The sequence below is a fragment of the Pollicipes pollicipes genome, unplaced genomic scaffold, assembly GCF_011947565.3.
Source record: "Pollicipes pollicipes isolate AB1234 unplaced genomic scaffold, Ppol_2.1 Scaffold_4219;HRSCAF=4965_pilon_pilon_pilon, whole genome shotgun sequence".
NCBI lineage: Eukaryota > Metazoa > Arthropoda > Thecostraca > Pollicipedomorpha > Pollicipedidae > Pollicipes > Pollicipes pollicipes.
Genome location: NW_023596448.1, coordinates 11,668,414 through 11,720,658, shown reverse-complemented (window position 1 = coordinate 11,720,658; position 52,245 = coordinate 11,668,414). Strand labels below are relative to the sequence as shown.

Here is a 52,245-nt window from a genome sequence, read left to right as displayed (position 1 = left end):
ATCTCTCTCCTCTCCTCTTTCTCTCTCTCTCCTCTCTCTCTCTCTCTCTCTCTCTCTCTCTCTCTCTCTCTCTCTCTCTCTCTCTCTCTCTCTCTCTCTCTCTCTCTCTCTCTCTCTCTCCTCTCTCTCTCTCTCTCTCTCTCTCTCTCTCTCTCTCTCTCTCTCTCTCTCTCTCTCTCTCTCTCTCTCTCTCTCTCTCTCTCTCTCTCTCTCCTCTCTCTCTCTCTCTCTCTCTCTCTCTCTCTCTCTCTCTCTCTCTCTCTCTCTCTCTCTCTCTCTCTCTCTCTCTCTCTCTCTCTCTCTCTCTCTCTCTCTCTCTCTCTCTCTCTCTCTCTCTCTCTCTCTCTCTCCTCTCTCTCTCTCTCTCTCTCTCTCTCTCTCTCTCTCTCTCTCTCTCTCTCTCTCTCTCTCTCTCTCTCTCTCTCTCTCTCTCTCTCTCTCTCTCTCTCTCTCTCTCTCTCTCTCTCTCTCTCTCTCTCTCTCTCTCTCTCTCTCTCTCTCTCTCTCTCTCTCTCTCTCTCTTCTCTCTCTCTCTCTCCTCCTCTCTCTCTCTCTCTCTCTCTCTCTCTCTCTCTCCTCTCTCTCTCTCTCTCTCTCTCTCTCCTCTCTCTCTCTCTCTCTCTCTCTCTCTCTCTCTCTCTCTCTCTCTCTCTCTCTCTCTCTCTCTCTCATCTCTCTCTCTCTTCTCTCTCTCTCTCTCTCTCTCTCTCTCTCTCTCTCTCTCTCTCTCTCTCTCTCTCTCTCTCTCTCTCTCTCTCTCTCTCTCTCTCTCTCTCTCTCTCTCTCTCGCCCGTGACAGCTTGGGCGACGAGACTCGTGTGCGAGGGTCAGTGGCGGGTCCAAGACAAGCCATGCTGGCCATGCCCCGCACTTGAGAGGTTTACGTAAAACGCTGAGCGATTTCACAGGATTTTTGGCCCAACTTTACACAATTTCGGAAAAATGGAACACTTTCCCCTTCACTGAGGACGGTTTTGGCCACAAGCCAGAAGGGAACTAATGTGATGCCCGCTAATGCAAAGCCCGGTGCAAAGCCGTGGGCGGGCGTCTGCCCTGTTGTGCTACGGCTTGCTCCATGACCTGCATCCAGCGACTTAGCAGGCTGTTCTTTTGTAAGCCGGTGTTCGTACGGGGTTTGCTGATGGGTCATCAGTTGGCTCCTGTATCTGGGTAGAATTGAATTGTCATACCAACACACGCCCGTCGGCTCTTGGCCGTCAGTACGGACTTACCATGAATTATCCACGTTCGGGAAAAACACTTCCAAGTTAAACTGCAACGTGATGGATGTCTTTGCATCTACGTAACACACTGTTTTACTTTTAAGTGTTTTTCAAGATGGAAGCCACTGTTTTAGACGGTTTCTGCGCTCGTAAAAGCAGAGAAAAACATACTATGTGCACGCAATATTTTATGAACGTAATTGGAATCTAGGAACATCGCTGCTTGTACAATTTGTCAATTCCATTATTCCGATACAGCACAAGTTTCGCTTCCGCAGCTGCGGGACATCTCGGGGATGGAGCAGACCTATGTGTAGAAGCTGATATGGGAAAACCTGAACCACTTTTGAAGTGGTGTAATTCATTCAACATTCGGCAACATAATGTGATTAGTGAATTCGCCACCCGAACCGTTTTGTTGCGAGCTGCCCTCCTAAACAGACGGGCATGATGACCTCTTGTAGAGGTCATATTAGCCGAGCTTTTCCTTCAGGCGCCCGATCAAACGTTTTCAGGGTATTTGCCGCCTTTGATTTTCTGGGGAGGGGTCTTCATCCCCGGCCAGCACTACCACAACAGCCAAAAGGTCGAGTGATTCGAGGAGCAAAATATATCTCTGGATCGTACGACCCCAGCAATCATCAATCGTTGGCTTCACTTCTACCCAGCGCTTAGTCTTATCAATGCAATCAGCAACGAGCGATCGCAAAATATTTCATCTACGGTAAAGCAGACCAGACCAAGGAAATGGTGGATGTAATTGGTAGGGAGGTAGGGAGAGTGGGCCATTAAATGGAACTCGACGTATTAGAGTCAGGCTGTCACTAGCGATGATGCGGGCCAGTCCGGTCTGGTTCAGCCGAGTGGACTCAATAATTGCACTTGCGGAACAATCGTTTCCGACCCGAAGTTCTCACGCGCGGGGTCGATCCTTACACCCATCAGCTGTGGGAAGATTTAAGTTGGCTCCGATTCTGGATCAAGAACAAATGGCAACCGGATAAATGATCGGATGGAAAAAGATCGCGCGTAAAATATTTGCATGCAAACAGATGGCCCGTAATGCGGCACTAACGACAAACTGTCAATTGGGTGAAGATAGCATGGATGCCGATCATGAGACAAATGACCACAAGGAATAGAACATCACACGTACGGCCGAAATACCAAAGCACCGAAGACACGGAAATCTCTTATTTTCACGACAGACGGCACCTAACTGAAAGTTAAAGTCGGCATGGAGCTTTATCACCGACCCCAAAGCCTGTTCCCTGAGGAAATCCTGCCAGCGCCCACTACCACTTCCACGCGACTCAGTGCAGCAGCTAGGCGCACGATTGGTCCCCCCCCCCCCCCCATCGTCAACTCGTAAGAGCAGCTTTGCCGTCAGCAGTAATGACGCCATACCACCAGTTCTTAACAGCGCAACGGAGCACCCCCTCCGCTGCCCCTGGCTCTGCTAAAATGAACCACCTTTTTTATTTTCCTGTTAAAAATACTGCCTTAAACGAGCTATTTCTTTCACCAGAATCACCTTATTTCAAATATCATTGCAAATGTGAACAACTCCCTTTAAAGACAGTAATGGAAATAGCTCGTACGGGATAAAGGACGTCTGAGAAAACGATAGCATCCGAAATGATTGTGCACGATGGGAACTGCAGCGGATAAAGTTCCTTAAAGTCCGTGCGGAAAAATATTGTGCGATAGAAATGCCGCATGGCTGACCTTGTTTTCCAAACATGGCTTGCCAAGAAGCCACCGCTTGCGGTGTGTGCCGGAGCGACAAATGACGGCGCTTTTATCCCCCGTCACCAGGCGAGCGGAATGGAACGGGATCTGGATCTGGAGGATCTGGCCGGAGGTCAGCGACGGCGGGAAAATGTAGCCAAGAGTACTACTAAAAAGAATGTGTGCTCAGGCATTCTTTTTGTATTTTGGCTCCTACGTTCCGGAAATACCCGCGAGTCGTGGGACCTTGTCAAAAATTCCAGCAAGGCACACACGTTTCAAACGTCATCCTTCTCAACACAAAACTAAGGTAGCACATAACGGATAGCGACTTCGGCATGCGGCCGGGTGCAGGCTTTGCCGGGCAATGCTCACATAATCGGACATGTGGCAGCCCATAGCCAGGGATTGGTAGCTGAGGTATGCGGTCGGATACCGGATTTGCCGGATAATGTTCATGCATTTGGTCCGGAAGCGGTAAAAAAGCGCGCTCCGCACCACTGTGTGCAGTTTGACAATTTATTAACAAAAGTAGTGCAAAGATTTTGTTTTCAGCCACTGGGCGCCAAGTGGAATGAAGGAGGGTGGGGAAAGGGGGGGGGGGGGAAGGGAACGGGCGGAAGTCAGGCGCTCCTACGACTGAACATGCAGCAACAGCCAGCGCTACCGCTGCCCCTTCTGGGGACTTCCGTCCCTGGAATTCGCTAAGTGCACGTGCATGCACCACGTTTCCCAACTCCACTCCTTGTAAGTTCTGCCATAGCTTGCGATACCATCTTTAAACACATGACTACGACAATTATGGGCGGCGATCTTATCATCACACGGCCGTTATATTAGGAATATAATTCCTATTTGGACGGGGAAAAGGGAAAGGACTGACGCAATTGAATTGAGAACTTTCATGTGATCCTCGGCTTGGGATCAACTAAGGTCATGTCCGTTATCATCTCGTTCGTCCCAGCCCCAAGACCCGTCTCGATTATCATCAACGGTTTATTTAGTTTGTCTTCATAATATCTTAATCTCATTTCCGCCCCTCAGAAAACTTTTTGGCATTTAAGGTTAAACGTCAAGCTTTCATAACGGTTGGCGGTCAAATCGGTCAAAACGGTCGCCAAACATTTAAACAGTCACGCTTTTTTGGCACAAATGTCAGGAAAATCCGCATTGGGCTTCAACATCCGGGGAGTTGCGACACAATCTCCCGAACCACTTGGTACCATTTGGAGTTCCTTTTCGGTACAGCGCCACACAATTTGACATTAGCGCGGCCGTTTTGGAAAGCGAGAAAGCCGTAATGATTCTCCCACTGTGATGCTGTTTCGGGCCATAGCGTAACGGCCGGAAATTAAGGGGAAAAATCTGGCGGCACCCCACTTTATCTGGATGCTAAAAACTGCGTTCTGTAACCATTTTTTGCCCGTTCTAGGAAATTCCAACGAATTTTGGTTAAGCCCGATCCCTGTAAGCTAAAACAGATGTACATTTACACGGTTTTCCACCCTGGCCCCTGTTTGACCACGTGTTAAACCCTGCTCGACAACTCACCCTGGTGCTTAGTGACGTCACTTCGATGAGTGTTAACGCGAGTCGCGCGACGCCTCTTTCCAGCTGACTCGGACATATCCACTTGTCGAAATAGCAGCGGAGCCTTTGTCAGCGGTGCCTTTTTGTCAAACCTCATCTATCATGCGAGTTTGGTGTTCATGGGAGCTGAATTTCATTTACGCCCCTCAGAAGACTTTTTGGCATTTAAGGTCAAGCGTGAGGCCCATGTCACGCGATTGACGCGAGAGAAATGCTCGTCCGCCGACGGACGCATGCCTTTGAACGTGTCGATTTCCTTGGCAGCTATTGCCCCTCATTCAGTGGATGGGACTGACCAATTCTGGTCCGTTAATTACACGGGCGTCCTTGCCTCACCCGCGGTCACTGATTGTGCGGGTCGTGTCTCGTTTTAACGCCCGTGTTCCGTGTTAGGCTCCAGAAGGGTCCTGGGAATGTTATGAGCATCGCGCGCAGGTAACTTTTCGCACTTCCCAGTGCTGCATGGAGTAACCCGGAGACGCTTTTTGACTCCTGATGTTTTGGAGATCCGCTGATCACCACCATAGCACTGCGTATAACTTCCTCAATGTGTCTTTCTTGCATCTCACACGACACGTGCTGGACCAATGTGTTGAGCACTGCTTTACGAAGCCACAACTGACGTCACTGGTAGCTGCCTGTTCGCATCATAACGCTGCCCAAAAACACAATCCACGTATACAAATGTTTATTATGACGAATCTTCCGTCTATATTTTCACACAGAAATGAACGGACGACGTCACACAGACTACGTGACGTCATCAGAGCCGCCGACACCACGACTGCCCGAAGCCTGACGTCACGACACGCGGGCATGCCGACAGTCGTCAAGTGATGTACACTGGGGCGACGGCCCGGCACAACACACGCTCACTACACGCTCGAGGTACACAATGTACATCAAAAGTGAGGCCAAAAGATGGTGGAACCTTCGCTGACGCGACGGCCAGGACAGCTCCCGCCACACCCCGCAACACCGAGCCGCGACGTCACGCGCCACGCAGGCCCGGGTCTGGGGCCACATATGACAGAGCCGACGGGCGGGCGTGCCAGCAAACTGAGCCATGTACAAATAATGTCAAATAAAACGCTCTCCGCAGCATGCAGACTCACAAAAGGACAGCAATTGATCGTCTGTCCGCGTCCACCTGCCCCAGGCAGGCTCCCGCGGCGCAGTCACCACATCCGGGTCACCGACCATCACACGCACTCTACAACCACACCCCACACGGGCTTGCGCACGCCAGCGGGCGCACCGCGACAGAGGACAGGACACCGGGTGCAAATCGGCCCGAGACGGGCGGCGGGGCGGCGGGCGGCGGCGCGCGCGCTCGGCCGCCAGCCGCGCTCGAGATCAGCAGTTCAGCGACGCGACGCGACGCGACGTCGCGCCGCGCCGCGCCGATCGCAAGAGGTAAACACCGGACCGCGCGCGCCCGCTCCGGGACGGGCGCGCCGCACGCGCTGGCCGCACTCGGCTCCGCGGGCCGCCGCGCGAAGCGTGAGGTGTTGAGCAATCGGCGAAGAGCCACCGGCGAGCTGAGGGGTGGGGGCGATCGCCGGCGGGTGCGGCGACCCGGCAGCGCGCCCTATGGAGATCAGGCGGGCTCGGGCGGCCCGGCCGCCGCCGAACGCAGGCGCCCGTCGGCCACTGCCATCTGGCGGCGACTGCGGTCACCGCTGCTTCGGAGCGCCGCCGCCGGCGGGCTAACATCTCTCTAGATGCACGGTGGCCTACTGATTCCGGTGCAGGGTGCGCGGTTCTGCAGGTCTGCCAGCGTTTGTATGTACCTGTGTTAAGTGCCGCGTGTGTAGGCCACCGGCGGCCGGCCAGGGGCCCAGCCTTATCTGCGCGATTCCACCTGCATCGGCTGACTGACAGCCCGCGGGCCACCGCCCGCCGAAGCGAAGTGATTGGCCGCCGAAAAGCCTGCGCCGCCGTGATTGGCCGGAGAGCCGTACATGGTCGGCCCGTGACTGGCCGGCGAGAAGGCTGCTCCACCATGATTGGCAGGCGAGCCGTACATGGCTGCGCTATGGTTGGCTGGCGAAAAGGAGCCGCTGTGACTGGCCGGCGAGCCGAACGGGTTGTGCGGCGGCGGCGGAGGCGGCATCATCGACGTCACGGGAGAGGTCGACATGTGAGCTGAAAGGGTGACACGGGCGTCAGCAGTGACACCACATAGGTGAGAGCACGTGTCAACCGGAGCGGAGACAGATGACACAGGCGAACACAGGACAGGTGCCGGTACTTGCGACTTGTGTGACAACGGACATGTGTCAGCTACATAAAGACCTCATCTGGACCTCATGTACCTCACCCCAGACGGCTGAGGGAACATGCCAGCCAAGTTAAGGTCACACGTCCAAAAACGACTCCCCGCGCGTGAGAACGTATGTGATCTAAACGGGGGACAGCTGTCGATAACACTACTCCGGCACGGCGGCATGACAGCTGGACAGTGGACACAAGCGTCAGCGACGACCCGTAACCGACTGATGGAGGAAACACGTCAGCTGGAACAGAGATACACCATAGAGATCGACACCAGCCGGCTCAAATCGACCCGTAAGCCACAGATAAGAAACGGTAACGTCGCCGACCAAGTGCGTGCAACTAGAAGACGAAATAAAAGGACCGCCCTCCTCCCGTCTTGGGCATCCGCCTTCGCCTCTGTATGTGAGCGCATGACATAACAAGTCGCAGCTTGTCGATGCCTTGGGTGACTGACCTCAGGGAACAACGCAAAGGAGATACGAAACATAAATCTGACAACTCTCGTCTATGATGGCCGTGCAGGACAGCCACGACCGCATCTGCACTGGCTTGCCTTCTTAGCGAGCCGGTCAGATGGACTCTACAGTCGGGCCCGCCTCCTGCGCCTGACCGATGCCCACAACGTGAGGACCCCAGCCGTCAGGGCGTCGAGACGCACGCTCGGCGATTCCTCCCAGCCCGAACCCGTCGGCGGTACATTTCATATCACCGGGATAGAAAGGGATCCACTCAGAACGAAACTGCTCTGATTACATCGTCGCGGAGGCACCTCTCGTGTCATATGTCATTAATCTCAGTCATTCATCTCAACGTGATTCATCTTGTTACGGTGAATCTATAGTCAGAGTGGCGATTCGGCTAGGGCTGGCAGCAGCGTTATTAAGTCATCGGGAAGCAGGAAACACACGCATCAGTCACACACCAAAGCCACACAGAACAACAAACAACTGCTGTCGCCAATTAACAGCACATAAATGCGCCACAAGGAAAAAGTCATACCAGCACTAAGAAGCCGTTTCCAGAACTACAGTCACACATAGCCGGTCAGCGAGGCTTGCATAACATGGCTTGGCGTTGTATAAGGTTCACGAACGTCATTCCAAAAAACAGCAACGATACTGGACTTTTCACGACGTCCAAAGCAAAAAAAAGCCACACGTTACCCTGATCCCCATAACATCGAGAGCCTGTCCACTCATTTTTACTACTTCACATGCACACCAGACGTCGGAACTGATCAGTTCCCAGAAGTGTCACCGATGGACACAGCGCAGCGGCAAACATCACACGGACACATGAACACTGGGCGCGCTCACCTGAGGGGCTGGTGCCCAGTTTGTCGCTGGTCGACATCTTCCCGAAGGCCATCAGCGCGTCGGGGAAGTTGGGAGGAGTGGCCGGCGTGTTGGCCGGCGTCTGCAGCTGCAACAAAACGGAGGGCGCCGTCAGCACCGCGGCGGCCAACACCCGACAGCAGCACCGATTTTCAAGTGTGCGCAGCCCCATATGTACAGCAGTTATCCCACGTTCCGGAAGGTCACCAGGCCACGCAGGCTGTGTGAGGCTCCGGAGGTGCACGGCCGCGCTTCAACGCCCTCAGCGATCATTACATACAGCACAACAACACACTGACATCAAGGTTCATACGCTACCACAGGCGCAAGCTGGGCCACCCATACAGATTTCACATCAGAAACAGATGAGATGAGATTTTCAGTATCGACGCAAGACCACTCCGAAGGTCTTCGTGCCCTCTGCGCGCGCACCACAGCTTCATTTTCCTGCCTATAGATGGCGCCGCGGTTGCGCGGCGTCACACCCGGCCGCCCCGTTCAATGGCCCCAGGTCTACGCCACAAAAAAAGACCGGAATGGAGGCACCGAGTGTAAACAAACGGCCGGAAGCCGCGCCAGCGCACACCTGCGCTCGGCACCAGCGCGAGACACTGCGCGCCTGCCCCCGGCCGCAGGTGAAGCCCGGCGGCCGCACTGTCCGACCACCGCTCGGAGATGCGCTCCGCCCGGCGGCCGAGCTGGTCGACCATTCAGTCCAATCACCGCTGGTGTCGCCTCGCTGCTGACTGACGGCAAGCAGCGGCTCGCCGGCGCGGCGGCGCCGGACGCGTCAGCGCCCCATGCGCCACGCGCGCCGCGCTGTCTTGGCGCGGCGCCACAGCCCCAGGTATCAACAGGAGGGCGCGTCAGTCTGTCGTCTTTTATGCATGGCCGCCTCCGGGAAATTGGATGCGATGCATGCTGCCGCGCGCGCACGTGTCCAGTGGAGTCGGACACCGCTGATCCCGCAGATCCCCACACATCGCTGCGGTAGATAGCAGACGGACGGAGTGTGATCTTGTCTCTGTCACCTTGGCCAGTGGGATCAGCCTTGAGCGAACGCAGTGACCCCATGATAAGGATGGCCCCGAAAAGCAGGCAGCGATGGTGGGACGCACTCAAAACACATGGACACACGCATCTGCCCTTGGACTGCTTTGTAACGCATGCTATGTAGGCGGTGCGGAGGCGGCTGTTTCCTGACACAAACGGCTGTCATTCCCGGGAAACAGAAACAAAGCTGTGACAACTCTTGAGCCGATCGCCGCGCGTCCGCGCCGAGCACATCCGCCAGCGGCCCAGCCGATACTGCCCAACCACCGCCATCACAACAGTCAGCAGCAGGGAGCCGGCTCTTCGATGGGTCGACGGGTGGAACACAGTGCGATGCGATCCCCCATCCGGCTACAAGACAATACCCAAAACCGGTATCACGGCCCGATACCATTACATTTCGAAGCCCTTCAACACGAGGCTCGCCCAACTACTGCGCATCAAACACCGACACCGCACATCCCACATGATTTGACTCCAATTCTGAGTGTTTGACACCAAATCGATATGGGCCATTTCCCAACCAGCGCCTGAGAAGAGACCCGTCCAGCCCAGCCGATCGCCGAACGACCCTGGCCTCGCGCTTCCACCGCGTGGTCATTACACACCGGTCCCCTGACAGCAGGCCGGCCCGTCCACCTCCCACGGATAGGCCCATGAGCACCAGCCGGCGCTAGCCAGCCGGCGCAGATTCCGCTGGCCAACAGCCAGCGCACAAAGAAACCGGTCCGGCGGTTCACCGGGCACGCGCGGAGCCAAAACATCGCCTCTCGGGGGACGAGGCTGGGTCGGATGACCGCGCCACTCCGACACGGATCGTGCGCCGTCCGGCGTGCGGGCGCGCCATCGTTCCCGGACCGATACACTCTGTCGTTGGCCCTTCGCGAAGCCCTTGCCCTCCCGGCGGCGGGGGTGTCACGTGGTCGTTGCCGGCGCCGTGGCCAAGCGGCGTGTCGGGCCACGTGACCGCGCGCGCCGGCCCGGCACACCACGCCACGCGCGACGCCAGCGCCGCCGGTGGCGGCCACGCCAACCACCGTCCAAAACAAGCCGGCCGCCGCTCGATAGCGCAGGGGAGGGGAAAGGGAGGGGGAGGGTAGGATCGACGCCCGCGGCGGCGGCGCCGCTCTCCCACCGCCAGCCACAGCCACGGCCGCGCAGACGGGAGGGGAGCGGCACCGGCTCGCCGACGCAGCACGCGCCGGCCGGGCTCGCTTTAGACGCGGCCAGCGTACACGCGCGACGTCCCAGCGCAAAGCGCCGCCGCCACCGCCAGACGCCTCGATAGCGGCGGTCCAAAGCTCGCCCGGACCGGCCGGCTTACCGCCGATGCAAAGGTCACCGCGCGGCCCGTCCGCAGACGCGCCACGCCGCAGTGGGCTCTGTTGACGCTCACCGCCGAGACACCGGCCAGTCGACGGGGCGCGGTCCGGGCCGTGCGACGCGTCGCAGCCAATCGGAGCCGATCGCTGGAGCCGAGCCAGCCGGGCGACCTCCGCCACGTCCCTGTCTACCGCGTCTGCCCGGGACACAGCCCGGCCGCGGACACAGTCCCCGCTGCGGACACAGCCCCTGCCGCGGATAGTCCCCATCGCGGACACAGCGGCCGGCCGCGGACGCAGCCCCTGCCGCGGACACAGCACCAGGCCGCGAACACACGGCGACCAGCCACCGGCGGCGGCCTGCCAGGTGGCGGCCGCGGCGGCGTTGCGCAAGGCCCAAAACACCGGCGGCAGGACGAGGCAAGGTCAGCCAGTCCCAGCTAATGACCGCCCGGGCTCCGCGCCGCCCGGCCACACTGACACGCGCAGCCGCCACGCTGGCGGAGACGTCGCACCGCTGACAGCCGGACCGCCGTGCAGTCCCGCCCAGTCCCGCCCGGCCCGGCTCCAGGTTCGCTGGAGAGACAGATACTGCGGCCCCAGGCGGCGGCCGCGGCGGCGGCGGCGGCGGCGGCGGCGGCGGCGGGAGCCTCGGTCATCGCCGACGGCGCCAGGCTTGTTCGGCGTCCACATTCTCAGGGCCAGCGTGCCGTGCCGTCCCCAGCCAGTGGCAGCGGCGAGCCCCCGAGGCGCCCCCTGACTGGGCCCACACGAGGCAGCCCGCACCCCGCCGGCCGGCCCAGCTGTGCGGGGGACGGCGCCAGGGTCTCCCCCCTCGCCGCGCCCTTCGTCACCTGCCAAAACAGGACCTCGCCACGGCGGCCCCCGCCCGGCCAGCGCGACACCACACCTCCACAAGCGCCTGCCCGCCTGCCGTGCCGGCTGCCGCACAGCGCGTCGAGTTTCCGTGCGCGTGCGCCGCCGCCTGGCACGACGTCCGCGCCCAGCGAGAACCTGGCGCCGTGCTCTGCACCCGGCGGCGGGTGGAACCAGCCTTCCAGGGCGGGCGGAGCTCCGCAGGCCAGTCTGACAAACGGCCGGGGGAAACTGACCCGACGAACAGCAGCGGCCAACTCCAGTGACCGGCTCCGGGCACACACGCACACATACAACAAACCCTGCGCCCCAAAATCAACGACTCTCGTCAGTCATTCAAAATAAACTTCAGCACAAACTGCACCGCACGCGCGGCGACTCGCACTCGGCCGCGCGGCTTCCAGCCAGGGCGGCCGTATTTTCAACGTTCGCGGAACGACCCCTGTTTGATTGCCAACTGGATGAGCGTCACGGACAAGTCGAAAAGGGTCACTGGCCGGAAACGGGCGATCTGGTGCCGGGCGCTCCGGCGCTTTGATGAATTCGCGTGCATCCCAGAGCTTGCGTTTGGACACATCAAACCCGCGGCCTTAAAGTGCGGTAAGTGAACCGTGCATTAGCAGCTGAATCGCCATTATCTTCCACGCAACGCTCATATGTGCGCCAGGTGATGTCTGCGCGATTTGTCACTATGACACGTGATGCCGATACACGAACGGGAGCGCAATTGACACTTATTGAATTCCCCGACACGAAAGGCCACCCGGACCTCGACAGGCTTCGCGCACAAGAAATCTCACTGCTGAAGAGCATATCGGTTATCGGTACCACGGCATATCCTGGACAAGCATAACGGTTCACGTGCCCCGAAGAGCTGCGCACTGCTGCTGCAGGCTCCAGCGCAGCCGCCCGGTTTGACCGACGTGGCGGCTCCGCCAGACGAACATCACGTGCCGTGACGTCAGCGTGCCGCGGTGCGGCCGGAGGAGAGGGCGGCCCGCCGTCTGGCCGCCGCCGCCGCCGCCGCCGCCGCCGCCCGGGGACGTTAACCCGGCGCGGCGCAACATTACGACGCGGCGCGCTGCCAGCCGGCCGACGGCGCAGGGGCGGCATCAGCGCAGGCCTGGGTGGAGCGCCGCGGCCGTCACATCCGGCGGCGCACGCGGCCGGGCCGTACCCGCGCCTCCGAGCGCCGCAGGCTGCGCGACCCGTCGCGAGACGGGCCCGCCCGCCGCCGCCGGCTGGCGCCGCCTCTGCGCGTTGCAGGCCGCCTGGAGCGGCGGCGGCGGCGGCGGCGGCTCTGTGCGGGGGCGAAGTGGAGCGGCCGGGCGGCGAGCGGCGGCGCAACCCGCCCGTCGCCCGGCCGGGGTCACCCGCGCTGGCTCTGGCGCGGCGGGTCAACACACGGCGGACCGGCGGCGCCGAGAGCGGCAGCGACGCTGGCCGGCCCACTCCTGAGCCGCGGCCCCGGCTGCGGCCACCGGCCGAGGCCGTCACACTGCGCCGGACGTGCCTGGCGGCTCGGAACGCCGGTCGGTGGGTGGTGTTGAATGTCGGAAAAGCGACGATCTTCAGATGCGTTTAACTTGCGCAACACTCATACCTAGTACCAAGTATGCGCTGTCCAGCCAATGCATCGTCGGCGTGAACATGGGGGTGATCCCCAAGCCGAAGCCAGGGGACGCGTTAACAAATCACCTGCCTCTGTGGCAGGCGGCTTGGCGATGGCTCCATTTGCTGGCCCCAGCAGCTGGCGCCGCGCGCTCCTGTCTCACCGCACGGCGATGAAGGGGGAGGAAGTGACGCTGTCGACATGGCGGACAAACTCGTGGCCTCGCGGGCACTCTGGCAGCCTCTGCCCACCCGAACTTGGTCAGCGTTTCGGCCCTGGGCGGCGGACATCACGGCTCACTCATAACGGACTCAGTAGGTAACAGGAACACAGCGGCCGCTCTGCTGAGTCCCGCTCCACTTCCAGCCCGGAACACGGACCAGCCCACAGACACAGACCAGTTTCCGTCCCAGAGACCAGGGTCCAAAACCGGTCACCATCATGTTCTAGGTATCCTTATTTTTTAGACATGAGGCTATCATGGCCGCAAGCCAACTGGGAACAGCTTTAATACACGTCTGTGTCTGAGTCTCCGGCATGTGGCGTCACTTCCCTCCGGAACGTCAGCCTGGCGCCTGTTTCATCTCCTCCCCTCCTTAAGGTGGGCACACGTGAGGCCCGGCTCAGCTCCCGGAGGTACAGCCGCAGCCGGCGGCGCCGGAAGCGGGGAGGAATACCGAGAGGACGGCTCGCTGGGGGCGGGCGCCGCCGGCCAGCCACGGGGGTACAGCCGCAGCCGGCGGCGCCGGAAGCGGGGAGAAATACCGAGAGAACGGCTCGCTGAGGGCGGGCGCCGCCGGCCAGCTCGTCACAACTCCAACAACCAGGGCAGACCCGCCCCAACGCTTGGTCCGTTGGGACAGGGAAAGCCGCTCTGCCATCAAGTCCCGCCCTTGACTGACTGGGTCACCAACCTTACCGGTGCCATAGACCCAGCCCCACCACAGAGTCGCCCAATCTCACCGAAGCCGACATCGCCCCGGCAGGTCCCTGTGCGGGCTGGGACGTCTGCTCGCAGCTGAGCCCAGCCGCGGGGCCTGCTCAGGGCAGGACGCTGCGTGCGGTGAATGAACGCCGAAGCCGCTCCAGCTGCCGCCGCCGCTGCGCGTGACGGGCATGCCTCCTGAGCCACCACCCAAGCCGGCCACGGACAGCGCTCTCCAAAGAAAGCGGCGCCGTTTTCTAACGGGCCGCCGGCCTCAGCCGTTCTCAAAATGCACATGGAGAGCGGCGCGGCAGGTTCTCAGAGCGAGATCGCAGACCCAGTGACCCTGACTTCAGCTGGGAGAGTAGCTCCGAACGTAGCGGCCCAGCCGTCACGCTCCCGGAAGCCAATATCTTCGCCAATGTCCACTGCAGGTTCATGCAGATTTCACCAACCGGAAACGCAATTCTTTAACACTCGAGCTGCATAAATTGTTGAGCATTCGCATGCACACAGCTTAAACAAACGAGTTTTTTCAATGTATCCCAATAACACCCGAAGTTCAATACATTTCCATTCGACTACCATGAAAAACGTAAAATATTCAGTTTGCGAAAAGCTGAGCAACATGGCTAGAAACGCCGTCCAGACCTCGCCGGCACAGCGTGGCAGCAACACCAGACGTCCAGATCTCGCCGGCACAACGTGGCGGCGACAGCAGACAAACGGACGCTCACGGAGCAGAAGCCGTCCGGATCCCGTCGGCGCATTGTGGCGGCGACATCAGGACAAACGGACGCTCACGGAGCAGAAGCCGTCCGGATCCCGTCGGCGCAGTGTGGCGGCGACATCAGACAAACGGACGCTCACGGAGCAGAAGCCGTCCGGATCCCGTCGGCGCAGTGTGGCGGCGACATCAGACAAACGGACGCTCACGGAGCAGAAGCCGTCCGGATCCCGTCGGCGCAGTGTGGCGGCGACATCAGACAAACGGACGCTCACGGAGTAGAACACAAACAACCGTGCTGGCAAACGTAGGGCTCGATGTGTGCAGACGGTCATGTGTTCCCGTACGAAGCAAGCAAGTCCCGTACGTACAATCCGTCTGCCTTGGGCGTTTTTAACGATTTCTGTCAGGTCTCAGCAACAACGTCAGACGAGGACTTGAAACTAGCTGCAGTGTTTGTTGTTGTTCATTGGTGTTTTCGGGCGCGTCGACTTCAATGGTCATTTTGCGCCCAACCACTTGCAGTGCGTGCAAAAGTACCAGCCAAAACTCAAATCAAATACTAAACTACTAGACGCAAAAGTGCGCCAGCAATTGACCGCAAGGCCGCCAATGCAACCCTCCGCCCCCCGCCCCCCCCCCTTCCAAAGCTGATTTCGGATACACAGCGCCGCCGCTTAAACCACCAGGTCCATGTAAACTACACGGGCGGGACGTTTATTGCGTCCAATATTCATCCAACGTGTTTGCGTTTTGCTCGTAATGTTTCGGTCACAGCTTGCAAACCGTAAATCGTAGCCATTAAACGACCTCGCAACTGAAATCAGCTGACGTGATCAGACTCATCAATGGCCATTTGCCAGGCCATGATATGCGAGAATAAGCGGGCGATCGCTGCGTCGGTCAGAACTCGGCCGGTCAGATTCTCACGCAAGTCCGACTCTCCAACGCACTGCCCAGACTCACCATAGCAGACCGCCGGCGCTGTCCGAGTCTGTCAGCTTAGCTCTCGGTATTATCTCTGTGATACCAGCTGGCAGCCGTCACAGCTGGTATCACACCTCGCCCGTCCACACAGCACATGTGATACCAGCTGGCAGCCGACACATCTGTTATCACACCTCGCCCGTCCACGCGGCACATGTGATACCAGATGACAGCCGTCACACCTGTTATCACACCTCGCAAGTCCACGCAACACACGTGATACCAGCCGACAGTCGTCACACCCGTTATCACACTTCGCCCGTCCACGCAGCACATGTGCTACCAGCCGATAGCCGTCACATCTGTCATCACATCTCGCCCGTCCACGCAGCAGCAGGCGCCTGACTGGTTCTGCAAGTCTGCAGGCGAGTCTTTTGACAGTCTTGTGGCGTCAGCGTCAGCGCCAGCGCCAGCGCCAGCGTCAGCGCCAGCGCCAGCAGCCACCGCTCTGAAGGCACGTCACGGCTGCGCGCAGAATCGTCGCCAACATTGGGCTAATTCAGGCCAGGCCTGAGTGACTTTCCTCAGGAGGCGCGGTGCGGCGCGGTGGAACGCTGGCGCCGTCACAGCCGCTGCACCGACCTCCTGATGTTCTGGCCCGCAAATAGACGCCACACGATGACGAAATGCAGACCGGATGATCGTGTAATGATACAGAACGGAACCATACCGTAGCCTCCACCGGACTCGTCCCCCTCATCCACTGAACAGACGTCCCTGCTGATACAGCCGCCGCACGCCCCGCACGCTCCTGAGAGCCGCCGCAAGAACTGCCCCCGGCCAACCACCAGCGCGCGCTGCAGACTTGAGGGCGCGCCCGGTCCATCTCCATTGTCCCTAGTTTGGGCGGAGTACCACTACCAGCCGCTCCCGGCGCCTGTGCTGGTCGGTACATCCGCCTGCTCGTGCCACCTCCCCTCCCCTCTCCGCTGGCGTCGATCGGCTCGCCGCCGGCCGGAAATAGGCGTCCCCCGCCGGCCGCGACCTTGACGCCCCCCCCCCCCCCGCCGGCGACGGCGTCGAGCCCGGCGGCGGCCAGAGAGCCGACATCGGACACAGCAGCGTGCAAACATGGCACCGGCCAAGTGGCTGGTATCGGCGCCGCTATCTGGCTGGGGGCGGGGCGTCAGGATGGGGCGAGGCGGCGGGCACACGCGACACCAGCGATGACACGGCGACCCTTCTGACAGCGGCGCTGTTACTTCTTAGAAAAACAAACAGGCCCGCAGCGTCGGAGCGTCCCAGTTCCCCAGCCGCAGAACCACAGGCCTCCGGCGGCGGCGACTTCAAGGAGTGGGTGCGGCCTCACTCATTCACGGCCTGACCGAGGCTCGCGTTACACCGCCGCCCGGCTGTTTATGGACACGGGAAACCGCCGGTGACGTCTGTGACGTCAGTTCTCGGGCATGCTGCCCCGCCGCCGCCAGAACATCGGCCAAGCGATGACCCGATCAAGGGCGCCGCGGGCGCATGCCCGATATGTTGAACAAAGCGCCACTTATCGCACTTATTTTCCGCTTACTATTGCATCTTTGCTTGCATTCGAGACAAGTTGCCTTGTGACTCATATAAATGCAAGAAACACGAAATATAACAATCTGAGCCACATTTTGTGCTCCCTGCACTTCTTTGATTCAAAAGCGAATGCGTCCCCTACACAATTCAGTGGGTTCTCTGATTCACTGCAGGAGACTTACTGCCTCCACATGCATATCTTCCTTTTCATCACATTTTCCATTTCCATCACATTTGACACAATACGCTGGTGGCCACTACATGATGGGCATCAGGATTGCGCGGCTGGGAGCCCTCCTGTATGGGGGGGGGGGGGGGGGGGCAGCTGGGTAAGGAGCACACAGGGTCAAATTCATTCGTATCATCCGCATTCGCATGACAAACGCCTTGTGCGGCTTATCGAATTGCAGAACCAAACGTTTCCGCGCCTAAGCATACGGTTGTTCATTCGTGTGAAGGCATATCAAGCAGCAAGATGGAATCGCTTTATCGCACTCCTCGCGATCACCTAGAATGCAACTGGCAAACGCCTTCAAGTAAGATCGGGTGACTCAGTCGGTGCGCAAGACAAGCGTGCAGCGATCACACCGAGACCTCGGCACAGATCACACGGCCAGGTCCGTCTGCGGCCTGTCGAACGCGCTAACAGCCGAGCCACCCCATCCAGCCTGTTGAGCCCCAACAGCTGTGGACATCAGCCTGTTGAACCGCCGACAGCTGCCTCTCTGGAGCGGTCTGTCGGCCGGCCCCCTGCCAGGCCCCCTGCACCAGCCTGCGCTGCTGAGACCGGCGCCGCGCACATCCGACCGGCCTCAAAGGCTCCCCTCCCAAGCTCCAGCTCCTGATGACACCTGCGGCCACGGCCAGCTTACCAGCCGCCACCGACGCGGGGCCACCCTGACGCCGCCACCTGGTGGCCGCGCCTCCACCGCCACCGTCGGAGGGGTGGGGGGTGGGGGGGGGGGAGAGAGGACACGACACGCAGCCACACCCTTCGACTCGGCGCCCGCCCAGCATCGATCGCGACGAGCATCGTCAGCGGCGGCCGAGCACCGCCGCCGCCGCCGGCCCGGCCGAGCTCCGCGGCAGTGCGTGCACGCCCGAGACGCGGTCGCCGCTCTCGGACGAGCACCGCCGCCGCCGCCGGCCCGGCCGAGCTCCGCGGCAGTGCGTGCACGCCCGGGACGCGATCGCCGCTCTCGGACGAGCACCGCCGCCGCCGCCGGCCCGGCCGAGCTCCGCGGCAGTGCGTGCTACGCCCGAGACGCGATCGCCGCTCTCGGACGAGCACCGCCGCCGCCGCCGGCCCGGCCGAGCTCCGCGGCAGTGCGTGCACGCCCGAGACGCGATCGCCGCTCTCGGACGAGCACCGCCGCCGCCGCCGGCCCGGCCGAGCTCCGCGGCAGTGCGTGCACGCCCGGGACGCGGTCGCCGCTGCTCGGACGAGCACTGCCGCCGGCGCCGGCTCGGCCGAGCTCCGCGGCAGTGCGTGCACGCCCGAGACGCGATCGCCGCTCTCGGCCGGCCGCCGCCGCCGCGGCCGGCCCGACGTCGGCGGCCGAGCTCCGTGGCAGTGCGTGCGTGCCCATGACGCGATTGCCGCTCTCAGCCGCGCGATTCAACGGCGCCGCCCAGACGTACAGATCGGGACGAACACGAGCACGCATCGGCACCGGTGCGCGCCGACCGATCGCGCCGCAGGTGGTCCAGTGAGAGCAGGCCCGCTCTTGATACCCGGTGCAAGGTCAAACAGCCGCCCCGCAAACCTTAACAGGACTGCCCATGAAAATGTATGCCGCATACGACAGCTTCCCCTCGCATGCCACAGACGGCCGACTGGATGAACATTGCTTTCATGTTGTTATGGATGAAACCGTCATTATTACCATCATATGCATGTATTGCGTCCTGTACAACACATTATCAATACCCATCTGATATCATGCGCAAAACCACTAGCCATCCAGCATGGGCGTCCCTAGAATTTGACGCCTGGTGCAGAGCCGGGGGGCTGGGGGCGCGCTGAGGGCGAACGGGCGCAGCGGCGGGCCGCGTCGCTGATCCGAGCAGCCAGTTCCGTTACACAATCCGACTGTAGCTCTCGCGGCGACGGGTGCATGCTCTCGCTGCCCTGACCGCCTGCCCGCTCGGTGTTGTGTGGGCTCGCGGTCGGGGAGGCTGGACCCATGCGTGGAGTCGGCCCTGGCCAAGGTGCCTGACCGCCACCCGGCACGCCTTCCGACGGCTCTGGTGACGACGCGGCGGACGCCGGGAAAACCGACCGCTCCCTCCCCACAGACGGTCGTCGTCACGAAGCTCACGGCGAGTCTCGAAAGAAATGTTTTCGAGAATAAGCTGGTGTCAGCGGTCCGGAGTTCCTGGGCGCGTCGACAAGTATCAGCGATCACGAACAACACAACCTTTACGGCTATCTTGACCTCCCACTTGTCAAGGAGATGAGCGACTCTGGTCACGTAGCCTGCCGCCTTTATCTGCGTCGTTTTATCTCCTGCGACATTTTAAGTATACTGATATGGAAGCCAGAAAATCCACTTCAGAGAGGCTGGTGAATGCACATCTTTCTATCACACAAAATTTGGGATTTCAAGTTCTACCGGGCTCGTTGAGTATCTCGGCATCTGGCAAGAGGCGCAGCTTATCAATGGGGTCATGCCCCTCCCCAAAGCCAGGCTGCACCCGGGGCTCGCGATGTGGCCGTCTGCACGCTGCGTGTGACGTCACCGGGAGCCGGCCGGTGACGTCACATCTGGGCTACGACGGTCCCGGCGGCCACGTGGCCCGGTGGTGCGTCTGGGTGCGACGGTGCGTGACCTCGCGCCGCGCCTCTGGCCTCGAAGTGGGACAGCTGCGTAGTCGGGCCGCGCTGTGCGCTGATGGGGGGGGGGGGAGGGGGAGGGGATCACAAGACACACAGACACATACGCACGCACGTTGTTAGCCCGAAATATCTCGGGGGCAGCATCCCGCGACCACGGAGGGAGATGGGTACATGCGTGGTACTGACGCGAAGGCGACCCCGGTCAGCTCGCACCGGGCCTACAAACAAAGTCTTAACTTAACTCTTCCTGAAACGAGGACAACATGTTGAAAAAGTTGTGTTCCTCACAAATTCTGAAAAACCGACGCCTTGTTATCTTATGTGTAATCAATAATTGCAATGCTGTTACCTAAAACGATGTCATAATGGAGTAATCTCACGTAATATTCATCTTGATAGCAAAATTATAACAATGCAAAGAGACAACAGCAACAACAACTTCCGACAACAAAAGATACCTTACGCACCGTAAGAGTGCGATGCAACCTGTAACGTTGCGCATGACATCGGACGGACGCTCCGTATCGGGCTCAAACGATTTAGGGATGAGGCCATTTCCTGAAATGAACTTCGAGGCACTCCAGCAACGATATAAATGCAACACAAATATAAATCAACAGCCAAGGCGAGATTTCAATACAACACGTAACATCGCTCTAGCTACAGCGTCATTTCACCGAACCTGGGAATCCCACCGACAGCCAAACATCCCAGACGGGATTCTAGCGTTATCACCGGACAGCCACAGGCTTAGGCGTCTGCACAGAGCCCGTACCAGCTCCCGAGCATCACAAATGCCCCGCCTTACGTTTTCCACCACGTTACAGCTGCAACCAGCCACCATTTTTTCCACTCGAACGCCGGCATTCCGCGGGCATTTACGATTCACCGTTTCATGAGCGCCAGATCCAAGGTCGCGGATATGGATCATGCCCCTCATCAGGGCGCGGTGCGCCGTACGCCACGGCTGCGCTGGATATGCACGCCACGGCTGCACGGGACGTCCGCCTCGGCCATCCGGCGGCCATGTGTGGCGGGCACGCCCGGCCAGCGGACCACGCACAGTCCCCGAGCGCTTCCGTCTCTCCGTCGCTTCCCTTCCGCGGACGGCGTGGCTCTTCAGTGGGGACTCCTCTCCTCTCTTTTCTACGTAAAACTGAGGTGCGAGGGTGGTGCGCCGGGCACCGCGCAGAACGCCGCAGCGCCGGACCGGTACGCCGGAGGGGCAGGCGGTCCGGCCCGGACACCAGACAGACGGAACTGCCTGCGCGGCCTGTGTGGTCTCCGGGCCGGACGGCAGCAGACCGGACCAAGACTCCGAAAGGCCAGACCTCATCGAGGGGCCAGCGACGTCCTACTTCTCGTCAGAGGATATCCCGGAATCCGTTATCTCCTCGTCTCCGATGTGGGCCGTTAGCAGCTCGCCGTCACTAAGAAACAAAGACCGACCCGATGCGATTTTGTCAACGAGTTTCGAAACACCCTGTCCTGCTTCTTTTTAGCATCTTTCCCTAAAAAGGAGGCGCAAGAAGGGAGTCACCAGCGAGCGCCAATGTTCTGACACCCACGTCTCCCAGCAGCTCACGCTAGACAACCTCAGACGAACGGCCGACCCTGCCCTGTGTCGCGTGACCCACACCACAGAGTCTCGACGCGCCTGAGCCCGCGTCGGCCGCAGTCTGGTGAGGCACGGGTCAGGGCGTGCGCTGCGGCCGTCTGCGCTACGCGGACCACCGTCACCCAGCGCGCAGTCTGCGGCGCGACACTGCAATCTCCCCGTGTCAACACTGCCAGGGCCAGACTGGGGGGCCTAACGGAGATACCCCTCCCCCCTCTACGCCGCTCGCCAGCAGGCGCGGCCAAGGCAGCCGGCCGGCGCCCGGCTGGCCGGTGCCGCGGCGCACGTGGTGGCCCGCCACGGCCGCGACCCGTGCCGGCACGACAGGTTCCACCGGTCCGCCGGCCGACGGCGGCGGCGGCGCGGCCGGCAGCGCGCCTGCCAGCGGCGGCGGCGCGACAAGGCCGGGGCGGACCCCACGCGCCCACACGCCACGCACATGCACACGCACACGCGCTCGTTACAGCCATTGGAGGGGGGAGGGAGGGGGAGCGGGCGGCGGCCGTGAGCCAGTGGCGCTACGCAGTTGTCGCGGGCAGCGGCGGCGAGCGAACGGAGCGGGGCGCCGACATGCGCCGGCCGACAGGGGCCGATTCAGGACAGGCCGGCGAACGGAGCGAGGCGCCGACATGTGCCCGCCGACCGGAGCCGACTCAGGACAGGCCGGCGAACGGAGCGGGGCGCCGACATGTGCCGGCCGACCGGAGCCGACTCAGGACAGGCCGGCGAACGGAGCTGGGCGCCGACATGTGCCGGCCGACCGGAGCCGACTCAGGACAGGCCGGCGAACGGAGCGGGCGCCGACATGTGCCGGCCGACCGGAGCCGATTCAAGACAGGCCGGCGAACAGAGCCAGGCGGGCGCAGGAGCGACGACGGCTCTACCGGCCCTGCCCGCTCCGAGAGCAGGATGCGGCGCGGCCTGGCCAGAGCCGACGCGACGGGAAAGCGCAGCGGGCGCGACGGAGGGAGGCGACACCCGACGCGACGGAGGCGTCACCCGGAACAACGCCGGCCACTGACGGCCTCAACACACATAATACGGCCAGGCGCCGGCCACTGGCGGCTTCAACGCACATAACAAGAAATGGCCCACTCGCACACGGGCCACCGAGACCGCTGGTAACATCAGTATCGTCGTCTTGGCACGCTGGCTACGGCGGGAAACCAAACCGACCACCGGACGTCCCGGACCTACAACCTTACGACCGATGCCGGCATTTCGCCGCACTCAAGCGCCATGGGGCGTCTGTTTACGCCCTGGACGGATCGCCACCGCCGGCGCCGCGCCCGGAAAGAGACGGAGTACTCGCCCCACTACCGGTCGGCCGGCTGCAGCTTGCAGCTCGACATTCCGCCCTTCAACGCGCTCTCAAGGACGTCTTTCGGCGCAGCAGTGGCGACGGAAGTTTAACGCCGGGTGAACGGCCCGTGTTGACGCAGCTACCCCATGTGTCACTCCCCCGCGAAGGCGGCGCCGCGGACCGTGGCGCGCCCGAACGGGAGCCCCGCTCACGCCGCGTGAGGTGCGGCCCCAGAGCCTGGCGCGCATGCCCTGCCCTCCGTTGGTCCAGTTTCCACCCAGGCTACCCGCATCACCTTTGTTGAATTCCACTCGTGACTCATTTATGTGTACACACATGCACAAAGCCTGACGCAAATCCACGTCGGCAGTGACGCGGCGACCGCCGAGCCGCCGCCAGAACAGGCCTTTCACAACCGGGCGTCATATTCCCGAACACGGCCGCGAGCCGGCCTCGGGTCCGTCCTGCCGGCACGTGCGCACGAGGCAGGGACTCACGCCGACATCGAGTCCGGCAGCCGTATTGACGCGGCCGGCCGGGCACGCAGCTCCGCTTATAGCCGGGTCGATCGCGCTCCGCTCCGGTCTGGCCGGCGGCGCTCCCTCCGCCCACGCCGTGCGTGCCGGGTCAGGGGTCAAGGGCATGCTCGCTCAGCGGAGCGCGCCAGGTCAGGGGTCAGATGACCCCGCCGCGCTGGGCGGGACGCGCCGGGTCAGGGTTCGCGGGTACCCCGTTCGGTGGGACCGGCTGGGTCAGGCGTCGGCCGTTCGCGGTCAGAGGGCAGCGGCGGACTGGTCTCCGGGGTGAGAGGTCAGCCGCCGAATCGGATCTCACAGCCAGCGGCGTGCGTTCGCAGCGAGTCATTCGCCCGAAAGTTCCGTAGGTCTGTCCAGCATTTGTTCATAGTGGCGGTGCTGAGGACGCGTGCCAGGCCGGGAACAGGGCCCCCGACACAACGAGGCCAGAGGACGCGGTTGTCACACACAGGTAGAACGTCGGACTTCAAAGGCAGCAACTCGGTCTCAAGCTTAGGACAATCATCCTGTTCCCGCTCAAAGAGCAAACATCATTTTGCGTCTCCGACCCCGACACACACCACGCAGCCTGAGATTCAGACCTGCACGGCATCCAGCACAGGCAGGCCAAGCCCAGAGCCGGCGGGGTGAAGCCGCCAACCCGGGGCGACCAGTGAGGTCACGGCGGCGGTGTCCGGTGCCGGCGCCGTGACACCGCGCGGCCGAAACAGCCCGCTTCGCCGAACCGGGAGCCCTTTCGGCCCGGAAAACGGCGCCGTCAATAACACACTGAGCCAGCGCTCGGCCGGCAACGTTACCGAGGGCCATCAGCTAGCCACTGCGGCGGCGTTTCGTGCCGGAACAGAGCGGGGGCGAGCGGCGCGAACGGCGCCACGGCTGGCGTGATGTGTCCGTTTAAGCCAGCCTGGAGTCTGATTGACAGCGGGTGTGGAATCCGCACGGCAGGTGTGCGGAGAGGTACAAGCCTAGCTCATAGACTGAAGACTGATTCACAGATCTGCTCGCTGCTCACCGCAGCCCTGCCCCGTTCACCTGCCGCCTTACTGCGCGCCGTGTTGCATGCCGCTGCGTGGGACTGGAGCCAACTCGCACAGCGCCATAGAACGGCACTGTCCCATTCGAATACACCGAAACAAACACACGTGCTGCGTACTTGATCGCCAGCACGTGGCAAAACCCTGCGCGCCATCGATCCGTCACACGATCATCGCCCCGGGCCGTCACCAAAGCCGCCCGCCCGAGCCAGGCGAGATCATTGGCCGGCTCGCCAAAACCCGCGCAAAAGACCACCGCCAGCTGCCAGGCCGCGGCCGGGCGCGCACGCTGTCGCTCTGTCCTCTGTTTCTGCCCTGCCATCTGTCTCTGCTCAGTCCTCTGTCTCTGTTCTGCCCTCTGTCTCTGTTCCGTCCTCTGCCTCTGCTCTGCCATTATCTCTGTTCTGTCCTCTGTCTCTGCTGTTTTCTGTCTCTCCTCTGTCTTTCGTCTCTTCTCTGTCATCTGTCCTCTGTCCCCGCTGTCATCCGCATCCGCTCTGCCCTCTGTATCCGCTCTGTCCTGTCATCTGTATCCGCTGTCCTCTCTCCTGTCCTCTGTATCCACCCTGCCCTCTGTCCTCTGTCGACGGCCTCCAGGCCGGTCCGAGGTGAACGCCCTTTAAAACAGTACCGCGGCGGCCGCGGCTGCGACTGAGCTGGCAGCGTCGCGTCCGGCGGCTCTCATACCTGGCCCGCAGCGCCGCGGCCGGAACCCACGCACAGCGCTCGTTTGAGAACCGCCAGCAGCCGGGCCATGCCAAGGAAAACGTCTGTGACCCGCTTAAAGCACAAGGTGGAAACATACGACGTAGGGGCACGGCGCGTTTTCATTTCCTGCTGGAAGCCAAGGTTACACGTCACGGCATGGACCGAGTCGGGCAACACCGAGTGCGCCGCGTGGCGCATGTGGTCCTTCCATTTCACCCGTCGTAAAAGACCGCCGCACCTGGCTCCGCTAATCTGACGGAGTTTATACGCCGCAGCGCAGCCCGCTTCTCGTCGGCCCGAGTGAGGCTGGCGGCTGATCCACAGGACATGACAGACCGAAGCCGGCCGGCACAAATCGCCGAAAAAGCGCCGGCGGCACGTTTTCCGCCGCCGAAAACAGGCCGCCTGCCAGTCCACGTAGCCCTCTGAGATCCGCCTTAGTATCACAAAATTACGATGTGAATTGCTCGAAGAAGCCGCGAAAAAAAAACGCTCCGCAGTCGCGCGATATTTTTGGCATCGCGTATAGAAACCTCGCGCGTCTTCAGGCCATTTATTTTTACATGGCTACCTTTGCTTTTTAACTGTCGACATTTGCTCACACACATACAAATACCTGTCGACATCTGATAGGGGGCAGCCACCACCACCGGTACACCTTGCATACGCCCCTGGATACGCCCTGCTTACGTGAGCGCAGTGTGTTGGTCGCGCCGCCCGCCGCCGATGACCCCCCCCCCCCCCTCCCCGATCGGTCTGGCCGACCGAATGACACACGTTCTGCGCGCCAGGTCAATAGCAGACACATGACTTGCCAAACACGACAGCGTCCGGGCCGATTACGTTAATCGAGAGCCGCTGCCTGACGCAAACGGCGTCCGGTTCCGGCCGACGCTCGGACTCCGGTGCACGGGAGTCCGGTGCGCTGGATCGGACTCTGACTCCGGTGCGCTGGCCGGCTCGGCCCGGTTGGGTGACGCGGCGAGCGAGGTCACCGGCTCGCACCGCCAGGGGGGGGGGGAGGGGGGGGGGCGGACCTGACCCGCGCCGGGCTCCACCCGTGACAGCGCGGCACAAACATCCGCCTCCGCAGCCGGCACAGCCGCCGCCGTGCTTAGTCGCTAGACAAAGCCGAAGGAAGGCTCTAGCCTACACACCCTCTGCCCCTGGTGGTGCAGCGATTTATACTACAGAGATCACCTGTCGGTGCCGGAGGACCCCCAATGTAACTCGTCTTAATACAGCCCACAAGAACACGGCACCGTTCCAAAACTTCCAACCCACAGCGACCACGCGACCAGCCTCCATGCTCAGCGGAACTAGCACCTGTATTCACCCAGCCAAAGGCACAGAAGGCCGGCCGGGTCCGTCCCCACGCTCCTGCTCGCGACTGCAGGCGCTGCAGCCCGAGCTTCTGAGTGCTCCCCGCGCCTGGCTGGACAGCACACGCGTCCGCCGACACGGCGCCTCCGGGCCCTCGCACGCGTCAGGGACGTGCTTCGCCGGCCCGCGCTCAGTTCGCCGCGTCTGTCCGGCAGGCTGGCAACGCCACCCCGTTCGGATGGCGTTGGCACGGCGTCGAGGTGCGCTGACAGCGGCGCTGCCAGCCGCGCCCTCGCCGATCGCGGCCCGATCCAGGTCACGCGGCAAAAACCGGCCGGCCGCGCGCCGCCGGCTGCGGGCGGGCCGGGGCCCTGCCGACGCGCGGTCACGCAGGCCGGCCTGCAGCGGCCGGGCCGGTCCTCGGCGGACCAGCCGTGGGGCAATACCAGGTGATCGGTACCGACCACCCGTGAAGGGAAACACCAAGCGGCTATTACTTTGCGCCGTATGTGTTTGGCCTGATGGCGTGTCTGTAGACGAACCGAGTTACGTGGGCGCCGGTGGGTGCGGCGCCCCAAATCCCGAGTCATCACCGGCATCAGACACGGCTCTGCAAATGCACATTCACCGCCAGTGGCAGCTGCCGCCGCCGCCGGAGGTGTCACGCGCCGCGCGCAGACGGCCCGGGCGACGGCAGTGCCGGCCGGCGGCGCGGCCGCCGTTGACTGTGCATCCTCAGCGCCGCCTCCCGCTCCCACCCAGCCGCCGCCTACGTCACCGACAAAAAAACACGACCCAAAAAAACACGCGCCGCGTGCGTACTCGCCGGCTGACCGGCCGGGCAGCGGCGGCGACCGGAAGCCGGCCCGCCACGGCGCCGGCGCCGGCGGCACACGAAGGAAGCGGCGGCGCCGGCGGCGGCGGGGGTGGCGGGGCGGCGGCGGCGGCTTAGCGGGTGCGTCACCGCCCGGACCTCACACGTCACGATCGCGGCCCAATACGGCGCGACGCGGCGCCGTGCGGCGCCAATCAGGCGGGACCGGCGGCCGCTCGGTCCACCCCTGTGACCGGAGGCGCGGGGCCGTCCGACCGCACACCTCCAACGACACCGGGCCGGGGCCGGCGCCTGACACCCTGACACCCTGACACCCTGATTGTCGCCTGGCTCGACCTTGGGGAGTTTACGCCAGGCGATGGACGGACGAGTGTCACACAACACGGCAGGTCCACGAAAGGGCTGGAGCTCTATTACTTCATGGCTTGTCTGGTGGCCTGCAGGAATTCTGAGAAATATCGTTTCGTAGTGAAAAATCCCGCGTGACTAACAACACGTGCATCATTGGGGCATGTGTTTTGCTTCGCGGGATGGTTTTGGCTAACATGATGCACGCCATGTCTTAAATACACGTCACGCCAGTGGCGTGTATCCAAGAACATATTGGCTACAGCGTTAAGTTTCCTTTTCTCGTTAAATCAGAGCAACCGCACACTTTCCGGAAACGTTCTCGAGAGCGGTTCAGCGAATCTGTATCAGGCTCATGCACAAGATGTTGCGGGTCGGCGCGGCTCAAGGCCGCCTGGCCATCCGAACGTGCGGCGCTCGTCTCTGAGAGCCTCTAAGGAGCGACAGCGACGCGGAAAGATTCGCTCGAGTCCACCCGATGACTTGTGCCGCTATCTGACCAGTGCCGCTGAGTCAACCCGCAAACAGCAGGCCCCGCGATCGCTGTCCGCTCTGCTGGGCCGCCCGATGAAGCCTGGTCGAGCGGGCCGCAGCGATGACTGCGCGCTGGATGACTGGAGTCTGGAGCGCCGCGACGCTGGGGTCAGTCGGCGCCCAGGTCAGCTCCGGCGCCGCCGCATTGGAACGGACCGCTGACCGTCGCACGTTTCATAACTAGCCACTTGAGGCATGTCCCCGTTTTGGTGCTGCATGCTAATCGGACCGTCGGGGTCGGAGAAACCGCGTGAACCCAGCGACCCCGGCCATACGACGCCGTAGTTGAGCTTCGGCTGCGACGTGAGTGGGTCTACGCCTCTCACCCTTCGCCACTGGCGCAGGCTGCATCAGCCATCGCCGGCTCGGACCAGCGGTGAGGCAATCCCGGTGCACGGGTCGCCGACATACGCCGCAGCCGGCCGCCGTGCGCGTGGCCGGCGGCGCTCTGGGATAATCGGGCGCCACTGACGACACAGCCCCGCCCGTGGCGGCGGCGGCACAGCACGCCTGCAGTCGCCACCCGACTCCCCAGCGCGAAGACATGCTGCCCTCTTCAATCACATCTGGAAGACGGCTGTGTTTCCAGTGAAATGCAACTCGCGATAACGGTAAGCGCAAATTGAGGATGCAACCCGCCCTTCTGTTCTGAGCAAACCCTGCTTCCATCGAACAACAATCCGCATATCGGATCATGAGAAGAATTGCGGTGAATGGGGCGAGTGTTTGCCTTGTTTCCTTCCACGCAAGGCTGCACAGCATGGGTCAAAAGCGCACGGAGATGGGCAGAGGGAATTTCGCCTCCTCTGTCTGAAGCTCTGTCGCGACCACCGCCACTGCATGGCACACACACATCCACGACTCGTCACGTGACTCGCCCCCATCGACGCACCCTCCCATGCGCTGGCTAGGTCACAGCAGCCGTTAGCCACCTGGCGTAGCGAGGCCAAAGGATAAAACAAGACAGCACCAAAAAGACAAAAAAATAACTCGTCCTCGCGGCGAAAGCCGGCCTCTGCGGCGGTCCTGGCGGCGGTCTTCCCCCAGATCCCGTGCCGATCGGGTCCGACACACCCTGGTAATGTCTCACTCCGCCGCAGGCCGAGCTGGCCCATCCTGCAGCTGACGCACGAGCCTGACTCCCGTTCTCTGTCGTTCTTCTCACCTCCTCCCCTCCCCCTCTCCCGCTCTTCTTGCCGTCCGGCTGCTCTGGAGGCGGGTACGGGGCGGGCAAACCGGCGCACGGTCACGACCGTCCCCTGCGGCTGCTCTCGAGGTGGGCACGGGGCGGGCAAACCGGCGCACGGTCACGACCGTCCCCTGCGGCTGTTCGAGTTCAGCGGTCAGCGTCGCCAGTCGCGGCCCATCCGTGACGTGACGGTGACGCGCCGCAATCTCCCGCCGGGGCGATAGTGAATGCGCTCGCACGTGAGCCGGATGAGCCCGCCTCGGACACGACCGATTGCCGGTGCGCTATCGGGGCCGGGCGCCGAGCCCACCTACCATCTGGAAGCTGTTCTGTCGGCTGCTGGTGCCGCATCCATTACATGCCACGGCCGCCTCCTGGAAGAACATGCTGAGCGCCGTCTGCAACACACAGACACCGGGTCAGGTCAGGTCAGGTCGCAGGGACAGACGGGGCGAGAGGACGGTCCCGTGACGGATGTCTGGCTGTCAGTCAGACTGGCTGGATGTAAGAAGGGCGAGAGTACATTTTCCGCGACCAGACCTGCCGCCACTAGACCGCAAGGCCGTGACTAGTCACACAGACTGACAGAGGGTACAAACTACCCACCACTTCTCTAGAAGCTGGCTGTTTGGATCACGCAATCAAATGCAGCCTCACTGGGTGAGGTAAGTTATGCGCATGCCTGTCAGAGGTAAAATATTATAAGCAGCCTTTGATATCAGGATCCAATGTCAACACCAGCATACACATAGGCCTGTCCTGACCTTTGCATTCCAGTCATTTCCAGTCGATACTAAATCTATCCATGGCAGAAATTGATGATGCGCTGCACTTTCGGCCGCTCCGGGCCCCACGTCCGCATTACCAGTCCATTTTCAAAAACGCCGCGCGCCACAACACTGACTGGGCACCAGCCGACAGACCGGATCTTTCCCCTCCTCCCCCGGAGGCCATTAGGTCACGGGGAATGGGCTGGGTCACCGCAGTGCCGTCACATCACGTCCGGTCCCGGGGCCATGGTCGGGTTACTATCACTCCCCGTACGCCGAGCCAGGCACGTGGCATTTCAATCGGACGCACGGCGCAAAGGGCGCGCGGACGCGGCGCCGCCGTTCGCCGCTGGCCAAATGTCACCCGGTCCGACACGATCCGACCCGGTCCCGGTCCCGCAGGGTCCAGTTATAGCTAGCGGTGGCGCCCCGGTCCGGCCCGATCCGGCCCCGGTCCCGGTCCCGCAGGGTCCAGTTATAGCGGCGGCGCCCCGGTCCGGCGCGCCGCCGCCCCGGGCCCGGCCGCCGCGGGAGGCTGCTGCACCCGGGCTCGGCTCGGCCGCCGCCGCCTCCGGTGACGTCACAGGAAGCCTGAGCCCGGTGACGTCACCGGCCGGGCGCCAAGGCCACGGGCCGGCTCCGAGCGGGGCTGACGGCGCCGGTCACCGCCGGCCCCGCCTGTGTTGGAGGCGGCCGGCGGCCAGTCAGCGATGCCACAGGATGAGACGCACGGTGGGACAGAGCAGGACTCGACTTGCCAGCGAACAGCTTGGCAGAGCAGGGGGACTAACAACGATGCCGGTCTGGGGGAGAGGGGGGGGGGAGGGGGTAAGAGCGCCGAGCGCTGGCGCCGGCTGCAGCGAACATCATTCCATGCCCCGCGAGCGCCATGCCAGTGTTCACAGGCCCGTTTTATTGCTGTTACTACCAGCGTCAATTTGGTTAGGCATCAGGACTTCTATTTCAAGGAAATCAGATCTCAGCCCCCCCCCCCCCCCCTGCCAGCCACAGCCACTGCAGCGCCATCGACCTCACATGATGCGCCACGGCCGTGCCGCCCGCCGAGCCGTCGAGCCGTCGAGTCGGGAGCGGAGCTGCCAGTCGACAAACGACCTCACAAATGGTCCAAGTTTGGACGGCTGCTTTCGACTGGGCTACCCCCAATTCAGCGCCAATCCGGAGACCCATCCGGCCCGCACTGATGAGAATGGATGCCACCGGCTCGAAAGCACCGCAGACGAATCGCGAGTCGTTCATGGCACAGCCAAACGAACCAAACTGTGTGCTGAAGGCGTCACAGGGACGAATGGGGTCCATCACTGCCCCAAGCAAGCCGTTTCAATGCCGCACACGGAAACACCAGAAGCAACACGACAAGCAAAGCCCGTCGCGTGAATAGGCCACTGCTAAGGGGCGGATCCAGGGAGGGGTGAACCGGGCTGTGATCCAACCTAAGATCGCCAGAATCGGTCCATAATGGCATATTTCATGACTCTGAAAAACACGCAAGCAGCTATCGACACGAAAAGATACTTAAGAATATTCCTGGAGGTACTTGGAAGCGAAATGTTGGAAGCTTTAGAATATCAGAACACCTTTTTTGGACCTCGCTTCCACGCTGACGTTGCCTTCCCCAGGGCAGCGTTCTGGATCCGCCCTTGATACTGCACATATCGCGATCAACGGTATTTGAGATTGCAACTTGAGTACCTAACCACAACGGTAACACGAGCCGATACCCAACAAATAATCCAACGACGCCAGTCAAAATCCTAGTGTTCTTATGGATGACCCTTCACGCCTTTGTATGACTGCACCGGCAGAACGTCACCACAATAAGCTACGTCACTGATCTGTTACGTTCAAGGCCTTCCACGTACGGTCCGAAGCTCACATAAGCCTCCACCTTTGTGCGCCGTTATCAGAAGGGCGCCCCACTCCAGGTTCACGGACGACATGGCTGCCGTTTTCCCCGCGGCCACGGTAAGTCCACATCACCCCGCCCACCACCCACCCGCTCCACCGGAGTTAATCCCTTACCGGACATCATAACCGGTATCTCCTTCTCAAGACGTACCCATTCACCTGTAAATACCTGTATAGGGTGCGGAAGACATCAGCTCCCCGAACGGCACCACTACATCCGCAAGAGACGGCGAACGGCGCGGACGGCGCGGACGGCGGGGGCTGCGCCGGCGCCGGGAGCTGAGAGCCAGGCGGGGCGCCAGCCTCCGACGCCGCAAGGCCACCAGCCTGTTTGTTTGGCGCTGCCCGGCTCATGTCACCTTGGGGCGTTTAGCCGCTCGCCGCGCTCGCCGCTGCAGCCCCGCGCATCGTCCCACCGCCCGGCCACGCGGCCGCTTCGGGGAAGCGAGCGGCGGCGGCCGGCTGTGTTGTGTCGCGCCGCTGAGTCACATCGACGGCTCGGACCAAGCCAGGCGACGCGCGCCACGCGGCACCCGACCGCTCGCCGCCCGGACCGACAGCCCACGGCAGGGCAGCTCGCCGCCGGACCGACAGCCCACGCCAGGACCGCTCGCCGCCGGACCGACAGCCCACGGCAGGACCGCTCGCCGCCGGACCGACAGCCCACGGCAGGACAGCTCGCCGCCGGATCGACAGCCCACGGCAGGACCGCTCGCCGCCGGACCGACAGCCCACGGCAGGACCGCTCGCCGCCGGACCGACAGCCCACGGCAGGACAGCTCGCCGCCGGACCGACAGCCCACGGCAGGACCGCTCGCCGCCGGACCGATAGCCCACGGCAGGGCAGCTCGCCGCCGGACCGACAGCCCACGGCAGGACAGCTCGCCGCCGGACCGAGAGCCCACGGCAGGACAGCTCGCCAGCCGGACCCACAGCCCACAGCAGGACGGCGCTCAGCACAACAGGGCGGACGCTTCACACTGTGAACCAGAGCGGGGCTGCGGAGATTCACGAGCTACATGCACACAAACAGGCGACTGGTCAGAATCTGCCCACGCCGAACATGGGGGAAATCAGATTAATGTAATTTGGCGGTAAAGAGACGGCGACTTCCCTCACTTCGGCGAATACTCTCACGCGAGAAAAAACGCATAATGAGTTGTCAATTGAGTCACAGCTGTCCCTCCCGTCTCTCCTTGTGCTTATCCAACTATACTTGAACAAAAATGAGCGCATTCTCCCCCCAACCAAAAAATCGACAAAAACACAGACTCGTGTGTCGTTGACAGGCGCAAATTTCATCCACTGGCAGCCAAAAAAATCCACAGGACTGCGACAGAACGCGGCGCGTCCCGCGGCACCACCTGTCTATCAGAGCCCCACGGCCCCACCCGGGCCGTCCCCGCCTGCCAGACACGGGCAAGAGCCCGCTCCGGCGACAGCAGTGACGTCCACGGCTGCGACGTAACGGTGACTCATCACATCGGGCGTCGGTCACGCGCCGGGTCTCGTCACGGCGCCGGTGGCACGGCCTGTCCACGCGGGCCGACCAGGGCGCGGCAGGGCCTGTCCACGCGGGCCGACCAGGGCGGCCACGCCCGCGCGCGGACTCCGCACCAGCCGTCCCGGAACGTGTGCGGATATCAACAGTGTCTTCATCATCAGTGCTCGCGCTTGGCGTTGACAATACTGGAGTTTTTTTTTAGAAGCATAAATCATCTTCGATCCTCGCTCAACAAAACACGCAGATTGGTACAGCTCAGCCTGTATCCACCCTACCCCAATTCTGGGAGGCGCAACCCTCTAGCTTCTGGAGGATCTCGGAAGAACCAACCAAGACTTAAATTAAAACAACAAGACCCGAAGGCTTTTGGAGCTAGTTAAGCGCGACAACGGCATAAGTTGCTCACAATCTACTGACCTGAACGTTTTTTTTTTTTTAATGGCGGAAGGAGCCCAATTCGGATGTTTTGTTCCCTTTACTACCTGGGTTATCAGCGTATTTTTTTAAAAAATCGCCACTGGCTTAACGTTGGGACAACGAATGAGGTGGCACATGCCTTGCCCGGAGCGCTAATGGCGATCCTGCTCCCGTCGGGCGTGGGTCGCAGGCCAGATTCGGGTTCGGTCTTACATGTGTATATATAGTCTTGCATGCATATATGGTCTTACAGAATATAAATGCTGGCATTTGAGAGCGTACAAGAAGTAGGGGTGGGGGGTGGGGTGGGCGAGGGTCACGCAGCTTTTACTCTACACTTTGGTGGTGTAACAGCAATCTAGATGCGACCCGTAACTTATGACAGTGCACGGTAACACATACAATTCCCCTTGTGTCCCAAACCTCGAGCGATTGCCGCGTCACTGCTGCCAGCTGACCGTGACAGAGCTAATGCGGCAAACAGCTGCGCTGGCCCTGCAACATGAGCCCACTGCGCGAGCTACGGGCACGCAACAGCACTCTACGCGACCGCACCGGCCGTGATCACGGTACGTGGAATGATAAAACGCGCAGGTAAACACGCGCAGGCAAAACACGCGGCTCATCGTCGATAGGCCAGGGCGCGGATAAGACGCGGCGCCGTTTGCCAGTCATCGGGCCAGCCCCCCTCTCCCGCCGGCGCACCGGCCACGCTACAGGCTGACCTCACCCAGCCCTAACCCCCCCCCCCCCACGCGAGGCGGAGCCTCTCAGGGCAATCCGAGTCGTGGACGCAGGTCACCGGGCGCCGGCGGCCTTGGCTGCAGAGCGACCGGCTTTCTCTGGCTCACAACACTGCCAGAGAGGTGAGCCCGCCCGGGCAACACGCGAGAGCACGGACGAGAGGGTGCCGCGCGCGCGCCGGCCGCACGGCCGTAGGCTATGTGGCCCACGGGCAGGCCTGACGGAGAATTACGCGAGGCGGGGCTGAAGTTGCTTCAGTCGTTCCATATAGCGAGGCTGCTTTTTGTAGGGTTGGATCGGACATCCTTTCAACACGCCGAAAGAGGTGGCACCTCCTGATTTGAAACCAAGCGCTCCGGTCCGCTCATTTCACGCCACAATTACCCTGTTTACATGGGCAGCTGTGATTCGAATTGAGCCGGGACCCGTCCTCGATCCGAACTATCCGGCCCATGTATACACTCACGCGCCGTTCCGCTGATTCGAATCATGCGCCGGAGGAAATCACTTCCCGTGAGAGGATCATCCGTTCAGGAAGGGATTTCGTCCGAATTATCGGCCGTCAGCTGTCTAAACAAAAAAAAAGAAAAATGCCTGGCGCACGCAGTTCCGTTCATGGCCATTTCAGCTTTGTTTGGTGTTGCCGCTTTTCCACGGGCTTTTAGCTATTGCTCGAGACGGTCCAAGGCCAAGATGGTAAAGGAAAAGAGAAAGAAGGTGGAGTTGACACCATGCTGCTAAAACTACTCTTATTATTGCGGGCCTTGAGTGGCTAGCAGCACAGAAATGCTCACGTAATTTAGCCTTGCTAGGCGCTTGATCTATGCAGACAGCAGGCGTCGGCGGTGTTTGGTGTTATCTTTCCGCCTAAAGGTTAGATTAATTTACATCTGGGGCAGGCTCCATGCTTCCGGAAGCCGGACGGAGGTAATATGGTAATTTTATATAGCTTTGACTTGTTCTCACTTTAATTTTTGGATTGCTCAAAATTCTTGCAGAGAATGCCTCGAAGTTTCTTTCATTAAGTTAATACCTAAAGGCCCCAGGAGTGTTTTTGCAGATGTTCCTTAAATTAGGATGCTGTTTGCCTGTCAGTTTAATTTGTGTGAGAAAGCTAGCTTAAAAATTGCTGCATGATATGATGGATGAACAAATATAGATCATTGCAGTCAGCTCGGAATGTGAACTTTTTTAAAGGTAGGACCGAAATTGCCCAATGACGGGGTCAAAACAGCAAGAAAGCAAATGTGAACACTGGACGAAAATAGTTGTCATCATTACTCTGCCAAATCCAAGTTTGTGTGTTTCATGTGCGGGAAAACAGTGCATAAACTAACACCTAACACGATGTCACATGCTGCATGGAGAACATGTCTGTGTTGCATATCATCACCTGTTTTTGTACTGGCGATTAAATATGTCACCTAGGTGCTTTTTTGTAACAGGTGTCTTTGTAGGCCATGAGGTAGGTAATTCAACTGTTCAACAATTCTTGCAGGGAGTACCAATAGTTTCTTTCATTAAGTGAATACATAAATGCCCCAGGATTGATCTTGCAGACATCCCTCCTGTGACTTGAACATTTGGTTGACCACCTATCGGCAGGAGGGATGTGCTGGATATTGGTGACTGGCTCGTCAAGGAAATATGAAGTTACATCACACTGGTAGACCAACTGGCAAGGAAGCGGGGGCTGGAATATTTGTTTTTGATGTGATTAAGCTGTTTGCTGCTTGTCAGTTTAAGGTGTGTGAGATAGGTAACTCAATAATTCCTGCATGATGCAAAGGATCAACAAATATAGGCAATAGATCATTGCAGTCAGTGCAGAATGTGAACTTTTTTTAATGATGGGACCAAAATTGCCCAGTGATGGTTCCAGAATGTCAAGAAAGCAAATGTGAGCACTGGATGAAAACAGCTGTCATCAGTACTCTGTCAAATCCAGGTTTGTGCATTTCATGTGGAAGAAAACTGCATAAACTAAGTAAACCTAACATAATGTCGCATGATGTGCAGAGAACATCTGTGGTGCACATCATTACCTGTTTTTGTACTGGTGAGTAAATATGTTTCCTTGGTGCTTTTTTGTGACATGTATCTTTGCAAACCATGAGGTGGATAATTGAGCTGTTGTTATAATTAATCATTTGTTATGAATTTTGAGCCCAGATTGCTTTTGTCATGACAGCTCTGGGGCTGGTTCACATGTTATGATCTTTGGACTGTGCAAACACAGCTGTTTGTGCCACCTAGCCATCAGTCCATATCAGCCAATGCTGTTGACTGCAAGGATATCAAAGCAGTATTTCAACCCTAGTATGTCAAGAAAGCAAATAGCTGCATGCTGACTTGCCAGTGCATGCCAAGTCTAAATGGCAATCCTGCTCTCAGGTACTGATGATGCATTGGATGGGGAAAGACAACACAGTTACACAATTTTTGCCACTAACTATGTAGCATTCATGAGTCATTTCTGTAGCTTAGCTCACTGTTGCAGGCTGCTCATAAGTGCATTAGTGTGGGAGTAGGTAATGTGTTTCTTGAGCTGTGCAAAGTAGATGACATGATGCTGGTTGGCATACTGATATGAGTGTGGTAAGTTTGTGAGTGTCATTGGCCAATACAAGAAAATACTGATTTCCTGCTAGCCAAAGGTTCCCGCTAGTAAAAATTTGCATATAACACTGCTTATGTGACAGATTTGGCAGTGCTGACTGCGCAACTCTTGTGTTTCAAGTGCTATGGCTTGTGCTGTAGCTATACAGCCTAGAGGGCCCGCACGTATCATTTTTCCAACGGAGTCCATCTTTCTCCTCGCCCTCAAAGCTGTCTCGCGCCCACCATGGCTCGTGACATTCGCCATCCATACGCAGAGTAAGGGCTTTTTTTCTTCTTGTTTTGTTCAGTTCGCCTCAAAAGCGCAGTTTTCGCCCATAATCCGTTCCCTGATTCGAACTAAGCGGGATCGAACTATCGACCGTTAATCCGGCGTAAAGCCGCTTTCGCCCATGTAAACGCCCCTCTCCGAGAGGGTTAACGTCGCATGATCCGTTCCGATCTTAATTCGAATTATCCTCGGCTGCCCATGTAAACCGGGTACTTGTTTCTGCAGTGTTCTGAGGGGGAAGGGGGAAAAACAGCCGGACGGTAAACACCTATGGCTCCTTCGTCGGAGGCCGCACTTGCGCTCCGGTTCGGTGACCGTCCCTGGGCGACAGGAGGATTTATAGAAGGGCGTGCGACGAGCGCCGGGCTCTGTTTACAAAAACAAAGTTTCTGCCTTGCCAAGTGCTCCCCGGAGCGCCCATGCGCTGCTACGGTACCCTATCCTCTTCTCACTTGTCCTACTCAATTTGAGCCATGCTAATAAGAAAGGAAAAAAATGCAGGGCTCAAACAAATTGGCCCCGCACCACTTCCATCAATAAAGGCTGCACACGCCTTCACGTGCGAAACTAGCAAGTATGCCACCATGTGGTTCATCGCTCACCTTATCCAACACCAAGCTCGCATTCAGGCTCCTGTTCTGACCTTCTGCCTTTGTCCGAGACGCGCGACCTGGCAGACCCGCCTTCCATTCCACACCGCCCACGGGCATGTCGACATTCCCGTGGGGTCGGCGGGTGCCGTTGCCTCCAACCCAAATACGGTCCCGACTTCAGCTGGACGAGACACGTGCCCTCAGGCGATCGCTTGCAATGATCAAGCGTTCAGTCAGTCCGATTATGCGGTCGTATCTTGCCTATCTTGATCTGCTTTAGACATGCCAACACATGGATGAACAAACATGTGATAACGCCGGCCGTGCAAACTGAAGCGAAGATGCATTCAAAAGCTAGCTCAATCACGCCAGACAGTTGTAACCAGTCTTTTCTGCCACTACACAGCAATGCTCAGCTTCCTTTCACAGCATTCATCGACCAATCAATCCACAATCGCCATGGCTTGCTCATACTCATCGCTCATGCAAATCTTTATTGATTTTGACACTGATGGTGATGCCGAGTCAGGTTCTGGCTGATTTATTGCGGGCGTTATCAGTCAGGCACCACCAAATTTGGAGATGTGCACAGCGATGAGGAACTTCAGGACCACTGGGCGGTTCAGGCCCGTCCGAATCGCCCGCAGTTCCGGTACTTGGAGCTCTTCACTCAGCGCGTTTGCCGCCACAGCACAACTGGCGGCGCTGGCAATCGCAGCGCCCTCGACACAAACAGATGCTTTTGAGTAGCAACATTTCGCTTAGTTGGATCCTAAGCGGTGCTGCTAGCTTACTCGGGGGTCTGGTCAGGAGACAAGAGCTCTGCCCCGAGCGGAGGCCGAACTGATTCCTGAACCGATCTCATTTATAATGGGTCAGGTTGGCACTGATTGACTGCAGCTTTCCGAGGGATTCAAAGTCGAAGCTGGAGACACCAAACCGTTAGGGGGCAACGTAAATGCAAAAGTAGGCAAATAGGTAAGCCGACAGCACATCCCTTCTTGAGTCAACGTCGGAGTGAACCAAAACTTATACTGTGCTGCGCGGTGTCAGATCCGGACCCAACCGCATGGTGTCAGCCAGCGCCCGAATCGATTCCGCTGCTGCAGTCAAACAAAATGTGGTGTTCCGAGGGCGCGGATGCAACAAACGTGTCATAATACTTCTATGTTTACTATCTTCAAATGCTTTGAAACTAACAAAACATAAGATAGAATAATGCGTTTTAGCCTTCACAAATCGCCAACCGCTCAAATATTACCCATTTAAGTTGTATTCGGTCACCACGCCACCGTCCACTCTTGAAATCGAAAGTACCAAAGCATGCCATCCGCCCCAGCAAGACCGAGCTCCGGACGTAACTCCGCGAGACGGGTGCAGTGCATGGCACAGGCCCCTGGCAAATTACAATGTGGCACATGCACACGGGCAAGATGTCGCGGCATGCCAAGTATGAAAATAAACACAAATTTGTCTGTACTTGCAATTCATTTGAAAGCAGGAAGCAGGAAAAGTTTGTTTTCATTTCGATGCACCTGTTTTATGTAATACAACCAAATGAGTTTCTAACCGACAGTACCAATTTTCTGCGCAAAATACTGCTGGTGACAACGCATCTCGTTTCAAGGTTCACAGACGGCTTTTTTAAGACCAAATATGCACCACTTAGTGACAAATTCTTCTGATTCGTCTGATACCGTTCTTTGTGCCAGGGCTTCACGCTGTCATAATCGTGTCAACTGTGGTGCTCGCAAGGATTACTGTTAACATCTGCGAAACGGATAGGCAGCAGTACTATTTTTATTATAACACTGTTTTTGTTTTTGTGTTGCGACCGAAACCCAATAGCTACAATACTCCAGTTGTGCGTCATTTGCTGCCGCTGACAACCTGCTTCTGAAAATCGGAGTTGTATACCCGTTGGCAAAAACAAACAGTAAGAAAACCCTTTTTATGGGTCCAATCCTTCTAAAATGTGATTATACACCAGTTAGACATGGGGAACACCGACGAGGCTTGGCAATTCTAGTTCCCACCGCGCACAACTGAGATAGCAAAAGGTGGCTTTCCCGGCCCAGAAGACTGTCACACAATGGAGCCGTGGCTATTTGTACACCCCGCTGTCTAGATAACGCTGTCATAGCGCTCTAATAGTTGGCGTAAGGCTACTTTGTAGTAGCCCCCGCCACCCTTACGTTTCATCGGCATAATGGTGAGCGTTCCACATTTGTGGGGTTTTGAACTGAAATAGCCATCTTGAATTTCGTTCGGTGCTGTTCTCAGCCCTGTTCTTTCCAGTTTATGAGCCACACGCCCGAGCAGATGTGCAGACTATTTCGGGTAGACTATTTTAAGGTCACCTAAGCATCCCTGACGTCATACTAATGTCATTAAAATCCTGTCATTCCACTGGCCATGTGGCGATCAATGCCAAGAAAAACATACTTATCGAGTCGCTCAAATCTGTTGTTCGTGAGCACGATCTCAAGATATAACGTCCGTCAACTGGCCCTCAATCAATGTTGAGTCAGGTGCGATGGCGTAATCAAATAATGATGAATTGGGACGCACATTTAAGGGAATGTTTCACATTTCAAGATATTGAAGCAAGCGCCAGATTTGATGAAACAAGCTCGCGTATAACGTTTGGTATACTTTTTAAAGGGAAAGGACTGCTCTACACACAGCACAATTATCCGTTTAGTAAATATGCTCCTCAATGCGTCATGATTTGATCACGTCATCCTACCTTGCACAACAGATATCGAGAGCTGGTTGACCGCAGTTTTATCAGGATATCCCACTCAAAAACGCCAGATATCTACCCCTCCACAATTAAATTTGTACCTGACCTTGAAAGCCGCATGGCTTATGGAATGCCAGGATTTGAATGACAAGATGACTTTGAAATGCCCTCCCCACATACATTTCCCAATTTTCGCGGGCATGTACCTCAGAAACAAGGGCTTAGGTCCCAAGGAGGGCAGGATCTTGAACAGCATCGAAATGTCTTCAAGATGGCTATTTCTGTTGAAACCCCCTATAAATGTGGAACAGTTCCTTTAACTAAACAAAGAAATTGTGCCTCATGCAGCAGCCGTTTCCACTTCTGGCTATAAGCGAGTTTACTTTATCATATCTGATGGTTGCTTGACTATCTTGAAATGTGAAACATTCCCTTTAAGGCAACATTCAAAGTCATTTAGTGGAAGAGTCTGCTTTAGGCAACAGTTCCTCTGCTTTGTAAATATGTTCAACACCTTACTTTTTATGACGTCATCATGCCTTGCACAACCTTAGCAGCCAATTAACGGCCGTCGTATCTGGAATCGTGCGCAAGAACGCCAGACATGAGCGACTCAACAATTTTAATTTTCTCGACCTTGAGCGCCTGATACCCAAGGAAACAGGAGGATCGTAATGACGTTATTGTGGCGTCATGGATGCCTGGGTGACCTTGACGTAGGCTCCCCGAAATAGCCTGCACACCTCCGCGGGCGTATAGCTCAGAAACTGCGAGCGTTCAGGGCTGTGTACTGCTCCGAATGATCTTCCAGAAGGCTGTTTCATTTAAAAAACCTCATGCAGATGTGCAACATTCCCTTTAAAGGTTTTAATTTCGCTCAAACTCTGCATCGCGGAGCGAGAACCGCTGGCACCAAGAGCCGCACGACGTGAGCCTGGTGACGCCGTGGATTTGTACGTGCGTGTTTCAATAATGTTTGTTTTTAGTATACCATGTCGCCTTCAGGAAACCTACCCAAGTCTTTTCTAGCATGGGCTCTATCTAGAGCCGCCAATCAGGCCCTGAGAGCGTGTGCGAAGTGAAATTCTGACACCAGCCGAGGGCAGGGCGTGCCGATGGTTCTCCCGGGTACCAGCCAGCTCTCTCTCTCTCTCTCCTGCCCTGACGGAGGACACGCACGGGCGCCGATCTCGCTCCTCCTCCCCAGGCACGCGGTCTCAAACAACCACCATTGACTCGCCCTTTCCCGCAGCGGCCAGAAATGCTGGTCGGCCATCAGGGCTCCACGACACGCCCAGCAGCTGCGACTGTATACTGCATACATATCACCCAGCAGCTGCGACTGTACGTTGTCGGCCGCCTCTCACCCGGACACGTGGCGCGAGCACTGTCAAGATTAGGAACACCAGACCTCTGGTGTCCGTAACACCCAGCGACACCACCGAGCTACCAGCACCCCAGCGAAACCCCAGCAAGGGACAACGACCATGCAAGAGACAATGACGTTGACTTATAAGGATGTACTCGCACAACAAAACCCATGCTCAGACCATCTCTTGCTGATATTTTTACTTGGAACTTGGGATGAATTGCAGTCATCCTCGTAACAATGGCAACAGCATCACGTATGAACAGCATGTAACAAATGTGGATTCAGGAATCAATATGCTTCTTTAAAAGAAACATCAGACATGCACCCATCTGTTTAACCATAATAAACATGTGTAAATGTGGGTAACTGGCAGGGGTAGCAAAAATCCTGCAGAACAGGGGGGGGGGGGGGGCTGATCATCATTTAATATAATTTCTTTCCAAGTCAATACCCACTTCTAATCTACCCAAACTCTAATAAAAAAATAAAAATGCAGGGCTCAGCCCACTGCCCACATTTATGACGTACTGTCACATGGCACAAGCTCAACAGAGAGCCACAGGGCCCTGTTCAAGCTATAATTCTATCCACCAAGGGCATAGTTTCTTATTCAGTTGGGGGGGGGGGGGGGGCAGCACAACAAAGTTGGGCTCCAGCCCTCTCTCTACCCCTTGCACTTTGAGAAGGACATGAGCAAAATCTGGGGAGAAACCCATTTATCAGCATCTGTTGAGTTGAGTTGAGCCATTTTTCACTCCTCAGCCCTCTCCACCAACTCATCTTGCAACACTATGCCACTGCTCCCTACCCAATACAGCAGTATGGTTCTTGGAACATGTCACAACCCAGAACATCACCTGATTGTTCAATTGATAACTCCCAATATTCATGTATTATTTCCCATTTTTCAAAAAAAAATTATGGATCCTGGCCAATAGCCACTTCCCAATGTCACGCCATGCATGGGGTCAAACAAAGTATTATGAGAAAGCTGAAAATGAACCTCCTTCAATGACATGGAGAATGAACACATTGTTCATCCAATGGCATCCTCAAGATACCTAAATATGCTTTAAGAAAATTTATGTCCAAAAAACAGCACATCAATGCATAACGACGGACTAAGGGAGCCAAACAAACCAGATTCGGCTGGTCCTTTCCTGTTTTGTACAGGAAATCATCCCGGTGACGTCATTAACCACACGCAGTTGAATGCCCCGAGGCGTCCTATCCGACGTAAACAAACGGACGCCATGTTTGACGTGTGCACGACCATAACACACCACTCCACCGGCACAACGCCACACATCAATAAATCACACAGAAAGCATTGGTTAAGAAATAATTCACAGAGCAGCGATGATCAGCTCGATTACAGCGGCGACCGACCTTAAATTATCTAACTTCTCGTAATTTATCGACAACCACTGAACGGATTGGTACCGACTTTCTCCGTTGTAGGTCGAACCAGAGGAAGTTTCGATCACGAACCACACAAAGCAGCACGTGCATCAAGATTACCTAGAGAAAAAATCGTAAGTCAAAGGACAAGTTAACTATTCAAAGAGAAAGTTGAAAGACCGGTGCGGCGTGGTCCGGCGGCCATTAGGTTCATGACTCAGCAATCTTACCTCAAACTGCCAATTTGCACCTTGCAGGAGCTGTCTTGCTTGATCTCTAGCGCATCCAGCAGCCATAACGAACTGGTTCACCAACAATTCATTGCGTAGGGAATCCATCTTGTACACTGTTTGGATACTAGTCCCGCAGACGCACGCACACGGACAGATCCGGAGCACGACTGTTTTGGTTTGTGGGAATTGACGTCACACCACAACATGGCTGTGATTGGTCCGCCCTATCTACGGTTGGCAATAAGCTAGCTACAATTTGTGAACACAAAGATGAAGTTACCAAAGTGTACCAGGAATACACTGCCATTATATTTGTAGACGATCTAAAATATATCTAATCTTATAAGAAATAAATTTTCCGTTAGTTTTAAGTTTTGGTAATCCTCCCAAAATGAATGTGAATTTACGTAACAGCAATGTGGGGATTCAGTACACATCAAACTAGTCGTTGCCACCTCAAAACTGGCGGAGGTGGGTCTTTTCTGACGCAGGAGCGGCGTGCAAAGTATGGCGATGCAACATACAGGACGAAATCTAGTGGCTTTATGTGCTTGTTTCTGATAATATCCCAGAAGTATTGATGAAGCTAGCCTTTATCATTGGAACAATTCAGTGAAGCTTTGGTGATCCATGGCTTGAAAGGTGCAGTGTGGTGGTGAATTGGTGACAATGGAACAGTACACAATCACCAAACATTTGACAAGCTTGGCTGTACACTACCCAAATATTGTACTCCCTGTTTCGTTTTGGTCATAACTGCTAGTCATTGCCTGTAGTTTTGTATTTGTGTAAAAAGACTCCAGTCCACCCAACAGTGGGGAGAAAGTGGGGCAACTTTGGGATTATCCATGCCTCAATTTTTGTTTCATGCAGCAATCATTTTAGTTTGGTAAATTTCACCCTGTTGGAAGCTGCTGAAAACCTTTTTATGCCCACCTCATCCATGTTGTGAACTGCAGACACATGATAGAACTAATCTAGCTGTTGGTTTCTTGTAAAAGCTGGGTCAAGATAGACTGATGCATTCATTTCTGTCACTGCCACAGCTTTCAGGGTGTGTAGTATGTGACTGTCCTGTCATTTTAATTCATGTGCTTTGTTTTGAGGCCTAGAACATGTATTGTCATTATTATGGCTGGAGGATTTGGCTGCCTCTTTATAAATCCCACAGAGTGCAAGCCTATTAGTGATCTTCATAGGGAATGTGCTATACCCCTTGCATTATTTAGAAAAATGTTAAGTCACACATCTGTGAAAAATAATGTTTTCCCTTGAACTGCTTTCAGGGTACACTCTGCCATGCTGGTTATATTAACAGTTTATATTCATGTCTTGCAAAGCACAAACAGTGTCTGGAAGTCAATATTTTCAGTCATGTATGTAGCATCTGGGCTGCTAGTATGAAAACATTGTTTCATACTAGCCAGCTCTGCTGCGCTGGCCACAGGAGTCAAGACATTAGTGTTAGTGAGAGATTGTACTCTCATGGACCAGGCAGTGCTGCCATTGCTCACAGCCACTGCATTATTTCCCACAAATTGTTTCATTGGTAAATGGCCTTGACCTCTGCAGCCTGCTGAAGCAGTTCAGTGAGAGCTGAGTGCTGCCACTGATTTATGTGTGGTGTCCTGTATAATAACTAACCAAAAGCTGACTAAACCAATTTGACTAAACCAGTTGCTGTGCCTCATTTGACCTCATGTTGAGGTTCTTTCAACCAGCTTGCAATCAATCTTTCATAGCTGGCAAGGCAACACTTGGGTGCAACCTGGCAGCAGCAGGGAGTCATTGATGAAGTTGTGAGGGAGGCAGAGCCAAGGATGATGCCATGGGATGGTGGGTGAGGCAGAGTCAAGAATGCCACACCACTCTGCTGAGGATGTGTGACACCTGTGGCAAGTACATGTGATACAACAAATGTATGTTGACACTCAGTGAGCACACGTGGTGCATGTGTTCACTGAGTTTCCAGCTATAAGATGGAGTGGACCTGGTGTTTGAAATTGAATCACACTCCCCTGGCCTGAGCTTGGCAACCTGACATGGACTGATCCTTGAACAGTTTTTACCTTTCTGAGAGGTATAGACTTTACAATTTTATTCTCACAGTTCTTAACAGCTTAGAAGGCACATTCCACACTGTCTGAATGTGTGTTTAGTTTTTGTTTGCACCATGCTGTTTTAGTATACAGCTGATAAATGTTACAGGAGACTAAGAAACTTGTGTATCCATCCATGCTCACAGTGCTTGACATAGTTTGTTTAAATATGGGCATGGATGCCAAAAACCATTGCAGTTGGCATGTCTGTAAGGCCTGATAGCTAGCTTTCTCTGGACCATGGTCCAAGTGGTGTTTTCAGATTCCTTGCCATTTATCAGAACCCATTTTCTCCCAGTCAAGAATCTCAGCTCGCTGCATCATGTTCCTGCAAATACCATGTCCCGAAACCTGCTCACGTACAACTAATGTGGATAATAGGGTTGAAAACCTTCCTAAACTCCTGAAATGAAATGGCAAAGGAGTTGAGTAGTTGGATTGTCAGCTCAGATATCAGAAAGGTTATATGACTGCTCAAATTTTCCTAACTTGGTCCTGGTCATTAGGCCCATCCATCTTGTTACATGGAGTGTCCCACCTTTGGGGCATATTTTAGAAACATGCGCTCGTGAATCCTCAGGACTAGTTAGTCTAATGAAAGCACTTGGTGGTACCACTGCAGCACCTGTCAAGAAGTGGCGCAGACAGGCAGAGTACAGTGCCCCCTCCCCCTTAGGTTCTGGGGGGCGCTTCGTGCCCCTCGGAACCTATGATTAAGGGCCCGATTTGAGCGCGGAATGGCCCACGAAGTCAGCCGGTGGTCTCATTTAGGGGCCTGGCCCGCAGAGCCGGGCACTCCAATGCCAGCCAGAGGGCCCTGCGCGCTGATCAGGGCCTTTTGAATCGATGAGGGCCTATATTTCTGTCAGATACCACCAGCGACGCACGGGCGGCTCCGTGGCGGCGTTTGCCAAGAGCCCATTTGCCAAGCAGGGACAAATCCGGAGCCAGCCATTTATATTGCCCAGGGGGACCCCGAGTCGGCCAGAGGCTGTGTTCGGGGAGGTCCGAAGAGCTTAGAGGGCCGCCGGGTCCGACAATCAAGGACCCGATTGGAGGGTCTAAGGGCGTAAAGGACTGGTCAGAGTCTTATTCAGATGCCCCGACCTGCGAAGACGGGCCCCCAGATAACTGCAAGATTGCTCTTTGCGCCAATTTGGGACCCCCGGAGTCCATATGGGCCTACATGTCGGTCAGGTACCACCGTACCACATAGTCGGTTCCGTGTCAGTATGGGCCTGAGGACCCACTTCCCAATCAGCTACGAAGCCGGGACCAGTAATTTACGCTGGTCGGGGGCCTTGTATCTGTCAGGAGCCTACAGCGCCTGACAGAGGGTCCTGTGCTCGCAAGGGCCCCGAGCCGACCAAGGGATGACGATGACGGGTGACGTTCGATGACGCCCAAAGACGGGCACGGGCGGCCAACCGGACCCGACGATCGAAGGCCCGGTTGGAGAGCATGAGGGTCCGAAGGACTGGCTGTAGGTCACATAAAGAATCGCGGCCCGCAGGGTCGTGACCTGAAACATGAGTCAGAGGTTCTCTTGCTCCGTCTGACCTAGCATCAAGTTTTCTGCCGCTAAGGCAGGCGAGCGTGCATGCTCAAAACTACGCTGCGTCATTTGTACTACTTATCAATTCTGACTAAATTTTGAACATATCCAGACAAACATGGCTTAGCCATGTGAATGCAAATGGTTGGCCTATTTTGATTTCCAGTCTTCATTCGCGGAATCCTTGCTATCTCCGCACGACCAAGATAAAAGTTCTGACGAAGTTTCTGAGCTTTGTCAGTTTAAAGAGAGTTCAATGGGCCTTTGTAAAATGGGGAGCGCCGGCAATGCATTTCATGCAGTCAGTTAACCCATGGTGTCAGTTTATTGACATTAAACTAAAGGCAGAATTGATTTCGCGGTAGCGTCTGACTTATATTTCGGTTATAAATGGTAAAAATGTTTAATATATGCATATATCATATCCAACAAAAACATCTCAATAACAAAGGGGCCATAACCGGTGGTTTTTTTTGGCGGGGGGGATTTTAACATCACGGGGCCCTTTGTCAACCCTGTGTCCCCCTTGCCAAGGCTGTGGCTGCGCCTCCACCGTGAAGTCCACCAAGTCAATATTGAGGACATCAATTTTAATCATTTTTTAGTTCAAATTACGCTGTTTGCGCTTTGTAACAGTAACGCTTAACGCTTCTGTAACGCTTCTGCCTTGCAGCCGCGACCACCGTCGTTATTACGACCACCGTATGCACCTATGTTGATGCGAATAAAAAGAAGTTTATGATTGGCCCAAGGGACAAAGGCCTGTTCCTGAGGAGCAAATTGGTTAAAGTTAAAACCATCACGTCACATGGATCATGTGATACTCCCACTCACACAGCCGAAGTACGCTCCGGAAAAAGCCACTGTAGTAGACGCCACAGGGAGAAATCAAAGTCATAGTTTAACGTTTGGTTGAATTCGTGGGATGATAACTTCATACTTGCATATTTAAATCAAAGTGCTCCATGCTTTCGTAGTATCTATTACACAAACTTTTGAAACAAGTATGTCCCAAACGTTCCTGTACACACACGTTGGAAAAAGCGAGGCAAATGCAATATATTGCTTTCATGGTGGTGAGCAGAGAGTCGGATGAGATTTCTCCCGCAGGGCTGTATCAAATCGAAATTCTGAGCTTTTGGGAAAGATCGCGAGAAAAATGGTGTCCCGGTTCAAATCGTATACGTCTGATGTAACAAGAAGTAAAAAGTAGAGTGAGATGCCCATTAATGCTATGCTCCAAGTAATAACAAAAATGCTGCCCTTTTTGAAACTCTTTCGAACGCCGTTTTTGGGTCGCTTTGGGTTCAGAGCACTCGCGAAGTGAAACGCGTTGCATTAGCCCCGAACCCACCACCCAATACGGGCTCACCCAGTTCAGTATGTTATCTTGCCCCGTCCCTGTCATGCCGGACTGTGGAGGGTTTCACGTGCCATGTGGCCGCACGAGACGTGTCATACTGCACGACACGGCCGCCCCGGGCCAGGGTCACCCTCTTCGGTCAGTGGCCAGGTGATTCCTCCGTGTCAGTCGGGCCCGCGATGCGTCCGCTTGGGACTCGCGCCCAGCGCCGCTGGATTGCGGGTACGACATTTTTCCTTTATACGACAGAGACTGGAGAGCCGGTCGTGCTGATTGGGTAGTGCAGCAACGAAGAAATGAAAAGCTGTCGCTTCCGGTTGGAACCTAGCAAGTTTTGGGACCAGCTCTACGGCCATGCAATTGCACGAGTTGATTGTATCTGTTTTAGATTGTGAGATGCACGTTATGCCTCAGACAACTAACAAACGCCCGATGTGAGGAGAATGCAGTGCAAGCCATTTCCTAGTTTTTTTCTCACCGTTACCGGCTGGAAATGTGCTTATACAACGAATCTGTCGGAGACCTCCTGGCCGGCGGGTGCGGCTCACGCAGTCCAACGAGCTGATGGTGGTGCTGGCTGTGTGTTTGGGGGAGGGGGGACACCTCGGGTCAGTCGTCCGGCGTCCAGAGAGTCGGACTCCGCTGGTGGCCGGGCCCTGGGAGAGGTTTGAAAGCAGAGCACAGCTCAGCAACGCCGGGATTCCGGGGTCATTGGCAAGATTCGAGGTCGCGTCGTCGGGTGGTCATTGGCGGTCAGCTAATCGCGTCGTTGGGTGGTCATTGGCAGTCAGCTGGTCGCGTCGTCGGGTGGCGACTCAGAACAAAGTACCATGTGACGACCTTCGGTGCGCTCTGCGGCCGGTGCGTGGCTGCCCGTTGGTGTAGTGGAGCACACCGCGGTGACGGTGGCTGCTGCGGGTCCTAGTTTTGTCTTGCTCGTGTGGTATTTGTATGGTGCACTGTGTCGTCACCATTGTGTGTGCGGTGTATGTCACGCCTGCCGGTGGGACAGAAGTTGATTTCTTCCGACCTGTTCACGTTGTCAGATGCACTAGGAATGAGGTCCCCGGGGCGTGCTCTTCTTTAGGCAGTAGAGAAGGACCGTGACGGTATGTATGAGCAGCCGTGTGACCCGTCACGCGGTCCTGGCCCCACCGGACCGGCTGCCGGCGTCCAGCCGCGGCGCCCCGTGTCGCGGCCACGGCCGGATCGAGTCACGCGGCCCCGAGTCCCCACTGGACCGGCTGCCGGCGTCCAGCCGCGGCGCCCCGTGTCGCGGCCACGGCCGGATCGAGTCACGTGACCACACGTAACCCGTCACGCGGCCCCGAGTCCCCGCCTGCCGGCGTCCGTGTCGAGGTCACGGCCGGGCTGTGTCACGTGACCCAGCCGCTCGTCGGTTGGGGGAGGGGGGAGGCTCGACCGTTGTCCGCCTTGCTGCCAGCTGTGGGCCAGCACTTGATCCAGCGTAGCTTTGGGAGGGCTTACAGGTGTATGACCTGCCGGTTTACGACGCGAAACGCGTGTTGTCCCCGCGAGACGGCGGGTTCGTACCTAGCCGCGCACACAAGTTGTTTCGCCTAATATTGTGGACAAAGCCACCTGTTCGGTAAATATTCAACGTGCCTCTACCAGTCAACGTTAGTTTTCTGGTCGGTAAATGCGAGCTTGAGTACTGTTAGGCTGTGTAGGTCCACGTTGAAAGTAACAGAGAAGGCGCTGCTCGCGGCTATTTTAAGGCATTCAAACGCACACTTCGCAGAGCCCTGTCAGCATGGTCCGGTGCATGCCACTTGCATACATCAGATTAGGTACGGTTTGGTTGTTTCGGTCAGAGCCTTTTCGACCGGAAATGACCATTTCAGGGTTAAAGGATGAGGGAAAGTGGTTAACGGTGGGGCAGACTTGCTTACGCCTGGGGGCCAAGCGCGAGCTTTTACCCGCGCATGCGCGCTGGGTACCCGGTCTGGGTCCCCCTTTCCACGGGGATCTCGGCCCAACCGTGGCTGACGCACGCAACCTGCCGCGGACATCCGGGGTGTCGCAAGGATGTAGCATGAAGCAAGATAGAGGATGAAAGAGTGGGATGATCAGATACGGACATACCCGTCTATCAGTTACACCCGAGCCTGCTGGCACGGCTTTGCTAAGTACTCGTGCAATGCTATACCTTAGACGGTCAGCGGGCCTGGAGGCCCTCTCCGCTATTTTCAACGTGTGTGCATTTAGCAAACCAGCGTAAAGATTTTCATTCAACCGTATGTGAGCTGGGGCTTTTCTTAGATCTCTGCTGAATACACACGACGTGTAAGCTGTTGTCAGTGCCATCTCGCGGTGATTTGTGCAGCCAGGTAGGTAGGTGGCGCTGGAGGCGGCGGTGGATTGCAGCTTGGCGCGGGACGGAAGCCTGTTGATTAGTTTCGGTGAAAAGTGGTTTGTTTTGCAGAGACTTTCACTGCTTTACTGGGTCGTCAAGGTCAATAAAGCCCAATAGGACTGCCATCATGTCGTAAAGTCTTTTACGTGGAAATTTCTCGCAGGGCGTGTGCGTTTGAAAGCCGTGGTTCTAAAGTGCCTTGCTATTGGCGTCAGCGAGTAGCGTCGGATGAAAGCTTTATGGTGGTGATTTTAGTGATAAGTGGTTTGTTTGGAAGACTCTTCCGCCCTTCTATCAGGGTGGTCAAAATCCACTGCTTGAGCTTTAGAGGACTTCTATCGCGTCGTAAAGTATGTTTTCCATTTCTTCCCGAGTACCTGCGTTTGACGGGAGGTCCCGGGATGTCATCGCCACCACCGGTCCCGCCCATGGTAAATAAGGTGTCTGTCGGCTTTCCGTTAAGTTGCGGCTCAGTGGCCGGCGGAGTACTGAAGTGGGCGTGGGATGTCGGTGTCGTGCCTGGCTGGGCTGCGGCGCTCCGTACCCAGCCGAGCTAGTTTGAGGCCGCTTCCGGCGGTGGCTGCGGTGGGACGGTGGGTAGTTCCACCACGCCCGGTCTCCCCGCGCTAATAGTGCTATGCGCTTCTCTGATCTTAGGACAGTCTTGGCCTGTATGCCACACTGCGCCTTCACAGTACACACGCAGAGGGTTGACCCGATGACGTGAATAATTCTCGATAGCCGCTTGTCGTTTCCTTTGCGAACGCTGCCTCCTTGGCACAGCTTAACGTTATTTGTTTGTGGTTTGGCATG

The 52,245-nt window shown here is 57.5% G+C and overlaps 1 protein-coding gene across 2 annotated transcripts; it reads right to left on the bottom strand.

The window, feature by feature from the left end:
• Window positions 1–6,008: 6,008 nt before the first annotated feature.
• On the bottom strand, window positions 6,009–44,200 carry LOC119096070 (UBA-like domain-containing protein 1). 2 transcript variants are annotated; one of them, XM_037218927.1, is made up of 4 exons: window positions 44,036–44,200; window positions 29,757–29,840; window positions 8,141–8,246; window positions 6,009–6,692 (listed from the first exon to the last, which is right to left on the bottom strand). In XM_037218927.1, exons 1-4 carry the CDS (start codon window positions 44,141–44,143, stop codon window positions 6,391–6,393), a joined length of 600 nt encoding a protein of 199 aa, XP_037074822.1. In that variant the 5' UTR covers window positions 44,144–44,200; the 3' UTR covers window positions 6,009–6,390. The 2 variants fall into 2 exon arrangements, with proteins under 2 accessions (XP_037074822.1, XP_037074823.1); XM_037218928.1 differs by lacking the exon at window positions 44,036–44,200 and adding an exon at window positions 32,308–32,400.
• Between the last annotated feature and the right edge of the window lie 8,045 nt (window positions 44,201–52,245).

What these genes read in the sequence shown, in the direction of transcription:
- LOC119096070 (XM_037218927.1), bottom strand. Translation starts at nt 44,143, where the DNA reads ATGGATTCCCTACGCAATGAATTGTTGGTGAACCAGTTCGTTATGGCT. An exon ending in GACAGAACAGCTTCCAGATG is followed by an intron (nt 8,247 to 29,756) that starts GTAGGTGGGCTC and finishes GTTTTGTTGCAG; the next exon opens with CTGCAGACGCCGGCCAACAC. An exon ending in ACTGGGCACCAGCCCCTCAG is followed by an intron (nt 6,693 to 8,140) that starts GTGAGCGCGCCC and finishes TCACCCTTTCAG; the next exon opens with CTCACATGTCGACCTCTCCC.